The following is a 68,942-nucleotide window of genomic DNA, read 5'->3' as shown; positions in this document are numbered from 1 at the left end:
AGGACCCTCCGTATCCGGGCAGCCGGCTTCAGGTCCTACCCACACATCCCTGCTGCTCCTCTTCAGAGCGGAAACGAGGTACGACAGAGGGGAACCTTCTATATTTCTGACCTTCTGGAAAAAGGAGTTCATTTAATAAGATTTTCAGACTTCCTAAACGTAATATTTTTTTTCTCTTAGTACACCACCACACAAAATTTCAAGTATTATCAGGTACGCTGTCCTTCTAACAGACCTAGTTAATTCAACAATTTTCATCATTTATTCCATATTTCCTTGTAACTGCGTATTCCTCCGCATTTATTTAGCCAGGAGAGCATCTGAAATTATCTGTGCCTCCACAATTGGCTTCGCCGAGGTATTTCTGCGTCACTCTGGACTTATCAAACGGATACGTAATACCTCGGAGGCATTCGCGGAATGTCTTCGGAAGCTTCTCTACCGTTCCTCTTATCACGCAGTCGTGTTAATATGAAACGGTTGTTTAACGAGAAAAATGTGTATTAGATGAAACTGGATCCGGTTTCTTTTTCACTTCTGAACTAACAAATTTTTAACCAAAGTGGCAATATATGCAATGAAATTGGTGGAGGTCAAGTGATTGTTAATGGGGTACAATACAGGTAACCCACTAACTCATAGATAGCCCACTAACTACCGACCTCACATCCTCAAAGCTGCAAAGACACCTCCACAAAAGGGACGCATGAATCAACTCATATGCGTGCGTGGTTACTCATTTTACTCCTCGCAGAATGAGAATACCGTAAGAATGCTCTGCTATTCTGACACAAGATAGAGTTAACGAATAACGAATTAACAAATTAATTAAACTGATCAACGAAAGACACTTTATTCTTTATCCTTTATCCCTTACATACATCACATTGTGACAAAACGATTGAAAGGATAATCACCAAGATGAGACGATAATGAGGTCTACAGAATCAACACATCACCTTGATCTCGGTGAAGACTATCCGAAAGGGAAATCAGAACGCTGGGAAACACGAACGCTTGAGAGTTTCAACGACGCGTTCTCATGATGACTATAGTTTTTCAGATCCGTTGTGATTACGACAACATCTGTTTAACGAAATCATTCTACCTTCAGGAAATTATGACTCTTATGCCTCATATATTCTACTCCCCATACACCTTATCCCTCGCCAAAAAATTGCTCAGCTTATTTCCCCGGTAGAGAAGAATTGATTGGGTAAGCAAATATTAGGAGTAACATTTTTGATGGACTTTAAAAGTTTCAATTATGCTGCTGTCAAATGTTAGAAACAAGGATCATGGCTGAGTGAGAGTTCTCTCACTGAACTCGTTCAACCGCGTTGACGCGACGTCACGAAATGGAGGGTGCCCGTTCGTAATAGTCGCGTGGCATCACCATGATATATCGCACTGAACAGCAACTGTAAAATTACACATACTGTTATGTAATCGACGTAATCGAACTATGTAAGTGCCTTGAGATTTTACATCAACCCTTCAATCCTCTGTGGATCCCTTATTTTATGTACTAGTGAAAGGACGAATGACAGTTTGCCTTCCTAACCGAATTATACAGAAAAAGTACTCGAGTCGCCTGGAGTGAAATTTAATTATTTTGAGAGACCAATTGTGTAACATTTGTCGCTGCATTGTAAATGTACCTGCAGTCGATCGAGGTTTGCTGCTACTGTTTCTGCAACCCTTACGTCATTCTGAAGGGCTGGGAAGGTGAAAACAACTCAAAATCACTACAATCATTTTTGAAAATACCAGAGAGGACGAAATTTTTTTCGAACAATCTGTGGGCTTGGATGTTCGAGAGAAAGAAAAAGACAGCTTCAGGCCGACTACCTTATGGATATTGCTACTTTGAGGGGAAAACTGCAATATATCCTGTGTAGTAATGAGGCGCTTGAGAAAACAAATCATTGATGCTTCGAACTCTGACGAAGGCTATAATGTTGAAACGTCAACCGTTACTAAACAAATACCAACTTTGGGGGCCGCATATAGGAGTCAGATTCCAGTGTGCTTGCGGTGATCCTGTCTGTTCCAAGCGCAACCAGACTTCTGAGCACACGTGAGCCATCTAACCTGAACTGTTAAGTGGCGGAAGTTACCCAGATACTGGAAAAGATGCCAAAGATAGAAGAAGGTGCAATGGTGACACTGCCAATGCCCACCCCGATAGGCCGAAGAGTTGCAAGGAGCACTGATTCCTTGGCAGCAACACTCGTGAGAACTGAACGATCGCTGAACTGCCGGTCATTGTCCTGACCCATCACGGTCACTTAATGCCGTAATCAACTAACGAGAGGCACTAATTCTCGCAAGCTGTAGAACAATGGCAAATGGTTGGTTATTGTGGAAGCTTTAGATCGAAAGAGTAGGATACAGCTTCTATTGGAAGGACTACACGCTTCGGTGAAGATTAACATTGGTTAACAGCTCAGGCGCTAACAACAGCCCACGATTAAGTAAGTAAGTAAATAAGTACCCGATTTCTGCAGCAGTACACTCGGAATAAGTATTGGTCGGTGCACCCAATCCTTTACACAGGATGATATTGTGGCCAAATTTCTTTTCTGTATATTGTGATGAATAAAACAGTAAAACGGACCGGATCCACGAGGAATGTCTTGTTAACAAAGAACAACTGTTACGACCAACAACTACAACTAAAAGACTTCATTAAATGTATTTGAATCAGAAGTTTTGAGAATTAAAATTAACTTCCTATCCAGAAAGTAGGAGGCATGTAATCATCTTTATTTTTTCTACATAAAACAATAGATGGATGGGAAAAATTGCGAAGATACGAAATGACTTTTTGCAATTCTTCATACTTCAGGTCGTCTTCGTTGTCTTTCGGAGGACCAGAAGAATTCCGAAATGTAGCCATTTAGTCACAGTAATTTATAGAAAAAGGCCGCTCTGGTTTGACATTCTTTATTTACTTCAGTTGGGATTTGCAATTCCTGCATAATACATACTTTTGTATGTCTTTTTCCGTTTCTTAGTTCATGCTTTCTACCACCACTCATACCTCGCAAGCATTACGTCTGATAATCACAAAAGCAATCAGCCAAAAGTATCCATTGTATTCTGCAAATCCTATAGGACATGATATAGTAGTCGACGTGATTATGGTGACCTCCTTTGAGGACGATTGTTTTAGAACTTTTTGGAGAAATCGGGTGGCGAAACTGATGCAGACAGTAAGCGAAAACCTCAAACTCTGTCTTTTCATACCACTTCGTCAACGTGGATCGATTAGTACCACGTCTCTTTCATGAGAGTTCGTATTCTTGAGAAAGAAATATTTCGAGTCACTCTATCTACTCTTGTTTACTACTTTTACTCTTGCTACTCTTGCTTTTTTTTAAAGATATTTCTTTGCTTCTCGGAATGATTATGTTGTAAAAGCCGTGCTTGATCAAATTCTATCCCTAGTTCGGCTAAGAGCGAGATGTGTTATTAGTGAATCAAACGGATAGTCTTTTCAACCTGTCTTCTATGGTTCAATTTAAAAAGGTCAGGTTTGCTTCTCAGTTCGTGTCTTTGGGCTCAGTTCACACTAATTGCACGAACGAACAAAATGTGAAACTGTAACGTTTGTAGTTTTATTGCACAAGAAGTGAGCAGAATTTGATGTGTTTATGTTCTAAATGCTCTCCAGCGTCGAAATCCGCCGTCGTTACTCCCTGAAAGAGTGATGGATAAAAAATCCTAGCACATGTGTGGAGGTCTTAGCAATGACCAACATTGGTGTGGCTTCCTTTCGTTCTCATTCACGAAGTGCGGTTGAAATTCATGGAAGCCGTTCATATTTGCATGAGAATGTTGTCCTGAAGCTCTTTTCGGTCCCCATTTTCCACCATATAGATCGTGCGATGGCATGAACTGCCCGATTATGAACATCAGCACCCGATATAGCTGCAAAATGTGTGAGGTATAAACGTTGACAGCGTTTTCCATAGAAAAACTCACTTTTGGGTTTTCGGCGTAGAGCGTTTTTACGGCAGAATGTAGTTCAAGGATGGTTTGATTCTTATTGGCCATAAGAGCAGAACCTTTCTCCATTGCAGCTGGGAGTTCAGCGATAAGGTTTGTGGCGTTCTCTTTTGCTTCACTGTTCATCTTCTCCATTTTTTCGTTGAAATCTTGCAACTTTTCCTAAGAGGACCCTAGATTTCACGGCAGCAATCGATTATGCGCAATTAGCGAATCTTACCGAAAACCCATATTTTTCCGCCCATTTCTGAACTTCTTCTTTCTGCTGAGCAATCGTCAATTCCATGTCGCCTAAGATTGCAAAAAATTCGCGTTGAGCTCCTCGGCTAGCACTTTGCAAGAAGGGTGGGGGAGGCATCATGCCATGCGGACTGTTTTCTCCGCCATGATCATGTCGTTTGGGAAAACCATTCCATCCTCCTTGTTTACAAAGTGCTGTTGTCGCTACAATCAGGATCGAGACAGGAATCTTCATTCTGCAATGTAAGGACCGTTTGAAGGGAAAACTTAATTGCTGTAATGGAAGTTGCCGTGAGCAAAAGGAACTTGGTGCTGAACCTAGCTGATGCGGAATCATACCGGCAGCGTCCTTATATTCAGTAATTCTGATGCTGATCTTTCTTTTTTCACTCATAGATGTCTGACACAAGGCTATATAAACATAATCATGATATTTGCACCAAAAAGGTAAGTGTCAAATAAATTGCCCTCTTTGTCACATACAATTCATGACCATAGATGCGGGGATGCTGCTGTTGTACAGCAAATGTGCTCATTTTATAATGATTCAGAGGAGATTATTTGGAGAGCTTTGAATTTTGCTTGGAACGTTGTGTGAGTGCACTGAAGCTATTTTCATCACGTTGGAAGCTAATCCAAAGCAGTATTGAAAACGTTATTGAGATAGTAATAACTATCCACCATTGTTAAGTTACAAGAAGACATTCAAAGTTTCGCTCTTTTCAGTGACCAAAGTCTAGGAGTGTCTCTATATATCTGCCCACAAATAAATGACAAAGTTGGCCGTGATGCATTTGAACAGCAACCGCCAGTCCGTGAGCTACTGGGCACCACGCGTTATTGAAATCTCTACGATAACACCGCTTGAGCGACGCTCAGAATTCTTTGCGAAGTACCTTAAAGGCATCACCCCACCAATCTGAGGTGCTACGGATTTCAGTTGGGATATTGGTATACGGGATCGTAGATTAAGGAGAGGGGAGGTGATCCCGTCCATTTCTTCCTAATTGCCGTAAAGCGGCCCGGAAGATGCGGCTTCGAGCGTTCTATTTTCTACAACGAGTTCGATTGTAGTGCTCCAGTTTTGTGCACGCGCTACATCCTCTGGGCCCTTTTTTACGCCAATTAGCAAGAAATGGATGGAATCACCCATCTCTCCATAATCTACGATCCCGTATACGAATACTCCACCTGAAATCCGTACCATGTCAGATTGTTATTATATTGCTGTTATTTGTGCCCTTTGAGCAAAGACTGTAGTCACTGAGCAATTCTTAAGCTAGGGAAGTATTTGTGCGCATGCCCGAACAAATCAATGAACAGCACTTCCAATATTAAGGTAAAAGAATCTTCAAAAACAAAATCAGCACAGCTTGATAAAGAATGAGGTCTATTCTTTGCTAATCAAAATTCTCACGTTCTTTGTATGTGATCTTACTCTTTGTTTCACTGTGAGGGTTTTCAGTGACTTGATTAATTTACTATTATCATTATTATTATTAACTCTATTTGTTTGCCTCTTTCGAGATTATTCCGCTTCTAAAAGCATATCATTCGCCTATCTATAAGAATATAATTTTATGTTTCTTCTGCCACAACAAAACCACGGAATGATTTCTTTTTTGAGCGGGTTAATTTCCAGTTCTCACAGCTTAATTCTCCAACTTAGTTGGCAAAAACGAATGAAATTGTTGCAGCTTCGCAAACATTTACTGGTCATATCGATGTAATGACTCTGGTTATTTCCGTTGTTCAAACATCGTTAGCGTTTGAATAGGGTTCTGACAATGTATGTGTAAGTGAAACATATATACAAAACCCTTTTGTGCTTTTGTGCATATTTATGTTTATATCAGTCTGAGCGTCTGAATAACTCCGCACTTTCATCGTTATCTTGAGGTGGTAGGATCGCTTCGCTGGGAAACATGGCAAAAATTCAGAGCAATAATGTAGTAGTGCGCCCTTTTTTATAGCAACATCAAAGGTTTTAAATTGATTTTCTCGAGCTGTAGCCAAGATTGGAATTGATCGTCTTTATTAAACAACGACTCTGCACAACTCCCAGCTGCGTGGTTTGCCCGTATGGCAGAGAGGGTGATTGCATGGTATAAGGAGTAGTGTATCGTATCACGTTCAGGTTGTGCGGTGACGATTATATAAGTTAAACGAGAATTCCAGAGCGTATTAGGGTCAAGGAGCATCTAGATGGACTCGCAAAATCAAAAACCTTCACCCCACTTGGAGCACACCGTAGAATACTTCATCCAAACTCCGAAATAGAGGTAGACGTTCGTATGTTATCCTGCGAGTTCGAGATCACAGCACGCAGAACACTAGAGGCCTTCTGGATAACCGCCAAAAGTCTAAAAATGAACAAGAAGGATGAGTGCATTGCTATCACAAACGAGTTATCCCCATATCAAGACCTATGCGGGTTTTGATCTACGGGGCGGGCCGTGAGGTCCCTATATAAAACCCTTGTGACTCATATTTGTGGTACGTGGTGGTCTGTTGCGTCACCAAGTCTAGCTAATGAGGTAAATACTAGCCAATGTGTTGCTGTTTGAGTTTGCCTACCGTTTAGTTTACCGTTCTGTAGGGTGATGAGGCGCTTGAGAGGATCAATCCTGGCTTTGAATCTTCCAGGCTCTGACGATGGCGATAACGCCGAAACGTTAGTCGTTGTTTAATAAAGACGATCAGTACCAATCTTGGCTACAGCTCAAGAAATTAATTTAAAACTACGTTTCAACATGCCGAGATTCAAAGACAGTCGAACATGGGCAAAATCAAAGGTGTTTCAGTCTTTAACAACCCTTTTCCTGGGAATCTTATCACAGATGAAAGATATGGAGCGCGGAGACGGTAAGCTACTATTCCAATAGCTGTTTGCGTGTGCACGTACAATCTCCGTAGAGATTGGGAATAGCGAACACAGTAAGCCGTCGGAAAGTACAAATACAGAATCATAACTCGGATGTAGACGCCACCATCATGAGCAGATTTCGGACGTCTCATGTATTTTTTTGACAAACTTTCTGTAGTTGTTGCCTGCCATCGATGCAACAACTCATTACAAAATTAACTCCACTCTTATTTTCTAGCACCTGCGCACCGTTTTGACGCTGTGGGACCCATCTGTAAACAAGTGCACCAAGCCGGAGCTGAACTAGCCTTACTGCATGAACTATTTTTGTGATACACAGACTGCGCCCTTTATTATTTATTATTTATTAATATCTTTCTATGTATCAAAGGATGAATGTATGTATGTGGAATTTGAAATTTATCTCGTAATTTTTTGAATAAAGTCTCTTTATTTAACACATGAAGTGCGCGAGAATGAGTACAGAAAAGAAAACGATAAGGACGAAAAGACGCTATCAGGCTTCTGGATAGGAGTTAACAAAAAGAAAGAAAAACTGCTAATCGTATTCAGAGAATTGGCGACATTTTCAAATTGGTACCAACTTCCTGACACACCTCATACCACAGGGCGATTATAAAATCTTCGTAAGATGTTGAATGAATTCATTTTACAGAATGCTAAACAAAAAGTAGTGATTGATACATTGCATGATAGGACACATTTCCAAGTTTCTTATACATCATTAGAAATGTTCTATCTGCTCTACTCGTGATTCACGACACACATCTATGCAGTGGTCAAATTCAGCTGATACACTTCAAGCATGTTACAGTCAACGTTCACCAGCGCAGCAGTGTTGCGATCCTGAAGTTCAGCCAATGTTGAAGTAAAAGGTGGTACGTACACATTCTCTTCCACGTATGTACAAGGAAAAAACTCACAAACTGTAAGGTCGGGAGACCTTGGGGCCATCTTGAGAGAACCCTACGAGATAGGTGGTCGCCCGGAGCTTCTTCCGTTACAGAGGCAGCCTGTTTCCTTAAACTGTCGATACCATCGCAGAATGCTTTGATGGTTTGGTGGCTGTGTGTTGCGCCTTCGGAATGCACGCTGCACGGTGGTCATGAATTTTTTTCTTATCACATTCCAAGACACAAAATTTTCTGTTGATTAGTGGCCATTTCGCAAATCGTCATCACCCCTCCATTTGGTGAGTCAAAACGGAACTTGCAATGTCATAAATACAACTTTGAAGTGCTTTTTCTAATGGTTATTAGTATAAATGGGTGGGCATTGTATATTCGAAGCTACAAGATGTCAAAATCCGAATGAACCATTTGTAATCATCCTGTATTTTTGATTTATCTCTTCTATTTAGTTGGCATATTTTTATACAAGCAAAAGAAGAGAAATTTCATTTTAATACACACGAGCTTTAAATTAGGTCATAAGAAAAGAAAAGATGTTTCATGAAAAGGTTCCGCTGTCCATTCTGATTCATATAAAGGTCCAAATTGATTTGTTAAACCATCACTTTCAAAGGAAATCGTTTGGGTAGATTTCATCTCCAAAAGAAAAGTCCTAGGACTTCTGTAGTTTACACATGCAGTTGTTGAACACATTTATCACACTTGGTTATTCGTACTACTGTACTTTTCACGGCGCTTTTAAAAATATCTTAAACTTCACCTTTGAGAGCTGTGATATTTGAGTGGCCGAACACGATCTCAATGTCCCTGGATGTATTGCAATGGCATCAGCCATTCCAGCACAAGATTTTTCTAAACCTCTTTGCTTAGGCTATCTAAGCCAGCAAATAAGGCAGCAAATGAAGTTAATAATGTTGCTACAGAGCTGCACAGAATTTATTTTGCACGATGCTTTTTTTCGAAAGAAAAAAACACGGAACCAGTCAGCCCCTAAGGGCTCGCTATAGCAAAAACTGAATGTATCTGAAACTGAATGTAAACTGAATGTATGTAGTGTACACTGGTTGTCAGCTTAGATGAGGTCATTAGAAGTTGTTCGTTCGTTTAGGAAAACACGTGTTGAAAACGAGTGTTGAAGAGCAAGAAAAATGATTTTTCGTTTTTCACGCAATTTTTTTTAATTGAAGGATTGTAGATGTTTGAAACACTGACTTGTGCTGATTTCTTTCCTCTAAGCGTCAGCTAATCCTTCATTAGCAACACAGAAACAGATCACAATGGCTCCATTCGGTCAAAATTTGGTTCATCTTCTACATTCCACACTTTGTACCCCTGAATCAAACGATGTATCAGAGATGTGCGACTCGGCTGTAAGTTGCCTTATTTGGATGATCGTGGATGCTGCATGTATTCTGTTGTAATGTTGGTACTGAAGTTCTGTTGTACTTTCTCATGTACTATCATTAAAAAAATATATCTTAGATACCCTGGCTCTATAAATAAATCTGCAATATTAAAATCTTCAAAGTTGCTCTAAAATTAGAGACTGCGTCAAAGTCTTCTCGATGTCCAAGAAAAATGTCCAAGAAAAAAAGGAGAGTGAAGATTTTGAATGATGCCATCAATTCTTAATTGAAAAAGAGTGAAACTTGACTTTCCTACCGTTTCAAGCAGTTCACAAGTCCTGGGTAATGTAATGAGAGAATCTTCTTGACGGAATCTGTTTTCTAAATGGACTGTGCTACGAGGACGTCAACAAGTCAATAAGAAATAAATTTTTTTTTGGTTCTAAGGTGAAAGACTTATACTTTACCTACTTTCATGCTTATGTCCGGATTGCTTAATAATCGATAGAAGCCTATGGCTTTACAGTTCAGGAAATCTTAGCCAGGGCAAGATTGTCCAAAGGATCCTATAAATTCTAATTTGCGAACCTAAGCTAAACATGAATGTTTTGATTATTTTTTTTTTTGCATTTCACTATAGTTTTCCAGTAGCTTGACCTTTCCTTTTGACCATTCTTAAAGAATTTCCACTGATTTTCAGTTTTTACTGTCCCGAAAAATCAACTCCTACAGCTCAGACCAAACAACAGTAATGGGCTTGGATGAGAGTGAGTTGCTGGAATAGCCATCGAATGGGACCCGTTGCCCATTTTGGGGCGAGTTTCTACAAATTGGCAATCAAACGAATTATCCAGCACTGGAAGCTCCGCTACACATCCAGCTATAAACTACAAGCGCCTAAATCTCATTCCTCTCGACACTCACTTTCAATCACCCGTTTCCCTACGAACACTCCTTTTTCTGTGTTCACTGATGTTCATTTTAAATAAACAAATGTACTTAAATACAGTACTGTAGTACTGCTTGAAGTTAAGCTAAAGTTAAGTAATTGTTGTGCTAAATAAAAGAAAATTCATTGGCTTAAACGTATCTTAAAATATGTTAAATATTTCACCGACCAATAGGCATCAGACTTTTTAATGGCAAAAACCATCTACGCCGTAATAGATTCATCAATGAGTAAAACAAGAATAAGCTCGTTATTTTCATTAAGGAACATGAGAATATATGACCTTAAATAATCAATTCTTTCTTCTTCTAAACTATGGGCTCATAATCGAAGAAAGAAATAAAAAAAGATCGAAGAAACACACTGTAATCATCAGTCCTCCATTCAATGTCTCGATCCACTGGCTTTTTGCAGCGCCTAACCGATGCATATAAAAGTGATATGCGCTCAAAATCTCTTTCTTCAGCTTTACCCTCATCCATCCTCATAGTAGTGAAATTCAGTCGTTCTCAATGGTAGCTATTCAAATTCACATAGCTATATGTTTGTAATCATGATATATGTTTAATCCAATAAGAACAAAGTTACTGCAGAAGAAGGCATTTTTTTTTCCTTGACAGAAAAAAACATTGGAAATCTTTAATCCGAAAATATACGTACATATGTTCGAATTGTACGATGATTTTGACAATTTTTACTTTGTCTTCAAGGGAACTCTGCAGGACTGAAATGATTTCAAACCAGAAAAAGTTCTATTCATGTTTTTGTTTGATACTGGCGGAATTTGTCCAAATACAAAATTTAATACGCGGGAGCATTCAGAGGTAAAAAGAAAGAGCACTAGTTCCACTTCATTGGAAGGTCATAGAATTTTCGAAGGTAATCTGAAAAATTAGTTTTGCCAAATGTCCATTGCCATCGAAAATTCGTAAATAATCGCCTTTTATGAGTGTAACTGCTAAAAAGCAACTACGTAGAGTTAAAAGGTTAAAGGCATGCACCTGGCTCTGAAACATTATTTGACTGCAACCTGTTTTTTTTTACTTTATTTTTGTGAGTTAATTTCTGGCTTGCCAAAAATCTTAAATTCCCCTATGAGAAATAAATTCCTATAAATTGGTCTTTTACAGGAAATTCAAAATGAGATAAAAACGTTGACAATGTGTCTCGACCTGACGATGTTCTTGAGAAATCCTGACATACATGTGGGATGAGTGTTAGGATTTCTCCATCCATAGTTATTAGAAAGAAAACACAGTGAAAGAAACTATGAACTTTTTCCAGAAAAATAAGAGAAAATGCATTTATTTTCCAAGTCGCTAACCTTTTTTACCTTCACAACCACATTTTTTTCATTTACTGCAAAATTTAAACGTCAGAAATTTCGTTACACCTCTGATTTCTTTGAATGATAATTGCACATATATAAATTGAATTAGATAAACTGGTAAAATTAATTTTTTCTTCGGATATTTGCATACCCTAAGACTATTTTTCATATCAATTTGTTTTTTTCTTAAAGATCCGCTTTCTTATTCTTAAGGACATTCCACTATCTGTAGGTTTAGGTGCAACGAAAAGTCCAAACATCGGATTTTCAAGGAAATTACACCATCATGCTAATGGACGCCCGTTTCTCATCCGAATACTCGCAGCTGCCGGAGCCAAACCCATGGGACCTCGATCAACTGCTCGAAGGAGAACAGGTGAAATTCGATTAAATGAACATAGAACATTATTTAATAGCTGAGATCGTTTTGAGGGATAGAATGAGAATGTGAATTAAAATGAATTCGATGGACTAATTCGTATCGTTGTCCTCTCTCAAACGATATAAGGCCAACAACGAAGACGGGAGTAAATGAAACCTCCTTACCGTGGATGCTTCTCGAAATGGGGCCCACTGAGTATTTCTTACTCATGTATAGCAAAAATATATGTATACTGTAGCTACAGTTGGTGTTTGTGGATGAACACCAACATAATATCCATAAAATATTGATATAAATGGACCTCAAACGATCTAGTAAATGATAATTTAGTAAAAGTTGACTAAGCTATCCGATAATGTAAAACAATTCTATAGGTAACAAAATAAAGCTGTTCTCCAGGAAATGATTTTTTTTTCGCTTTATTTAACTAATTCACAACTTTTCGAGAGGTAATAGAGAACATCGGTTCAATGAACGGGTAAATATACCGCTATTGCGAGGCATTCCATTGTTGATTTCGTGGAGAAAAATTTTCTGAGCAAAAAAAATTAGTTTACCCTGTATGAACTTCTGCGATGATCTGTCATTTACTTCTCAAAGGTTTTCTCTTCTTTTTCTCTGAAAAAAAGTACCAAAGAGGTGCCGTTGGTTTCGGACACAGCAAAAAAAAAACGGGAAAAAATTAAATAAGGACTGAAACTTTTAACGTTTATTATATTTTGTATGCATAACAGCTAAATGAATCTCATCTTCAGGCATAAGTTTCCTCTTAATCCAGTAAGAGCTGCACAAGTTTCGATGGACATCATCCATCGAAATGATTAATCCATGGTTGTTGAGGGCATCTTTTTTTTCTTTGTTCTCCTTGTATGAAGCGAATGAGTCTGCCCTTTTTCTGACTTGCTTTAGACAAGCCATCAGCCGCTTCTTCAATTCTTCTCAGATCCTTCACAAACCTCCAGTGGCAGTGAAGGAGCTGACAACAATACCATGGGATTTCTTTGTTGAATTTATGCTCTCATATCGTGTTCGCAGAACATCTTTATGTTATTTTCAGCTTGCCAACATCACTAGACTAACGTATGAAAAATACCATGTAGAAACGATTCAAGATATGGAACGAAATCCCAAGTTTTCTATCGAAACTATGAACGTTTCTGAACTTGCTTAGAAGAATAGTATTATACCTAAATTAATTAAAATGTTTTCCAGCTTTTCCTTCTAAAACTTGTTTTCTTCTCCTTCTTTCCTACCTTTTTCATCTCTCTTCCTTATTTTCGGAGCTAATGCCGAACTTCCTGCATTTAGAATGAAGAATTTTAAGAAATTTTAATCTTTGGTTCTGAAAGGCTTCTCCATAGTTTCTTTTTTTTTTCTTCTCAAAAGCTCCCATTGTCTGTGCTTGATTCTCCGCTCACTTTTTAGACAAAAAAGTTGGAAATCGTTTCTTCAGCCAGAAAATGTTGGGTTACAGGGAGAAAATGATCCATTCCCGATATTTTCGCCCCTATTAACACTTAATCAGCAAAAAATCTGCTCCTTAATTACATAGTGAATAACTACTTTATACATTTGCTTACCTTCCGCCTCACACCCTACATACATATGCTCCCGAACAATACGGTAACATCTTTTTTATTCCTTGAAACGAATAAATTGTGCTGCCCGCTGGTGTCTGCCATCCATTCCTCACCTCTTGCTCAATTAACTCGGATTCCTGGAAGCATTTCTCTTCCGCATCCCAAAAACAGACGTCTAGGCGCAGGAATTTGAAAAGGACTTGGGTAAATTCCGAGAATGGAATAGTTGCATGTCGAAATATCTCAGCAATTTTATATTTTCCTTTAATAACTGACTGCTTTTACGAAAGTGGTGCAGAATTCTGAATACAGTCTGTGAATATTGTTTTTGTTTATGGATCTGTCGCATAGATTAATATTCACTTGGGTTTCTGCTCATAAGCAAGCTAATTTTGAAAACGATTTAGTCATTTTCCTAACTTTATTGTAAATTTTACATGAAATTCCATTTATTCCCTTCTCACAACTGTTTTTGACTCAAGTGAATAATTACGTCTTATAGAGAACTCCCTAAGAGAATATAGAAGTAGCCACGCCCCTTTCTATCTTTTCTTTCTTCTTCTTTCTAAACACGCTTTTATGCTACCTTTATCTTTATCCATTATCTCTATCCAAATCTCCTATCCAAATCCGCGGAAAATAAGTGTTTAAGAAAATGTTTGCTCATTTTTCCCTCATCATTTTATTCAGCGTGCAGCAAAATTTACTAATTACAGAAGGAAATGAGTGAAATATTTGGGAGAAGAGGGGTTAACAATTTTTTGCCACTCTGTGAGCACCTCATTTTCAATAATACATACTAATACCTTTCGTGACTTTTTTTTGAAATCAAATCTTTTCTTTGCAATCCAGAAATCCCCTCAACCCTTAATCCGAATCCGAATCTCTGCGTCCAAAAAAAAGTCTTTGAAGGCTAGGGCAAGGCTTACGCAGTTGGACGATACATATATCAGTATCGGTACATATGCGTCCAAGGATTAAGGCTTGAAAGCCGAAAGTTATGCATGTTTTTGTGGAAAATCCCAGATTAATCCATGCCGTTTGCCATTGTATGTTCAAGTTTTGGGAACGATTATGGAATATTTGTAGATCAAGAGGAGCGATTACAGATTACAGTTTGGATCTGGAATCATGTCAAAGGAAAAATTCGAAAAAAGAAATCAAAATCAAGTGAAAAAATTCTAAACAATACTTTGTTCATACTTCTTATCTTGGATCTATCCATCATATCAACTATCAAAAATTTCTCCTAATACTGAACAGCTCGACCTAAAATCATACCGTATGCCTGCACTTCTACTTCGTTCGTACTTTCATTACGTATCTTAATTACGTCTCCTCTTCTCCGTCGCCAAAAAACGGATTCTCTCTCTGAAAAAAAAGAAAGGACTGAGGAAATTGAGGAAAACCCTACACCTGGACCTTACTTTAGTCCTAAGTTTTCTTTGTGGTATTGAACATCAATAACACGAGTAATCTCTTTTTTTTCTTGTATTTTTACCTCATTAATATCGTAATGATTCGAATATTATTTTTTTTTTCTAGGTTAGAGTAATCAGGTAGTAATGGCTATGAATATGGACAATCCTGTCAAGCCAAAAATACAGGTAATTGTACTGTACACAGATTTTATTTTACGAGCAAAGAGCCAACGTTTTTAAGTGCTACTAATTCCTGGAGTTTTTTTTTCTTCCTGATTTCAAGACGTCAGGTCTCTGAATTTCTCGATAGGAGCAGAATTTTGAATTTTAACGATTAACGATTTATCGTTTCTCCCTCAACTTAATCACCCTGATTACCTTGACTCCCGTTGTTCTTCGAACTGGTCGAGTGGGTGCCAGTAATCCTCCCTTTCTTCCTCGTAGCAATTGAATGAACTAATTTCTAACTAACTAACGAACTTGTTTTTAATTGAAGTTGAGAACATGCCTCCTCTTCTGCTCGTTTCGGTCTGGATCTCGCCATATTATTTACTATCCGGTTACGTTCCATGTATCCATCTTTACAACGATACGATGGTGATGGTCCCATCTACAATTTCCATGTTCTCGTCTTTTCTTCAGCATTTTACAAGCAATTCTCCTGTTACCATTTCTAGACTAGTAAAAATAACATTTCTATTATTTCTAGTAAAAAGAAAATAACATTAAACTAATTTTTCTGCATCGTTAAGGAAACTAAGCCCGAGCTACAATATCTATGAACTTTGTTTTGATTTTTGCTGGACCGTTCTTTTTCCCGTCTTAAAAAGTTAGATTGGTTTCTTTCTCAGGTAAAGTAGCTATGAAACGAAAGTTTACTTTCCCTAATAATTATTTGAAGTATGTACGGCCAATCACCAACCGTGAACACAATTGTAGAGGATCCATAAGCATTTATCATTTTCACTCAACGTCTATCGTTCTAATCATGCTTCCAAAATTCAACTTTTCCTGAAATTTCCCTACTGTTCAAATTTTTCAGCTATCTTGGCTAGAAATGGGAAGGAAAGGGTTGTTTTTCAGGTGTAAAGGCCTTCTTAGGTTATGGAAAAAAATAATTAGAAGTTATTTTTAATTCCTCTGCATTCATTTTTGAGTGCAAACTGTTCTTTCGCTCTCATTTCCACTCATCAACGAAAAATTTGAAAATTTTAACGGCAGAGATGGCTTAGATTACTGCATTCATTTCTGAGTGCAGACCATTCTCGCCCTCTCATTTCGAGTCTTCAGAAAAAAAAATCAAAAATTTTAACAGCAGAGATGGTTTAGAAGAAGCTAAATCCTGGAAACATGATGAGAACGACAGACATTAAGTGAAGGTGGTAGATTGCAGGACATTATTAATGTAATCGTTTTTCTGCGGGAACAGAGAAAGGACATGCATTGCAGCAGATACGACTTGAGCACCTTTTTAAACATATTCGGGTTTGCATCCACAATGAACTCCTTTAAAGGCAGCGTATCACAAAATTTACCTAACCGTAGTGTGGGAACCTAATTGAAAGTTTGGGATGTAGACACACGAATATGAGCGCTGCCCCACTCAATTCTGCCTAATCGTCCTTAAATGCAGCACACCATGATCCTGACGTGTTATGGATTTCTCATAGAAAGCTCCTATACAGGGTAGTAGATTGCGGAAAACCACGTGGTTCCGCTCATCTCTCCGTGATCGTCGTAAGAAACGACATGGGAATCGCTTTTGTTCCTACGAGGTGCGTTAGAACGCGCTTCTATACACACGTTCCGTTCCCTCAATAATCCGTATTCATTAGTCTAACTTAAACAGGCTGGTGAGGAAACCTTATTAATCCTCGACGGCTTGCTCGTTGATGCGGCGCGTGCGCAAGGGTGGCGCGTTGCAATGCAAGCCGTCGTGAAAAAAATCAACGGCTTCCGGGCCGTTTTTCACAGCGACTACGGAGAGATGAGCGGAGCCACCTGGTTTCCCAGAATATATTAAAAACGGTGTGGGAACGGTGTTTGTTCCAAAGAGCTATGTTAAAACGCGCCGTCTTATACACGTCCTTTAAGCAGCAGTAAGATGTTGAGGAGACTTCATTGATTTTCGACCGCTCCCATGTGGATGCGGCGCGTTCACAGGGGTGGCGCGTTACAACTTATCTCATAGGAACGAATGACGTTTCCCGTTTTTTCGGGTGATTACAGGAAATTGAGCAAATGTCACGCTCATATTCATAATCTACACCCCAAACTTTATATTTTCCGTTAGGTTTCCAATTTCGTTGTACGTAGCCTTTAAAGCCGACAACTTTATGTTTATGTATGTGTTTGTTGATTTTTGCGCTTCCTGCAGCCAAACACAATATTTTTCCAAAACGTTACTCTTTTTGGAAGAACGTAATTCATACTCTAACTAGTCCTTAATGCAGCCTTAAAAACGGCAGCCACAGAAGGCTGAATAATAGAAGAAGTTAGGAGAGAGACCGTAGATCCCTTTTCATAGTTTCTTATTGGCTAAGAAAATATTGCCCACAGTGTCGAACGTGGATGATTTTCTCCTGCACAACGAAAAACACAATTTGCTTCTCACACAACTAATATTGGGATTGACGTAAATTTCAAAAAATTTTCTAGCGGAGAAAAAAAAGAATTCAACAGTGGAACAAAAAAAGTGATAACCTCAGAACTAATATATCATCAATTCAGCCTATAAATTAAACGGTTTACGATTTTCAAAGAAAAAAAACGAAGTTGACCAGAATTGTTAGTAGGGTCTAACTTAAGTCTTTCCGGATGAGAAAACCGTAAGAATTCGGGTAAAGGAAAACTGACATATCTATCGTACAACTCAGCTCTGAACGCAGTTCTTGTAAAGAAAAGGATTTAAAGGCATTACCCCACGAATCTGAGGTGGTGCAGATTTCAGGTGGAGTATTCGTATACGGGATGGGAGACTACGGAGAGGGAGGTGATTCCATCCACTTCTTTCTAATTGCCGTAAAAAAAAACGGCCCGGAAGATGCGGCGCCGCACAAGACTGGCGCGCTCCAATCGAACCTCTTGTACAAAACGGTGCGCCAAAACGAATGAAGCCGTATCTTCCGTTTTTTACGGCAATTAGGAAGAAATGGACGGATTCACCCCCCTCTCCACAGTCTCCCATCCCGTATACGGAAACTCCACCTGAAATCTGCACCACCTCAGATTCGTGGGGTGATGCCTTTAAGCAATTTTTAAGATTTTTCGGAATAGCCTCTCCAGTCACATTCTTATTCTTAACGAATTCTTAAAATTTTTTGGAATAGCGCCGCAAATCAATCACACGAGCGAACTTGACTTGTGGCTCAATACAGTGGATGAATAGAATTCCAGTCCTTTCGTGAAAATGCTTCAAGAAAACTGAGTTGAGATTTAAATTTTGGAGTGCGTTCTAGATTTGGAAAGACCCAAAAGATGCCTCACCGACCTCATTTTCGGATCCCGTCTACTGGTCAACTCCAACTACTTTAGCAGCTATTGAAAATTCTCAATGTTCTCACATCTCTGCTGACATCTTTCCTTCTTGATGGAAAAATCAATCAAAAAGTTCCTCTGAACATTCTCCTCTCGATCCCGAGAGATCTTCATCTAGTATTCCCAAGCAGTAGAAAAAATATCGGAAAGCTTAAAGGAGCGAAAAAAAAACTATGCAGCTGGAACAAAACAAATAACAAAACTTCTTGGAACAACCGAAATAGGCATTTATGCTTCACGAAATCATAACAAAATTTTGCAAATTTCACAGCCTCACCTAGTATTTATAAGTTGGTAAAAACGACTTCGCTAGCTTCATTCATTTCTGTGGTCCGAGTGGGGCAAACAATGGTCTCGCAACGACCGCCGCCGCTAGGTCCAACGCGCCGCTTTGACCACAGTCGTTGTTGCACCGGGGTTCAGATAGCTTGTGATCCAACTATACCTCAGGATTTCTGTCAGCTCTCCGCGCCGCTATCGCAAGCATAACACTAGCATTGTGTCATTGAGTACCTTCTCGAATAGCGGATCCGCGGATATTCCCCCAGGTTTGCTCGGGCCGCGAAGTAGATTGATTAGGAATGTTTATTTACAAAAGATATACTTTCCCAGTATTAAGAGAAAATCTGTGGAAATAGAGAAGAAAAATTCGAAAGACCACCTGATCCCAGGGCTAAAGCTAAAAATGAAAACGCTCGAAAAAAAACGTCGCGTGTAAAATTTTGAAATTTCCTCAATGTATTGCTTTCTGCACAACCTTTTGGCTGAATAAGAAAAGTAATCGTTTGATTTCCACTTTAAAAAAGAGTTTTTATACATTTTCAGCTGCAAAAGAGAGCACCATCTCACATTGCAATTCATTTCTTACTCGCCAACGCACAGAACCTTTCTCGGTGCGTCTAAGATTCATTTATATGCAAAAAAGGCGTTTGGCGGCTTCGTTATAATTTAAAACTCCTTCGCAAGCCTAATTTCCGTCGCCAGATGAGGTCAGATGATGAGTCGCGGTGGGGGCGGTGGGGTGGGAATGTTCGCGCCGAATGTTCAGCATGTTTGCGGTAATGAGAATGTGAAGTGTTGAAGAGAAGTGTGTTCTCATTAATTCACTTCTCAGGGTGCATTCGGAGACATCTTGGACTCGTAATACGACGCTCCCTTCCTCTAATATTGATTCAGTGAGTTCTTATTTCGATAGTTTCAAAAAATTTGAGGAGAAAATTTTTCGTAACGAAAAACTCCACACAACTAACAATAATTCATACAACCATGGATGCTATTCCAAATAACTCGGCGAATCTCAAAATTTTATTAGAGACAGTGAGGACATATTTTATTTCACTATTTTGGGATAATTTTTCCTCTCAGGGTATTTTTTGACCAGTGATAGATCCTATCATAATTTAGTAGTTCTCATTAGGCTTCGCACAAATAAGAGGACCAGATAGAAGCCATGCAAAGAAATCTACGTGCTCTCTTTGCTTTTTTACTCTTCTTCCTTTTTTGCTCTTTTTCCCATTATTCAGCATTTTGCAACCGCTGTTTCTGACGCTGTGTTTAGGACTACTTAGAATATTAATAAGATTTTTCGAAGACAGTAACTTTTTTGAGAAAAAAAATCGTGGAAATCTTCTGTAGAATTTTATACGAGTGCAATTTTCAAATTTGAAACCTTAAAGCTGGTAATATAAAGAGAGACTACTTACATAGGTAATTTGCTCTGAAGAAAATAGAAAGTACGTTTTTTTTTTCGGAAAGTGTGAATTTTGCAACTTTCCATTTACAAAAATAAGCGAATCCCAGCTTTCCAATGGCACTAAACTGTGCAACAACTAAGGTTTTTGCTTCTTCCAGTTTCCTGAACTTTTTTCGATTTTTTTTTCAATAATAGCTAACTCACGTAATATTTTCAAAGTTTTTTTCCCCCTCAGAATTTGGAGCAGAAACTCAAAAGAACACGAGAAGATTTTATTTGTGAGATAATTTACAATGAACAATTAATTATACCCTCAGGACATATTGTTATGGAAGAATTAGAGCGCTGATTTTGAATAGAAATCTAGAAACGATTTCCTTAAAATCCTCGCGACACTACATCGTTCGTCTGATCTTTCTACGTTCGCGAAATTGTGAATATTAATTGTTACCAAACAATACTGTTGGACGATAAACGAAAGATAATATTAGATGGTTTCTCTGATTTGTTCTATGCCAAATCAACAAAAGATTTTTATTCGAATTTTAGTGCAGACTTAAAGAGATTCTGCGATTTAATTTAATGTAGAACTGTAGTTTAATGTAGGACTATAGTTTGTGGAATCCACTTTGCTACCGATCCAACGCCAAATCTCATTGCCAACCAGTCCCACAAGTTTTAACTTCGCTAACGCTGTAAATCTATTGATCGAAACTGTCGTAGAGCCAATCACTCTCTTCGTCTTTCCGGTGTCGGCAAAAAGCTACCAGAATGGAAGAATAAAAGCATTATAGGCGTTGTTAGTGCTGCTTTACCCGTGTTTCGACAAAAAAGCAATATATACATACACATTTTAAAAAAAAAAATTTGCAATAAAAAGTATAAAGTAACTGGCTTATCAACCCACATGGGATGCGCTTGCGCGTTTTGCTGGAATCCGTTGGTTTTTTTAGTTGAGGTTTTGGAAGGCGTGTTGGCCTATACATGACTTGCGGAGCCCAGCCGATCATCACCTCAGTGCTTTTCTCCTCCCAGTCTGGTACCAATTGATCGACCCCGAGGGAATGAAGGGCTTGGTGAGCACTAGCGCGGATTCGAACCTACGATCGATCGTGCAGCTGCGGAACCTCTAACCGACTGCGCTACATCCACCGTATTTTGAACATTGTGTGAATGCTACTAAAGTAAATAACAATAAATAAAATACAACTAATTGTATATACACAAGTGATATATTGAAAATATAAGATTTTTAGCTTGGCAGCTCCTATGAATACGTAAACTTCATCTCATATATGTATATCCATTCATATATACTCAACCATATCTCTCAATTGTACTTTTTCATGAATTTTATCAGCAATAAATTTTTTTTGTTTGTACATGGACCAACTTTTACGCGTTTCAATGAGTTTCATAACGACTTCTGGCATCTGAGATTACATCAGCGGCTAGTATATGTGGTCCGCTTTCTCAATGTTTTACTCTGCTGAAAGAAGTTGAAGGAAGTCCACATCGAAATGCGCTAAATTGCGTTTATCGAATTCTCCAATAATATCCTCGGAATTAAATTTAGCGGTTGTTTTTCGTTATTGGATTTGGTGGAAGCGTTGCCGATCCGCCCTAACACTTTGACATCCGTCATCATAGCTCCCTAGGGGGTTATTGAAGAGCACGGAATCCTATATATTTCACACGCCATGCGTTAATTGCAGTATACGCCACCTTGACGTTTTCAAAACATTGCGTTCTGCATTTTGCACTATCGTTTTATTTTTGAGCTTATCGTAATTTAAGTGTACCTGCATCAATTTTACCCACACTCGAATCACAATTATCCTATTGTTTTCGACTTTTTCCCCGCGGCGATTGGATATTTATGATAAACAAATTTTATTTGTCCTTTAGTTTTGGTCCAGCCTCTGACGAAAACGAGCAAACCGAAACGTAGGCAAAGAGTGGGGCGAATGTTAGTAGGAATCTGCTAACTCCGCAAAATTATTATTTATTCATATTTAAAGTAAAATCATTTATTTTTAGAGACATAAAAATTTTCATTTATAATAAAATTAGTTAGCAACCTTGTGCACGGCTCGTAAAAATCAATAGCACGTCGTTATTTTTTCTAATTTTAAGAAGATATATATTAAATAAAGTGTATCTTCTCTTAACTACATAGAATCTATATAAATACTATATAATAATATAATACGATATGTAATATTTTATATCAATAAATAAGTAAATATACGACGTCTAAATAACACATAAAAAATAAACATAATAAAATGACATATAAAATAGTACATATACAAAATATATGTTGCAATATTTATTATTTTTAGTTACTAAATGAATATCAATAATATTACTAATAAATACCTAGTTTTCTCCTACGGAGACCAAATTCTCCTTAATTTCCTAAAGTGCTTTAAATTTTACAACCGTATCGTCTGGAATAAAATCTGTTTCAAATGCAATCGAATAAAGACCACCTTCCGAGTCCAGTGCTTGTCTTCCAAGCATCGACAGAAACGAATACTTCCCACCGATAATGAGACTTTTTCCTCATCGTCAGCCACATCAATCGTTTCTGTCTTTTTTGTCAAATGAGGAATGCGCCGTCCCCAGTGAACAACTATGTTCCCGTCAAAACACTCAGAAGCTCAGTTTTTATTATTGAAGTTTTACGTATTGTTCACTTCTATAATGAATTTTCAAGCAAATTTTTGAAATAAACTAAATTTCATCAACAAACGATCATCATAAGTATTCATTGTATTTGATCCACTTTTTTCATGTTACTGCTAATCCTCTGTTCCTATCTATATAGCAAGAAGGCGTAGCAAAATAAATAATTACAAACGAAATATTATTTGCTGCGTACACTGAAGAATTCTAGAGCCGTGGCTCCTCAAAGGAACCACTTCAACGTCCTTAAACGCTCTTTTCCGCAAAACAATTTCTTCCCCCGCACAAAAGTCCTCTGACACACAACTATTATGGTGCCATAAAAACGCCCTTCTATGTATTAGATCTCAGCATCCATTTCTTCACCACTGCATTCCCATTCAACAATGTTCGCATTCCAGAATTATCCTAAGTATTTTTCTTCCAGTAAATATAAGGTAAGAAGATTCGGCTTTCTCTACGAAGGAAATGTCACATGAACCGTGACTAGTTTTACGGGTAAATTTAAATAACCACAAAAATTAAACATATTTTTCAACCACAAAATTTAGACATATTTTCCCTACAATTGTTCAAATACCCGACAACTTTGTTATTTAAGATTTTTAAGACCATTTTGAGAGCTTATTTAAGATTGTTCAACACTACACGAACTTGTTGTCAGGTAATCTAATTATTATTCATTTATTTAATCCTAGTTTATTAATTTGTTTAACAACAAAAAATACAAAAAATTGAAGTTTTGACCACTTCAGAACAGTAAATTGACCTCAGTTCTCATTTCTATGGCGAAAAAAAGTATTGAACTGATCAAAAAACAGTTTTTGCTCAAATTTTCAATGGCTTACTTCTACTTCTACTTATACATTATTCATTATTCATTATCCATTATTATTATTATTATTATTATTATTATTATTATTATTATTATTATTATTGTAATTATTATTATTATTATTACTATTATTACTATTATTTCATCATTCTTCTATATTTTATTAATAATGAAAAGGAGAATAAAAATCATATAAGTATCAAGCACCTTCTGAAATTTAGGAGACCTATACGTACAGTAAAAATTAGATAACGTTTAATTCTAAGGACTTTGCTTTCTCTGCCGATCCATTCGTTTCATTTCTCATCATTGAACAAAGCAATCGATCCCATTTCTCGTTACAGCTAGATTTTTCCGCTTTTCTACCGGTGGTTCATTTTCACTTACACTCTTAAATAAGTACATAGACAGAAGCGGGTGTGGATTACTGTATAGAAAATTGAATGATAATGAACACAGACTATTTCCATTTAATTGTAAATTACTATTTAATTGTATTTCCGTGCACTTTATTTCTATTTCATCAAATTATATGTCATTAAGCACTTACTCTAAGGGACATTCTCTCAAAAACTTTTTTTTTTCAATACGTGAAAATTCTAGGTTCTAACAAGCCTTAGCACTACCACAGTTCTTTCTCATCTGTTCCTTTCCACATGAAAAACCGCAATTTTGGCGCAAATGATGCAGCGCATTACTCCCGATATTTCAACGCCATTTGAAGCGTTGGTAGAAGACGACGGCCGGCAAAAAATAACGGCTATCAACAACGCAGAACATCTGCCTTGAGGGCATTTCCCAGGAACTCTCAAAACTTTTAGAGAATCGGTATATGCATACAATAAAAGTAGAAATACCAACAGTTGGATTCATAAAAGTTGTGATTATATGTAGTCCAACAAGTATTGGAACCAAGATAAGAATCGGGAAATAACGGAATAGAAAAAATGGATTTAAAAAATGAACAAGAATGAACCCTTCGTTTTACTACGGAACGAAAAAATTGCCAAGATTAGAAACCTTCACCTTTTCAAAATAATTCCCACATAAGCTATAATCTATACAAGCAAGGATATAGCTAGGTTAAAAGTTTGAAAGGTACATAGATCATTTTTGTCTTATCTTCCCAGACTATCTGGACTATATTTCATCGCGTAGAAATAAGCAGAGTTTTTGAAAACCATTCAAATAATCCTATTAATCATTTGTAGTTTGGTGTAAAATATGTATCATTCTTGTTTTCTTGTTCCAGAGGGAAAAAATCCTGGAAATACAATCATATTTTAAACATTTTTAGTTCCATTTTTAGTGACTTTTGAACCAAATCAATCTGTTTGCAATTGGTGCGAGTTCTCGTCCAAAAGAATATTGATATACCTTGATTACGAACAAAAGTTTTATGGAACAAATTCAAAACTGTTTTCAATTTCTTTAACAGGAACTATTATTCGCTTTTCAGGAAATATTATTCGCTAGTATGTCAGCACTAGATTTTGAAAGGTGCTCAAAATTGCCGTCGCGTTTCTCTTCGCACTTTCCGTCGCACTCCTTCAATACTCTTAAATTTGAAAACATGTGCAGAAATATTAGAGAAACCATTTCTGATCACTTTTTTTTCACCAACACTGACGCTTTTGTCCCTACTAGTTGATAATCTCGCTGGAATTTCCCTCACGCACCTCCTAGAACTATTTTCTGACTCACTCAAAAACTAGAATGCCATAGAAATTAGAAAGCCTTTTCTTCGATCAAGATCACCTAAGTCTATTATCCTCAGTTGTATACGATACAAAGGTAGTAGTTGTAGGAATGTTTGAACTTTCGTCTTATTTGACTTTTTTCAATACTCCTAAATTTGAAAATTTGAATTTATCAGAAAATGCCAGAAGCCTGGCGTAGTCGGTAAGGGGCCCCATTCTGACTGCAAGATCGACCGATGGTTCAAAGGCGCCGCAGTGCTAACCAAGATTTTCACCCTCCAATGTCTATAAATTGGTAGCAAACGTGTCCGAGAGGATGAAAACAGTGACTTGATAGATCGGCTAGCCCCGCAAGTCATTGTATATGCTAAGAATACATCCGAAAGTCTCAAACGATTCCGAGGTGAAGTGAACGCGCTGCTGCATCCCAAGAGAATTGATTATTGCCAGACACTTTTCCTTTTTTACTTCATTACATTGTCGGTGTTAGTAAGCGTGAAGAGCGCTGCTGAAACAAAGAGTTGGAGAAAGAAAAAAGTTCTCACTTCCCCTAATTGCCCTAAAAAAACAGGAACTTGTCTGTCTCTATGAGGTACGGTAGAACGCGCCATCCTTGTACTCACTCCTGTTCTCTCAGCTGCCCATCCGTTGAATTTACTTAAATAGGCTGCTACGGAGACCTCATTCGTTTTTGACTGCTAGCGCGTACCGGAGGTACGTGCACAGTGGTGGCGCGTTCCAACGTACCGCGTGGGAAAAAACGTCGTTCCCACGGCGTTTTTTTTTTAGCATGAATAGGGAAAATTGAGCGGAGTCATGCTCGTATTCGCGATGTACGCCTCGAACTCTATGTTCTCCACTAGGTTTCCAGACCACATCAATTTCATGATACGCTACCTTCAACATTTGCTTCTTGTTCAGGATGTTCAGCCACCGTGAAACGATTTACTATATTATGTCTCATTAAAAAAACTTCTATTCGTATGGGCTACAATACTTCAACATTGTACAGAATAAGCACTGATACTTACTACCTCATTCCCAAATGTTTCAATTTGTTTGACTGTCCTCATTATCCGCATATTAATGCTGAAACTCTCAGAATGTCTGGCGTAGCAACAGCGGTCACCGTCACAACGCTAATGATTTCTAATTATTCCATCTGCCTCTGGTAGAAATTTCTTGCTTTTCTGTCCCTCGTGTGTGGCATGAGGTGCGGATTGAGGGGTCACAGATTGGGTCCACTAAGAAACCATGGGTTTCATCACTACACATCTACCGTATGCTGGACGAACAACAACATTACGAGTTGGTGAGAACTATGTGGAGTCTAGGCAAGATCCGAATGCCAACCAAGTAAGAGAGCAAATCAGAGTGGAAAAATTGAAAAGAGTGGTATTTTTTTTTGTAGTTTGAAGCCAGGTTTAAAGATTATAGCTCAAGGGGATTTTAAAAAACAAACTATTCTACAAATACCCGTTGCATTTAGATCATCGTCCCGCAGATGCCAACATGGAAAAAATACGCGCGGATAGTTTTGCCCCATGTTGGTCTTATCCTGCTATCGTTATTGTATGTCGTTGGAGGCGCCGTAGCCTTCTATCATATGGAGCGTCCGAATGAGGTGACCGTAAGAAAATTAACAATTTTCTCTCTTATCTTTTTAATAACAAACTTTTCAGATGGCTGTTCGAGAGTCGGCGATTAAACGGTTCAACCAACATAAAGAACGAATGTTAGACGAATTATGGACTCTAGTTGAGTCCGGTGCACCGGCAGGTACTGTCTTTACCAAGTTTATTGTTCCACTGGCCGTCGCATTGCGTCCACTCCGGCGCGACTGCGACCAAGAACGCTGGTAAAGCTGGCATGTAGATGAGAGAAGTGCTTTGCAAATACCAAATTAAAGATGCCGCAAAGACACAATGGTTCCATTTCAACGTGACTTATCGAGCAAAAGTCATTGGTACTAGAAATAAAACTACATACATGTGACTTGACCTAATCGGCGGGCTGATATTATCGCCTGATGCGATTGCTCGCATCTTCGTCGAAGTCCTTGAGCACACCTCTGCCCAACCTACTCGATCTTCAGCAAGAGAATGCAAGCACAGAATCAATCCATCTGTCTTTATTTCATACTCTGCGAAAGCTTGCTCGCCTAAACTGCCTTTCCACAAAGTGTGCTCCCAGGTCCTGTTTCACCATATCAGTGCAGTACTTCCGTTTTCGACTAGCTGGCCTCTTCCAGCTTGAATCCGGGAGAATCCTCAGAACACGTTGAAGAACCCGGTCTACTGGTCTCCTCTAATATGACCAAAGAAGCGAAGACAACTTTCTGTAGCTACTTTCGACGACGGTGACAGATTGTAAACGTTGCTACGCGTCATCCGCCGGTACACCACATCAACGTCCCAGTAAAGTTCTTCCTTATGGCACACCGTAAGTCAAAAGTAATCTATCAGTAGTTTAAACAGCTTTCTCTCCATGCGGTCAAGGTTCTCCATCACCACCGGCGGTGTCCCAAGTCTCCGATCTGTACATCATGATAGGGTGAATAGCGGATAGGTAAACTCGCAGCTTGACTTCGTTAGTGGTGGAGTCAACCACTGGCCGTGGATGTGGTGTACTGTGCTTGACTCCATCACATCCGTGATGGCTATACTGTACATGTGTTGAGTTTAGAATAATATGGAATAATGAATAATAAACGGATGTTGCGCATTACTCTGAGTTCTCGTCTCATATCGCACTCTCTCAAACGTAGTCTCGCAATTCCTACTGGTTTCTAAGGCAATGACTTCAATTTATCAACTTTTTATCTACTTATTTTTTTCGTTCTCTGAAAGATTACATATTTTTAAAAGACGCACGACGCTAAAGCTATGAAAACCAAACAAATCTGGAAGAATGTGATAACTGGCACTACTTAGGGATATATTATCCGCGCATGTCTTAACAAATCCCAAGGACAGTACTGTACCGCAGTACGTTCCACGCATGCACCCGATTGTGTGGAGCTCAGTGAAAACACCGATCGATTATTAACCAGTCCTAAAACTGTAATAATTCCTAAAAGTAAACATCTTGCTTCTAAAGACTACTATATCTCTCCATATGTATATACCTAAGTTTTCAATCAAACCTGGTCAACTGAAAAATATTGCAGATTTAATTGAGGAGCGAGCTAACCTCTACGTTGAGAATTCAACTCGTATTCTCTTTGAAGCTTTCGACACTCACTTCATTAGTGCAGCTCTTCTGAAGCCTGGTGGTGAAGATGAAGAAGTAAGTTTGCAGGATATTAAAACGTGCCAGCGGTATGTTCACAAAAAGTTTTTTTTTTTTCCCCAACAAATCTTCTGTAGCAGCTGTAATTTGCATGTTTTTGTACTTATTGCTTGTGTTATACGTTCCTAATGGTTTTTTTTTCACTGTAAGTCTGTTTTATGGAACTGTGCTTATCTATTGCATACGTGTAATCTACCCACATAATCGTATCTGCATCATAATTTGATGCAAAAACATGATTTGATAAAAAAAAAATAAAGTTCCTACACTCAGCACCGAAAGTGTTCGACCTAATGGCGATGCGTTAAGATAGCGTGTGTAGAAATGGAAGAAGAGAGAGTGTATGTCAAGCAGAGCGAGAGTTTGCGCTGCGGTAGGCGTCGCGATCACCCGGTTGAACACACTTGGCACTGATTATATATCGGTGCGGTTGCTATCACCTATCATTTGTTTGCTCACCAACATTCTTCCATTGAGTAATGAGTCAAAGAGATATGTTGTGTTGATTCTAAGTTTCGACTGAGCATATCCTAATTTCCGTAGTATTTTTTTTCCAAAATTTTTACTATCAACAATATTCGCTGCTTGGAACAAAAATGAGTTAAGCAGTCAAAACGTGAATGTCTCTAAACACTTCCGAAAAAGAAAAACATTCAGCTGAAAAACTTTGACGATATACTAGAAAACATAAAAAATATAAAATAAAAAATCTGACGTTAATTCTAATTTGTGATATTTATTTATATAACCTTTGGAGATTTTTTTATTATTTCACTGGGAATTATTTGCTTACGTGAATAGTATCAGGACATGATGTAGTTCTTATATGATTTTTGTATGATGTAGTTTTTCGATAGTTATGTTCTTTCTTATATGATGTAGTTTGTTCGTCCAATATTAACGACTGGAATGTGCGGGAACTCTTTTTTGCCTCAAGTCCGAGTGGAATCCCCTGAGGCACCATTCGTTGTGTCAGTATGTCATCGCCTCTAACTTCTAGAGGTCAAGGATATAAAAACTATTGACAGTAAATGAATAGCAGCTCCCAATGCTGCAACCATTGTTTTGTTCAAAAAAAAAAATCCAAAGAAAGCCAACGCTTTGTGAGGGACTCAGTTAAAAAGTAACATTTTCAGTACTCATGGACATTCATCACAGCATTATTCTTTACTGCAACCCTTCTCACCACGATTGGTAAGGATTTCGTTTATGTTATTTTGAATTTAGATGATTCATTTTTTCCCTAGGATATGGTAATCTTGTCCCTGTAACATGGCATGGGAGAATGTTCTGCATTGCCTACGCTCTTCTTGGAGTACCTCTCATTCTCATCACTGTAGCGGATATTGGCAAATTTCTGTCTGAAAATATTATTTGGTTATATTCAAGGCTGGTTTACTTACTTTATTCATATTTTCTTCTGATACAACACGTAATTTTAACTAGTCCTCACATAATTCTGCGTCAATTACTTTGATGATAGCAGACAATAACAACTGATGAGGAGATCCACAACAATCGGTGCTACCGCCGATTGTGATCCTAGAATGTACTTGGGAGTGCTCATTCATTTCTGGTAGTGAGTATTTAGTAGCTGAATACTTATCTACGTTTATTTATGCACAAAATGAGTAATAGAAGAAAAATCTCAGTAAAACGAAACAATGCAGTGAAAAGAGCACTCCTATCCCACACCCAATTTTTGTAAGGTAAAGCATATCCCATCGCATTAAAATGTCTGATTTGTGGTGCAAAATTCCGTAAAAGGAGATGCAGTGATTTTCAACCGTTCATAGAGGATTTTGACGTACATATTACCGTAGCACAGTTAGTGGCTAACTTCGGAACTGAGGCAAAGGCAGCATGCTACGAAATTAACAATGTTTGGATCTCTCCATGAAAAGGGTGTTTAAAGGGTGTAGATCATGACTACGAACGCGATGACTATCATTCCCCTTAATTGTCCTGGAAAATGGTGTGAGAAACGCCCCTAACGAGCAAATTTTCCTACGAGGCCCCTACTGACGTGCTATAACCGCGGTAATTAGTGGAGAGTATAAAAAAGCAGGCACCCAGAAGTTCGTATCCGTAATGCGCAGGAAAGCAAATAAATACTACTGTGTTTTACAATCCCAAAGAATGCTCCTAGGCTACAAGAAGTATTTAAAAAAGATAAAATCACTGACGTATCAGTTCACTCGGGGTGCGGCAACGCGTTTTACTACAATTCGTAATCGTTGACGTTTTCGAACGCGTGTTGGCGTACGCAGTCACTTGCGAGGACCAGCTGATGATCAATTCAGTGTTTTTATCCTCCCAGGCAAATCTGATATCGACCTCGTAGAGATGAAAGGCTTGGTTTGCACTGGAGCGGTTTTGATCCATCGACACAAAAAACTGCAAGAACTACAAAAGAAAATCCACCATACGCGCAGTGTCAGTGTCTTCCAGCGAGCGGACAATCAATGCGGTGCTAACGCAATCTCTTCTGCTTGCCAGCGGACCTGCTGCGTACGCCAGCGGTCGCAGATTTGGCACCTCATTTGGAGCATCGTAGCGAAATTCGACCACCAACCACCTATACTCATGATCTCATAATCTCCTTTAAGCCTTTTCTCGCTGGAGTGATCCCAACTTCGTTAATTTTTGGTTAGCTGCCAAGGTTTGCGGTGCACCGATGTTTGCCGTAGATCCGTCGGAAACGACGAGCGTTGCGAATTTTTGGCTAGAATGCGAGTGCAAGCACGCAGTTGTTGGTCAGACTGCAAGCTCAAACATTTGGGTCAAAACGACATGAAGGACGGTCCAGTTGCGTAGATGGCTGAGCTCGTAGCGGCGCGGTGGAACTTAGCGGTTGGAATCGAGGTGGGACGAACTGCAGCAATGAACGGTACGGTGGCAGCAGGGGTCCTCACTAGATCTCAACCGCTGCGCTCCACCGCACCGCTTCGAGACCAACCGCTTACGCAACTGCACCGTGCTACATGTCGTTTTGACTCTGCTATATGACAGTTCCTGTATTCAATCTCGATATGAGTTCATCTCGATATAATTCACAACAATTCTATGGCACAAAATTTGTGGTAAAAATTAGTTACGGTCTTGTTGTAAAGCACGAGAATTGAGGTGAACAACTGATACCAATACCGTGTAGAAGTTAGAGTGGAAAAGTTGACCCATTCCGAAAAAAGATGTTGTAAGTTGTTGTTGTTGAAAAAAGTTGTAAAAGAAGTTTTGCGTTAAAAATTCAAAAGCGAGACTATAATGTGGATATTTTTCAGATACTCAAAAGCTCGTAAACAATGCCGTCATCACCACTATAACGCTCTGCCCACAAAGGATGAACATAACCGAGAAGGAGAGCAATTAATGCAGGTTCGTACTACTGATACATTACAAATTTGGGAGGTCTCGACTACCGTAATACCTTTGACCACATAGAAAATACTTAGAGCTTTTCCTCATCATCCCTCACCACTAACCTAGACTATATTTTTATTGCAGTTTTCAGTACTCCAATTCAAAAGTGGAGATTAAAAGGAACGCACACTTTAAAAACAAAATTCAAACAATAAGATACTTTGAACCCTAATCAGTAGAATATGTCCTGTTTAAACGACCTAATTCAAAGTGCAATCTCATAAGCGGTTGCGCTTTCAGTGGGACCCTCATTGTTTCCGATCAGACAGGGAATCCGAGTGAGGGTCCCACTGCAACAGCAGCCGCTTACGTGATTGCACCACAAATCAATGTTTAGACCAAACAAGTCTGCAATAGCTTACACAGTTACACCAAACTAAAATCATTTTGACACGAATTTACGAATTTTTATATTTTGAAGGAGTAGCCATTTAAATCACTAAGATTCCGGCTCGTTACCAACTTTATCTTCCAAAATTGATCATTAATAAAACTCTTTAATAGTTCGAAACGTTTCGCATAATGTAAGATTTCATTACATAGCTTCAGTCCTGACTCAATTTATTTTCGTTAATTTAGGGCCTGGAACAATACATCTCGATCCCCGTCGCTCTTATTGTTATGATATTGTTGGGTTACATGACTGTCGGAGCAGTACTTCTTGGATCATGGGAAAACTGGCAATTCTTCTCAGGATTTTACTTCTCCTTCATCACAATGACTACGGTAAGAACAGAAGTTCTTTCTTCTTTACTGCTGCAATTCAGATTTAAAAAAAATCGTATTGTTTAGGTTGGCTTTGGCGACATTGTCCCTGTTAATCGAGAATTCTACCTGCTTGACCTTTGCTATATAATAGTTGGCCTAGCTATAACGTAAGGAATTTTTACCGCTTGTCTCATTATACAATCAAAATCTTCATAAGTTCATTTTCAAGATGTTTTCCGAATATTTCGTTTCGAAAATGTTCTGCTAGTCGCACTGTTTGTGCTTGATCTACAAACACTCATTGGAGCTGACTATTGTTATGTCCATCCTTATGATCTGCGACGCGCGCGCACGCAGATACACGCGCTACTTCATTCCTCTTTCTTAGAAGGAGATTAATCGTGTTCATTCGATCGAACAAATTCGATCTCGACTACGTCTAAAAACAAACAACATCCTAAATCAATCTGAAATTGTTCTCTTTGAAAAATTTGTACTACTCAGATTACTTCTCAGTTCTTAAATAACTGAAAAAATATGGACTACACATAAATGTGTTTTGCTAGATGCTTGAAACCACCAATTTCAGAACCATGTGCATTGATCTCGTTGGCATACAGTATATCCGCAAAATCCACTATTTTGGTAGAGCTATAAAGGTAATGATAGAGCGGACCATTCTCTTTTTACTTATTACCTCTTTTCAACATTAGATCAAGAGTTCAGTCAAATCATTCTGAATTACGGCACCATATCCGTACGTTTAAAGCGATGCGGTTCTCAACCACGACCATCCGTTGTTGAGCGGTCGGAAACCGCGTCGCTTCGTGCGTGCGTTTATGCGGCATAAGGCAGAACGTTTCAGTAGTCAAGTAACAACAAATACACATCATGTCAAAGAAAGAAGTCTTTTCCGAAGAAAAAGCCGCATTTTTCAGGATGCTCGATTCGCTCTTGTGAATGTAGGCGGGAAAATGGTGCATGTGCCAGATCTTATGAGATACGCAAGCGTTCTGCAACAGGTTCAGTTTGCTCGGAGTATAACGTAGCTCTTGTCTTCTCAAAAAAAAAAAAAAAAAAAAAAGATTTTCTCTACCAATCTTGGCTACAGCTCAAGGAAATCAATTAGAAAGATTTTCTCTTTTTTTGCAGAAATATGGACATAAGAAACCGCAGGATACAGTAATAGTGAAAGGAGCTTATGCACCGAAGGATATCAACAAAATTAGGTGAGTAGAACCTTGTCGCCAATTATGGTAGTTCACCTTACTGATCTGCTTATTTTACAGGTTCATTGATTACGGTGCATTGGCATCTGTGGAAAGCTTCCAGACGATCTTCTCTAATATGATGAGTACTAAATCCAAGGAGGCGGTTGCAGTTTAGGAACCTGTGATCGAATCACCGTAAAACAGAATGCAATGTGGCTGCGGTTTTCTCCTTAGAACGTGGTTGTATCACCTCATATATAGGTTAAAAATGTGGAACACATTGGTCCTCAGAATAACATGCCAAAAAAAAAATTACGAGTTCACAAGCTATGATCATGTAAACACGAACTGAAGCTTCCATTTATGTTTTTTGTTATGCCAACGAGGTTTAGGTAAAACTTTATTATGGGCCTGACGTTCCGACAAACTCGTTTTTATCAAAGGTCTGAAAATGGTTCAAGGTCTTTGATGGCGTGCATATCCTGTAAAGACGAGTTTGTCGAAACGTCAGGCAAATAATAAAGTTTCACCTAAACCTCATTGGAATAACAACAAAACATTGATACACTTCCCGATTCCGAGATTTCAAGAAGAGAGGACATGGAGAACTGAAGCTTGGTTTTACTGCGCAAGCGGGGCGGTGGAGCTAGCGGTTCCGATCGACTTCGGACCCTCCTGGCTACACTCTTCTCCGTAATCATTGGAGTGGAACTGACGATGGTCCAAGCTGGATCGTAATCGCTTTTTCGACTGCGTCAAATGCGGTATACCTCGTGGCGGTTTCCACCCATTGGCAAGTGATTGTGGTCGCGTCACGTCTGCTGAAGATTCGTCGGAATCACAAAGGAAAGCGTCACAGAGACTTGTTGATAGGAATATAAAAAAGCCGTATTGAGAGCCAAAGGCGCATAGTATTTGCCACAATCCGAGCAGTACTTGCTTAAGTCCGGGAGGACCTTTCTAGTTGCAAGTTTGCACAGCAGTTCTGGTCAAAACAATTCTACGGTTAGTGGATGAAGAACTTACTTCTCCTTTTAACTTTTTCGCCTCGAAAGAAATACTCACTAGTATTTGTTTGTTGGAAAAAATTACCCAATCACACTACAAATAAAAACTGATTTTAAATAAATCTTCATTGGATTGTATAAGCTAACACATGAAAAACACACCGCTACTTGGAGTAATAACACGAAAATAACAAATTTCATATAAAGAACAAAACTTCAGAGATGGACTAAATCATGAAAAATTTCTGGTGCACAGATGGCTGTTTTCAAAGCAACGAAACAAGAAGAAATTGGTCAAAAATGACGTCCAGCGAAGCGCTAGAGCGCTACAACGCAGTACCGGTCCGTAGAAAATCGGATAGGATCTAGTGTGCGCATCAACTTTCAACCACGTCTATAAAGTCGTAAAGTCATACTTTCGACAATGTCCTTTATTTTCTTTTCTTACGGTGTTCTCTTTAAAGATGGTGCTCCACCAGTTTTTTTTTGGTAGTCCTAATCAAGAAGAAGATCAAGTCTCGCTATTATTTTACTGCAGGAATTTCGCTCTCGTTCGAAAAGTTGCGAAAAACAGGTGTGAAATGAACTGCAAAGAATTATAGTATTATAATTATATTATAATTATACATTCTTGGACGATTAGCGATGAAATCCCCTTCATTTTTGGACGGCAGGCGAAAGGAGCCCCTTCACATTTGTACGGTTGGTGAAGGGACCCTCTCACTTTTGAACGGTTGACAAAGGCTTGACGGTTGACATCACTTGAAGTGCACCCCGTGAGCTAGACCCCCTTCAGCTGAGGAGTGTCCGGCTCCTCCCTATCGCTTCTATGGCTGTACTTCTCAAACGGTTACTTGGCTCTTGTTGGAGAAATTCAGAAATACGATCGAAAGTGCAAAGTTTGCTTCACCGAACCTGGTATTAAGGACAGCAGCTGGTTGATTCCGAATTAGAAACTGGCGCAGATCGAAAACAGCCGGTCGGCTGCACTTCTCAAATGCTCTTTACGACTCTATCACCGCTGGCTAAAATCGTTTAGCCCCACTAATTTTCACGTTTGGTTGGTGCATTTTAAATTGACAAAACTGCCTGACTCCAATATTTCATCGCTTCTATAAACCACACCAGAAATCTTTCGAGTCTAAGTGAGAATTCATTAAAAATGAAGAAAACAGGTTATGCAAAGTAACCAAATTCATCTTTCAATTCAAATAATGAGCGTCTGCAGCCGAGCTTTATAGGTCTGAGGGAATTCCTCTGGCTCTTCAATCGTGATTACCACCGTCAGCAAACCCTTAAACAAAAAAAAAATCGAGCACAAGTCTGTAACAGATATTACGATAACAAGCATTATCTCTAAATGCTTGGAAGACACCAACCATAAACAGATTCAGAAATTTGGACAGGAGCGCTTTGCAAACCGTAGTACCTGCTCAGGTGCTGGAAATAAGAAAGTGGTTGCGATTTAGTAGTCCAAAGAAACAAACTTGATTTCTAAAAAGAAAGGAATCAAAAAAGCATACTGGAAAGGAGCGCAAACAAAGAGGAATTGAAAAATAAGACAAATAAAACCATACAGAATCGTGTTGAGCATTAATTTGAAGCGTAGACGCATAGTTTGTATAGAGCTCTAAATAAAGATTAATATTCAAAGAAAGAAGGCTTATTTATGAAGGCTCACCGTAAGTGTCGTTTCCACTAACACTCTCCCAATATTGTGGCATATACTCAATCGGAACAGCGTACTGACCGTACTAAAGAAAAACATGTAGCACAGAAGAAAACTGAATTTAATTAATGCGAGATGCAACGCGTTAGCAGATGCAGACCCACCATACCTGTAGCGTAAGGCTCTCACAGAAATTGTACTCAAAAAAAGGAATAATACTGCACGTACTCGTAGTCGCGTACGTAGGAGAAGGCACGACTGCAGAGCTTTCTACTCCTGACTCCTAAAGAAGATCTAAACTTCAAAATTCAGCTGTAGAAAAAAAATCGAATGACAGTTCATTGAACAAAAAAGGTTCTCGTTGGAATAATATGCTTAAAAGGAGAGTTTGCGAACTAATCAACCGAAAAATAAATAACGGCACGAACCGCGGCGACCGATTCCTTCGTATCACGACCACGTTCAGAAAAAGTAGAGGAATTGTGGTACGAGCCAACCGGCACTGGCTGCGAGTAAGGAACTAAGTCCGTGATTTTTACTTTTCTAAATTGAATAGTAGTAGCATGATAACAGAAAGCAATGGCACACGGGCAATATTTATGCATCAGCAATCCTTACTGAATATGGTACATAACTCTCGAATACCGGTCCTGCAGTACATCAAAAAGGAGAAAGTTGCTGAGTGTTTGTGGTTATCTGTTTACATGTTTTACCACTAGCTACTAACATCTGAATTTTTAATCGCAGTCCTATCATGTTCCAAAAGTGATGTGAGTTTTTGCGATGAACCCAAACAATCATTTTTAGGAACTGAACTGCACAGCTACCTCCATGCATTCTTTTAGAGATCCCAACACCAAAAGTTTCGTGATAGACTGGAAGGCGATCAAGCATTGTAGTTCATACTTTACAGTTCAAAATAGCAGCAGCACCAGTGAACTTTTATCTACACCTGCAAGGGTCGCAGCAAAAGTTATAATCCACAATTCCGCGCTTTCTACGAAAGCGCTAAAGATTTTTGGTTCGCTAGTACAACATCACGATATTCAGTGACAAGTTTGTTTGCTAGCGTAGTCTAGAGTGAAAGAGATTGGTAAACTCGTTACAACTACTGTTCCTTATTAAACTGATCTATTATTTTCATCTCAAAATGGACTTCTTTTTTACCAATGTGAACTTCATGTAAACCTCTATAAAAGTTCCAATACTGTTCTAAAATTTCTATTATCTACACAAGATTAGTCCAATCCAACCAGAACATGGCACCATCCTCTTATCCGGATTCAAAAAACGATTCTAGGGTGGAAACGTCGACAAAGTGCTTATTAACCAACTAACCAACACAGTAGCCGAGTAGACATTGACCTCGACATGAAATAAACATAATTAAGCCATTTTCTGCACTAGTATTTGCTGTAAAGAAAAAGGCTGTATGTCGTTCATGAAATCTAAGTAAACTAGGTCGAATTTAACGTGAAAAATACCCAGTCCGATTTGAAGCACCTTAAATTAAAATGAATCCAGTTTAGTCTAAAAAGTATCAGTTATATTCGGAAGTTGTTCTACTTTTTTGAAATATATCCACATTCACACAAAACGTGCCCAGAGCAAAAAGAAACATCTGCTAGCGAATGTGGTGTAAGAGATTGTTCGCAAAATCCAAGAAGGTGCATAAAGTAACAACGAGTAAGACGATGGAATCTAGGCAAAACAACTGACTTCTCCTTCCCGCCCACTGCAATCAAACGCGAATTTCGATCCAAACTAGCCAACACAATTGCCTGGAAAGATGAACTACAAAACGATCAAAACGTACGAAAGATCAGTTGAAATTTTTTTGTCTTCGACTTTTTTCTTTATGATTTTGCCTGCAATTCTCTGCGCTAAAAAGTATTCTAGTGTAGTAAACAATTAGTGCACCTGAAGTAGAGTGAACCAAAGAACAAAACACGTAATTGTAAAGAAATCAGTTCAAAATCAAACTAACTTCTTGAAGTGACTCTTCTTCCATCAAGTAGCAACGGGTTCCTTGATGAAACTCTTCTGGAACTTAATTCTTTCTACTCCAAAGTTGGACGAATAAAGAAGGTAGTGAAGCAGAAACGAACGCTGTAAGAGTGATAAACCAATCCTCTCCAATGCTCGCCTCCGGTCCTTCGAAAACACATCGTATGCGACATTGCGATAAACGGAAGGATCCAAAGCCTTCACAGCAGAATAGGGAATAGGAGGACGCCAAATAGGTAAAAATTGCTGAAAAGAGGAAGCTTACACAGTGAAGAGGGATGCTAACTGTGAAGGAGAAAAGCAGCAACAGAAAATCAAAACACGGAAAAGTGAATAAATGCAGTCGAGTGCGAAAATCGTAGACTGGCTACTCAGAACTACTTGTCTTTCTTTTAAAAATAATTTAACGCCTAAAAGTTGATGTTCGACACGATACAACCTCAGAAAATGTCGTTAGCCTGTCATGAGGATGTGGGAGGTAGTCATAAATCGCAGACAAGCTAACAACTGCTCAACTTCTAATTCACTTGACTTAAAAGCGTCACCCCACTAATTTGAGGTGGTACATATTTCAAGTGGAGTATTCGTATACGGGATCGTAGATTATGGAGAGAACGGTGATTTCCTCCAATTCCTCCTAATTGGCGTAAAAAAACGGCCGGAAGATATGGCTTCGAGCGTTCCGGAGCGCTATTTTCCACAACGAGTTCGATTGGAACGCGCCAGCCGTGTGCACGCGCCGCATCTCCCGGGCCGTTTTTTATGCCAATTAAAAGAAATGAACGGAATCACTCCCCTCTCCATAATCTACTATCCCGTATAAGAATACTCCACATGGAATCCGTACCACCTCAGATTCTTGGAGTGATGCCTTTAATCAGCGGGAGCGGTGTCACGGCTCAACGCGGCTATCTGCATCTTCGTCGTGATGTGTGGTCCTTGAACATATCCGAGCCCAAACTTTTTCATCTTCAGCTACAGTTCGCATAGAATCTACCTATTTGTCGCTCTTCCGTAAGAGGAAGAACTTTGCTTCTCGAATGAACTGCCTGTCAACGCTGCGTCCTCAGATCTTCCATCACTTAGGATCTGGAAGCATCCTCAGAAAAACATGGACAAGATGATCAGATGGACTCCTTATAACGTGACCAAAGACGCGAAGGCGGACTACTTCAGAAGACCGGGCAAGGTGTTCACTTCTTTCATCCGTCAATACACAATATCCACTTCCGAGTAAAGTTCTTCGTTATGGCACACCAACGGCCCAAAGTAGCCTAGCAGTCGTCTAAACACTTTTCTCTCCATGCAGTCAAGCTTCTCCATCACCGCCGACGGCGCTGCCTAAGTTTCCTATCCATACGTTACGATAGGGCTAACTGCGGATAGGTAGAATCGCAGCTTTACTTCGTTGGCGATGGGGGTCGACCATAGGCGCTTGGTCAATGAGTTGAATGCCAAATTAGCTTTAGCACATATCTTCTGAATCTGTCGTAGCCGTAATCGTTTTTCAGCATACGGCCCAAATAATAGAACTCATCCACGAGTTCGATAGATTGTCCATCCACCCTGATTTCCGTTGGAGATCCACATTTGTTTGCATTTTTCAGGGCGAAGTCGCAGTGCATAGGCTGCATCTGATTTCGATTCAAGGTTAACATATCGTGACCTCGCGCTGCATGAAGAGAATTCTACTTCATAGTCTCCACTCGAAATCCTCCAAGGGACGTGCGCTAAAACAGTGTTAAAACGACATTGGCGGGACACTGCTCAGCTGTTCTGCTGTTCTTCGCATTATCTCATCGGCGGCAAAGTTGAACAGAAAGGGTCCGCCACGGACCCTCGTCTCATTCCAGTTTTCTCTTCGAATGGTGGATATCCGGCTGGTGTTCGAACTGCAGCAGTTGTTCTTCTATTCATGGCCTTATTCAGAAGTACGAAGTTACCTCCATCGGTAAAAGCGCGTTGAGAAGACGGTCTTGAACGAGGAGAGTCGAAAGCTTCGAAGTCCAAAGAAGCTAACTGTAAAGACTTCGAATACCGTTGCCACAGTTCAATCAATCTCCTCGCAATAAACACCTGATATTAATCGTCGATCGACCAGGGCGGAAGCCAGCTTGTTCGTCGCGTAAGGTTTCTTCGCGATTATTCCATCCAGGATGACCCGCTGCAAAACTTTGTTCATTATGCGTAGCAAACAAATTTCTCGGTAATTCCTATGTTCGTTGACGGATAGCATCTTGTGGAGAAGAATTATGATAGCGTGCCTCCACGAGTCAGGTATCTTTTCGTCAATCCACCTTGAAAGGACGATCTTCGTCATCTCACGAATCCCAAAGGAAGGAAGGGATTTCAGCATTTCTGCGCTAATTCCATCCTTTTTTTTTTCTTTGCATCCTTATGAAAATCAAATCCATATAGCGAAAGAGTCAACGTTATCCACTCTCTTCTTGGTCCGCAATCCAATATTGATCGACTCGTTGGAGGAACCTCTTTCTGCATTCATCGTCTTTCAAACCTCCCAAGTCGAGCTTCGGTTGATGTTGTACCCCACGACTCCTTTTCTGGAACCGTGCCATAAAGCTGAGAACTGGGCGGTGGTCGAAATCGAATGCGACATCCCAGACAGCTCTATATCTTCGGATATCTGACAAAGGGATGTTCGTTGTCAGAACGTAATCGAGCTGAAGCTTAAGAGTCGGCATCTTCCGGTTTCGCTGTTGTTTTGGTGCTAATGGGATTGCCAACGCCCTTGCCACGTAAGCGGATGTCGTAAGCTGATCTTGGTGATCTTCCTCTTAAACGTGGATGCATTGATGAGGTTCATCTGCTCGCAAAAGTCTAACGGACGACTCCCATTTTCCGATGTTTGCCCGGTGGGATAAAACCATTTTCCAAACACATAAGCGGTTTCCGTAGGTGAATAAATTCTTCAGAGTTTGAGTCCACTGAGATATCGCAATCGTAGAAAGGCGCATTTTGACGATGTTGATACATACTCCTCTACCAGGTTGCTGTAGTCGTTCCTGACAGCTGCACAACCTCCTACCTTCTTTTCATCAGCATCAGTAGATGGTGTAATTGTGGATACGGTTGAGGATGCAATCCCTGATGTGTGGGTCCTGCAATACAACGGCCTATGCAGATATCGCAGAAGTCCAGATGAGCGGCCTGTTGCAGTTAACTTGGCAACGAAAAGCAGTTCAATGTTACGAGACGGATGTTTGTTGCGAAAGGTTCCATGTTTCCCTCACGCATTCGAGCTCTAGGGTATGGGCTCTGGCATGGTGCTGGACAACAGCACTTTGCTGCAGTGTATGGGAAGCTTTTGCTATATAACAGTGCAATATAAGAGTGCGAGTTATATTGCTCGTACGCTCCCAAGGCGTATACTCAGGTGCCTGACCTAATTAAAGGAAGCATATCATGAATGTTTAAATCCCTCCACGAAAAGATAGAAGTAGGAGGTGTAAATCACCACCATGAGCATAGTCGCGATTCCAACCAGCCAGAAAGAGGCGTTAGACGGAAGGCGAAATGGCTTATTTGGCACAGGACGTCCAAGGATGGAACTTGTGACGCGGTAGAATGCAGCTAGTTCCGTTGTCGTCCATTAATCACAACACAACCAATACATCTCAAATAAACTGCACATTCACTCATCTCCGTAATTGCAGAAAGGCGGGTGTGGCGCAGTCGGTTAGAGGTCCGCTGTTCCCGCACGGTCGATCGTTCGAAACTGCCTTAGTGCAAACCAAGCTTTAATCCCTCCCGGGTCGATAAATTGGTACCAGACTTATCTGGGTGCATGAAAACACAGACTTGATTATCGGCTGTTCCCCGCAAGTCATTGTAGGGGCCAACACGCGTTCCAAAACCTCAACGATTACGAATTGCAGTAAAACGCGTTGGCGCAACCCAAAAAGATTGATACGCCAGTGACTTTATCATTTGACTTTTTATCCTTTTTACAATGGAAGATGCGTTGCAGATTGTCATCGTTCTACCAACTGTAATAAGTAGCATCGTTGAGGACGCAGGGGCAACCAAGGGTGTTTCATACTTCTTTCTCTCTGCTACTAGTGGGAATTGAGCGTCATCACACTTATATTCGTGAACTACACTCTTGCCGCTATCTGTTCGTGATGAAATCCCAAGATAGTCAATTTCATTATGTGCTGCCTCTAAATCCTTTCAGAGTTCCGTTACCGGCGGTCAAACAGTCGAGTGACGGTGAGAGGTGAGGTAGAGTCCAGTGAAATGGCTATTGAAACTACACAATTTTTAAAAAAATCCGGTTTTTTTTTTTTACTTTTGCTATGAAACGATGCAAAACTTCACCTATCTACTAATCAAACAGTTGGCCCTAATTTTCTGTGAGGTTGTCCTATCACACTGGATTTCAGTGAGTTATAAATGCAGTAAGATAGACGATGAGAAATAGTGACATTCCGAAAAAAAAGTCAACAGGAAGTCAAAATCATTCATGCAACATACTACACCAGACAATCTTACAGAACAATAAGTAGTTTCGTTAGAGCTCGTTACAGCCGTTGCCAAGAAAATACGGATGGTTCAGATTATTGCTGTCGCCACGCGACCCAATGGGGTAGCACGGGCGTCGCAGAAGAAGAAAATCCTCAAAACAAAATGATGCGGTGGTTGCCCCACTCCATCTGTGGGATGTTAGCCTATAGGCTCCAACTTGTTGATGGTTGATGGATGAAGCATCTTTTGTAAGAGCAGTTAAGTTCTCCCTCTACTCGTTTGACAGCAGTGCCTGTAAGTTCACTTTTATGGTGCGTACCTTGCCTTCGATGTCGCAAGTTCTAAATGAGAAACATTGCTCCATGGAACTTAGAGCTGCAAATGGCGAAGGAGTTTTGATATCCGTCCCGATAGCGTCTACGAACAAGAAACGTTCCATCACACGTCTGATATAAAATCACTGGACCAACCCACCCATATCAGCTCGAACCCGATCAATAGATTCCTTGATTGTCGCTGGTGAAAATCCAAATGTATGCACGTAGAGGAAGTTGTAAATGATAGCTGCAAAGTTGAGAAGATATGCCCTCATGCAATGAAACAAAGAAATTTTATGTGCAATTTTACTTTGTGCGTATGCGAGATGGACATGATCCTTTAGTGGATACACCATGTCATAATGCCCTCGTGCAGTCTCACACAGCATAACCTGGATACGATTAAAAATTAACTGCAGAACAAAAGAGAATGATTTGTGCGCGGAGAAGTATGACCATACTGTACCTTATCTGGTCGCTTTTTTGAGCGTTTTGGGCAACGGTAGATTTGGGGTTGTTCTCCGACATTGCGGTACACGTGGATATCAATTCTGAACGGAAATCTTCAACAAATGAGGTGACTTAAGGAAAAAGGTCGGAAATTAACGCTATATGAAAATAAGATCCTCGACAAGAATGAAAATGATAAGAAAATATCGTCCGATCTTAAATCTTAAATCAGTTATAACTGCATAATATTAGCGTTCTTCTTACTAGACCTTTCTGAAGCTATGTCCCAAAAAATCACTAGTCTATCTCCTTAACAAACTCCTATTTAGTTCTATCCCAAAATTACTTACAGTCATTGTCGAGCGTGTTGAGTCGGCGTGACGTGTTACATCGGTCACTAGTTCTCCCGTTCCATTGAAATGGCAATTGAACTCTAGTTCAATAGCGCCGATAAGCTCCTCGAAGCTGCACCTATTTATTACTTCTGTTTCCTTTTTCGCATATTTTTCCGAGTTTAGAATCACACATTTGTAGCATCCGAATTGTTTCCTGTTGAAAAATTCGACTTTCAATGAGCCTCGGCATAGTAAGATGTCGTACTGATTTTTGATGAGCTGTACATGGAGTTGTTAAATAATTTTACTGGCTAACGTTTCGGCAAAATCGCTTTCTAGAGCCTGAAATGGGCGATCCAATTTACAATTTAAACGACCAAACCTCTCCACAACTAAACAGATAAACTCCATGCCTACTTTTTCAATCACCAACTGGTAGCGGTCGTTGGGTACATGCAGCCGAATAAGTGCCTGCAGAAGAGGCTGTAAGTAGCCCAGAGCAGGCGTATCTTAGTCCACCTATGATCACTAAGCCCCATCCATCACCACGTCACTGAGGTCATTACCTGTTTGTATTGCAATTAAATGATAGAGTTGACTTCTAGGAAGGTTCAAAGAATGAAAAGGTACCAACGTAGCAAGTGGAAAAAGACGTAGAGAATGAAAATGCTAAAAATGAAGAAATATAGGAGAAGATTTGTGCCATTTGGAGAAAAAAAAACAGCATGAGAAAACATAAATGAAGCTGAAAATTGAAAACGTTCCAAATAGAAGTTCCAAAATGAAAGTTAAAAGGTGTAGAAACGAGAACCTGGTTTTTGAAAGATGTAGATTTGTGATTGAAGAAACTATTTAGAAGATATAGATGTATATTTGTATTTATACAGACTATTTAATTCATGTAAGATACTGCAGTAGTTTGTAAAAGTTTCGATTTGTTTGTTTCACATAGATAAAATACTACTATTTTCTATTTCTGGGATTTCGTGCGCAATTGTTTGATGTATCTCTACACATAAGCGATCGATGGTCCGTACAGAAGCAATACGAGAGATAACGTGCTCCCGCAAGGCATGTTTCGCACCTCATCAGACGATGACGGCCGAAGATGGGCGTGATGGGCGGGGCGTAAGGCGAACGCAGCGCAATGCTCTGCTGACGCTATTAACTGCTGCGCAGAGCAATTAACGACAGCGTTGCCAGTCGTTTCCCCTAAGGATAGGTTGTCGCGGAGGCTGCGGATACCTAACGATACGCACCCTCACCAACTTAACGACCACACTGAATACACCTTGGATCGGAGGCCCCTGGCGTGGACCACTGAATGATCGATCCGAGTGCGAATGGTTCGAATACCTCATTCGGATCAGAAGGTGCGAGTTCCAGTATTATCGACATACATTCGCCTTTGCGGTTCATTTTAAGGTTTTTGGCTTGGATCCAAAATGCCTCTAACGATTATCGAGCCAACGCTCTAGATTTGGATCCTGATTTCAAAATCGGCTCCGGCGTGTTCTGTGTTCTATATGCACCTAAAAATCCCGCTTTCTGAACGACCAATGGGGTAGGATAGCAAAATCCTACCCCACTGATCGTTTAGAAAGCGAGACTTTTAGGTTTTCCTCCCCCTTCCATTGTCCACTTCAAGATTGACCTGCCGACCTGTCAAGTACTCTATTTCTTTATCAGGATCCACGAACTCCAGTACAACAGCAATCTACAGTCCACTGACTCTGTTACATTCAAAGTGAGACTTATAATTAGTAGTGTAGGAGGTCCTACGTATCGGATAGGGTGGTTTCTAAACACAATATTTGCGCAATTGTTGAGCCGCTCGAAACAGCGCGGTGGGGCAGCAGTTGGAACCGAAGTGTGATCTTCGCAAACTACAACGATGGGTGGTGTCAGCAAGGGTATCACCACGCTCCTAGGCGCGCCTCGAGAGAACCGGCGTACGCAATTGCTTCATGTCGTGCTTTGTTTCACATGTGCTTCATGTCGTTTTGACCCTATTACACCTGCCTATCTAACAAATCCGTATGTTCCTAGACTACCTGCGTGCTGCACAGCTGACAAGAGGCTGTGTCATGGAGTCATTCGACGACGAAGCAATGTATACGAATGTATGTGGTGACTCTGCAATACAGACTATGTTCGAACTGCTGAAAGAAAATATGAGAAAGATCAATTTATACGAATTCTCAATGTCCCAACTGCTGGTTCTTCTCGAGGCGTAGCTATTTCATTTATGGCCAAAACTGAAGCACCTGTTCTGAAACTCCGTCCTCGGTTCTACTCTCGGTACATCGACGATCGCTTTGTCATATGCGCCAGCCAAGAAATGGAAGAATGTTTTGACTGTTGAACCGAAAGTCCGAACATATAAAACTTATAGGGAGAAGCCACAGGAAAATTGGGTTCCTTTTTGAACATCCAGGTTGGCATCTCGAACGGTGCCTGCCAAAAAAAAATATTATCGTAAGCCTAGTGACAAGAACATCTTAGTTTATTTTTTCTCGGCTCATTCATTTCAAATGAATAAGGCTGTAATTAACATGTTCCGCACAGCAAAAACCGTTTGTAGTGGGCTTGAGGAGAGAAGAGAATTGTTAACTATGGCTCGCGAAATTGCTGTTTCTAATACTTATGAAATCAGAACGTCTGAAACAAGGCGATACCGAAGTGTACAAGCACTGCCCTTGAAAACCACCACCACAGATAAGATACCTTTCTGCTTTACTTACATCTCCGATGAAATGGGCACTGCCATTAGACGATGTCTGAGCAGAGCAGACTTAAATAGCTCCGTTTCGGTCGTTGAAATACCACTGAACAATTTGAAGCGTCATCTAGTCCGGAATCGTTTGTAAGATACCTTCTGTACAACACCTATATAAGTGTATTATTTGTCAAAGAGGTAGACCAGGAGGCTGCTTGAGATCTAGGGTAATCTACCTGATTTCTTGCACAAACTGTGGCGACGAGTATGTTGGTGAAACGGCACGTCCGCTTCAAAGAGCACGTGAATGGAAAGAATAGGTCACGAGAGTGGGCACCTTTAAGTGCCCATGGAACACAAAAACACGACGGAGCTGATTTTGAAATCAGGATCTAAATCTTAGCGCACGAATCTAAAAGTTGGCTCGAAAATCCCTGGAACCATTTTGGATCAAAGCCTAAAACCTTAAAAAGAACAGCAAGGGCGAATGTATGTCGATAACTCTGGAACTCGCACCATATCTCGGATGGTTCTTCTGATCCTAATGAGGCATTCGAAGTATTCGCTCTGGGATCGATCAGTCAGTGGTCTATGCTGGGCGTCTCCGATCCGAGGTGAGCATTCAGTGTAGTCGCTAAGTTGGTGATTGAAAAAGTAGGCATGGAGTTTACCTGCTTAGTTGCGGAGAGGTTCGTCGTTTGAATTGTGGATTGAAGAGCCCATTTCAGGTTTTGAAGAAGGCAATTTTGCCGAAACGTTAGCCAATAAAATTATTTAACAACCTCGTGCACAGCTTATCGAAAATCTACATGACATACTTCCTGTCACTTTTCTCGTTTGTTTCACTGGCTGGGCGCTTGTAAGGTGTTGCTGTACTGATAGGATTTCCGTGTGATTGCGCATGATTACCGCTCTTTCCTGGACATCGCTACGACCACAACTCCGAAAAACACATGCACAGTAAGAAAAGAGTGTCAGCAGGGAAGCAAAAGATGAAACAAAACAAAATGGATTTTGCTAGGACTGTCTAACCCTGCACATGCGCTATCATATGGGAAAGAACGGGAAGCAGAAAAACGGAGCTCTTCGCCACCGTTTACTCGATCAGTTCCTCATATCGACCAAAAGCTGAGGCAGGACGTTATTCCCGAAGACAATTCGCGACAAGAGAGCGCAACACGTTCAACGTCGACTGTAGATACGAGAAGTTAATATCTTATCAGAATCTTAGAATCTTATCTTATTATCCTAGAATAATACGAAATAACAGGAATAAACTGAAAGAATAAAGGAATAGAAAGAAAAAGGAATAAAGGATAAGAATATAAATCAATATCTTATTATCCTAGAATAATACGAAATAACAGGAATAAGCTAAGGGCTTCGCCCAGTGCTTGTCTTCCTACGGTGGGATCAAAACGATCTTAAGGCCGATTCAATTGCGTATGTCCAATTGTGGGGTTGTCGCTAGCTACAGTAGTGCAGTCGGTTTGCTACAGGCTTCAGGTTCTCGTTTCCACCAGACGTCAAAATCAAAATCCGGAGAGAATCCCGCTCGTGAAAAATCTTAGGATGCTACACTATGTCAGCAGATTCCACATTTTGGACATGTCACTCAATCATGTCAAATTAATTACCACCTGCGTATAAATCTTCAAGTTGAGTTCAAGTACTGTCTTTGTGAAGAAGTCGTTATGATAGCACAAAAGCACTGAGAGTGGAAAAGTAAACTGAAGTCTTGAAGCACTTCTAAGGGAATAGATTGTTCAGTTACTTGAAAGGTATTTTCGAATACGATTTTTTACTTCTTACACATTGTGCATCGTTTACTCACATATACTCTCGTAGGTACCCTGGCTGCACTTCACTGAATAGAAATGTGAACAAATAAACCTGAGGAGACGAGTGATCGTCTCTAGTGTGTCTTCAAGTCTATTCACAGCAGGAAGACCAGTACGGAGGCGTTGTAAGCGATAACGCAAAAGTAGTTCTTCTTCTACAATTTGTTTGAGATCGAGGTATTCGCTCTGGTCCATACTCAACTAGAAAACCACGCATTAATGTCAGAAGTTTCACAGCGACCGTATGACTCACCGATTCACAAACCGCTCTGAAAACACTACTCCCTTTGTCATTAGGCATCATCTTCTTAACTAGGCCAATACGAGCCAAATACCTGAATCAAGTGCTCGAACTTCAGAAAATAAGCCAAAGTAATTATAATTTGGAGTTCGATCTCTAACCGATCCATTGGATCTCCTATAAACTTCCGACAAAGTGGCGTTGAAATCGCATTTTGGGATGTATCTAAAATTGGGTGTGTACTTTCTGATTATGGTGTTTAAGGTCAGCCCACACAAAGAGAATTCTTCTTTTCTTTTCTTGTTTGTTCTTTTTGAGGTACCAAGTGATCCATATTCCCCAAAGTAAACGTCGAATTACTCGCTGGTTTACCAATAATGCGGTTGCAGTCTTGTTCATTTTCGCTCCTTTGTTCACCACACCCATTGGTTTGTGGTGCAGATTTCAGGTGGAGTATTCTTATAAGGGATAGTAGATTAAGGAGAGGAGGGTGATTCCGCCGCACAAGGCTGGCGCGCTCCAGTCGAACTCCTTGTAGAAAATAGTGCGCCAGAACGCTCGAAGCCGTATCTTTCGGACCGTTTTTTTTTATTAGGAAGAAATGGACGGAATCGCTCTCTTCACCATAATCGACTATGCCGTACACGAATACTCCATCTGAAATCCGCCTTTAAGGCATCACCCCAAAAATCTGGGGAGGTACGGGTTTCAGGCAGGTAATGCCTATACAGGGTCGTAGATTGTGGGGAAGAGGGTGATTCCGTTCATATCTCCCTGTATCAGTGTAAACAGACGACCCCGGAACACTGTTTCTTACGACGGCCCATTCGGACGTATCGCAGACGGGAAAAGGCAAAACCCATTCGGACGAAGAAACAGCGTTTTGGGGTCGTCCGTTTACACTGATGCAGAGAGAGATGAATGGAATCACCCTCTTCCGCACAATCTACGACCCTGTATAGGCATTACCCGCCTGAAACCCGTACCACCCTAGATTCGTGGGGTGATGCCTTTAATCGGCTACTAGTGGATCCATAGGAAAATTTACAACAGGAAATAGATTAGGAATTTCATCGTGATCACTTTAGGTTATACTGGAAAAAGCTGTGTCCCATGAGAGTCAGAGCGCTGTAGTTTTTCCCAGCATTACTCGTAGCGTTCCGAGCACACTTCATAACGTCATTCTCATGTTTATGTTACGACACACAAATTGCACAACGAAGAAACTAAATCAGAATAAAACATTTATGAAAAAAAAACTATAGGTCCATAGGATGCCTTTACCCTAAATGAACATCAAGAAGATAATTAATTGTAGCCATCTTAATCCCACCGTTGTTCATTCGGTGGACCTTCCCCAGAACTTCACAAGTCACAAGCGTCACCACGTAACGGTTATTGCGTTAGATAGCCCGTATCAATGTTAACGAGTCACAAACGGACTAATCATACTAAAGTCGCAGAGATGTGGACCGAAGATGCAATTACGCGGACTCAAAATTGGATCTGCTCGAATCGTTTATGCATAAGCAATAAATCACCCAGTACATAAAACACAGAAAATGCTTGTTGCATAGAAGAGTAGCGAGCAAATGAAACACGTACATTCGATCCCTCTAAATTACGAAGCGCAGCATCTTTAGCCAGGGCATCTTGGCAAACTATTCTATTAAGGGCACCACTTATAACCCTGAAGTGAACTTCTGTGAAGTGATCTTCACTTCTGTGAGCTTCCGCTTAATCATCCAATAAAGAACAAATACAGTAGTAACAATCTATAACACTTTCACCACTGCTAGCATCGACGCATCACAATAAAGAACAGATTCCCGCCGGGAAGCTAAAAGTAACTCACTGTTCGAGACATTCGTGGTTCCCACACGACTTCCTCGCTGGAAAGATATGTAGCCAGATTTCAATTGAGTCATCTTAGTGTCGTGCTCTAAATATCGATGATTACACCCTCTACTGACCATACATGGTTAAATGTCAAGTCTATAACCCTTTCGAAAGATTTCACACTCTCCAAAACAACGGAGCCATGCAAACCCAACCAGAAAAGAACCCCAAAAGCACTACCATAAAACTTACCAACGACCCCAAATCGAAATTGATGAGAACACTTTCAAATTACGAGCTCAGCGCAATACGCACCACATGATTATCCACCGTATAGGACTTCTCAGCGAGACCCGCATACTAAATTTTTCAGCACAAAGCTGTGTGGAGTGCAGCATCTGTAACTATTCGTTGTTGATGATTAGATTCATAGAATTTCATAGAGATTAGACTCGTAGGCTGTGTGTTTGTGGAAAGGACTATGTACTTTTGTACAGGTCTTTGGTACGGTTTTAAATATCTCAGATTTCACTGTGAGAGTATCGTGGTAGGAACCGTAGAGTTGATATATTTGGACACGCAGAGAGCTGACCTTCGTTCTGGATGAGGATTGGCCTTTTTTGCGAGATTTGATATGCAACAGATCTATGCTGGGTATGAATCAATTTCTGAGATTCGTTAACGGTTCTTCGAGTAGTTGCTGTCGAAATACACCTTTCATTCTTCCGTTTGTGAATTAGCATCCAATAGCGTCTATAACATATCAGAATTTAGCTTCGGATACGTTGTAGACGCTACTGCATGCGTGCAAACGTAATCTCATCTTACGTTCATCACGTTTTCTTCGCCATCCCTCCTTTCCATCATTGTCTTCTTGTTTGTTTCCTTACGCCGGCGTTGATTTGAACGGTGCGAATGCTATATTTGCTAATGGTTACAAGTGGGTGTCGTGACGCTTTCAATGGCACCAACACATCTGTCGCTTTCCACGATCGCTCAATTTACCGGAACTTATGTTGAGATGCAAATTTCGTCTCAAATATCCTCTCCTAATCGATCTCTTTTCTCAAAGAACAACATACATGAAATTCATTCCCTTACCGAGCGGGTACAGTTCGCGTGTTTTACAGTACTCTTCTAGGACAAGAGTTGACTGGCCAGTTTATAAGGAAAACTTTTCTTATTCAACTATAGATCTCGAAATTGATTTGAATTGTTTAGAATGATATGCAGAGTAAGAGAGGGCAATTTCTTTTAAAGATTCACAGAAAATTCTATACCTCGCTGTTCATTTTTGATCACCGCAGGAATTTCGTTTCTTAGGATTTTCCATTGGAACTTCTCGCAGTTCTTTGAGTCAGTCTATACGCCGTATAAGTGATCTTACTATGAATTCGAATAGTTGTTTAAATTCATAGCAAAACGATAAATATGGTACGTATAGCTTAATCAAAAATTATGACGTCTGGTGATGATCAGCTGAGTAGTGCCTGATATACGGTCGTTCGGTGAATCGGTACCAAAACATCGGTATACAGGAGTTTACTTTAATAAATAAATAAACTACTACAATTACTACTCCAATACTCCAATAAATTATAACTCTATTGTTCACAGATATTAATCAAAAAAATAGTTTACTCGAGTTTACTCTGGTTGTGCAAATGCATCTTTTGCTGTTTATTTATTTGCCTTTTGACAACGACTGTTTAGCACCTCCAAATGTTCATAAAGTTTTTGATTGATTACACTTGCCGTTTATAGGGGATTTCTACGCGTGTGATCCATTTTTTCACATCTTATATTGTTTCTCTTTACTTTTGTTTTTGTTTCTATTTCTATCTATAATTGTATTATTTTTCTCATTTCATGCTTAATAAGTAGGACACAGCTCCATTGAGTTTTACTTGCTAGAACTACAGGTAAGGAACGGCCCAACCCACTAGGTTCTAGGCACCATAGTTGTATTTGGACTCGATCGCAACATTAAGTTACTTATAGACGGTGTCGACCGTGTTCAACCGGATGAGGGAAACATATCTGTTGCTAAGTATAAGCTATTTCTCTACTGGATACACTATCCTTCTTGTTCCAATCGGTGACGTACGCACTCGAACGGTTGAAAACGTCTGACGTCAACTATAACATAGTTTGTCTTTTGCATAATTGCGGTCCCTGGTTGTAGTTCGTGAACTCACTCTCCTTGTGGAATGAGCTGGTTTTCCTCGGGACCTCAATGGATATCTGTGAGAAGTTCGTTCTTGTCTTCTTAGAATTTTTTTTAGTTTTGCTACCAATATTCAGATAGTATTTCATCGTCTATGTAGTTCACAGTTGGTTTTCTTTGTTGAATACATCTTCATAAACAACAGCGCTTTGTGCTCGACTTTGACTGAATTTCTCGGTGATGATGATGATTTACAGAAGTGAGCATGATGACAAGAAGCTTATACTCCAATTGCTGTTCTATTGCTTATCCAAGGCCTTTTCCGCTTTTCTCGACGCCACTAAGCCTTAGTTCCTTTTTTTATACCAAGCCCAACTATTATAGGTCAACTCCGTTGTGGTGCGCCTACGCGTTCGACTTTAATTCAGAATTGTTTTGTGAACGTGTGTGCAGCTTATACAACTGCGAAGAGAAGTCTGCTACTCCTTCATCGATCTCAGCTGGATGAAAGGCTTGGTTGGCTCTGATAAGGTTTCGAACCGTCGAGCATGTATGTAATCGCTGTCGAACCTCATACTAATTGTGCTACATGTGAACCTAATAAGATAGTAGGTCTTGTTTTCTTCCTTCATTCTACAGAAGTAAACGACTCCCTGAATTTTTTTTTACACTCAAGAAGGATATCAGCTTTCATAGATTTATACTTCTCATAACTTTTATCGTCTCACGAAAATATTTTGAATTTATGCATTACTTTAAAATTGTTTGGTGTTGAAATTAAAGTTCTTGAAAAGCCACAGAGCGGCTGATGATAGCACTTAATAAAAGTGCAACTTTTTTCCGAGAAAAAGGAAGGCAGCGAGTTTTTTCCGCCTATTCCAAAGTTTTATCTTCTGGATCATCAAAGCATGTAAGACTTTTAGAGCATAGCGCGTAGAGGACATCTGCTCGTTTAAACTTGCTTCTTTTGACGACACAAACACATTAGGCGTCAACTGCTGTCAGCCGCTTCAAACAGCTATTTAGCAAAGTCCAGCAAAGAAGGATTCGTGTTAGCTAATGTCTTCTATGGCGTCCTAAGTTTCTAGATTTTCTTTAAAAAATGTATTCATTTTAAAAAGTCTTTCTTTCTTTGCTTTGCATGCGAACTTCGCATGCATCCTTAAATATCAGGAGCATGATCGTTCTTAGGTTCCTTGCAAGCGTTCTTTTGCAGGTCCTCAGATTTTTTTTTACAAACCATTTTTTCTTGGCAACGATAGAGTGGTTGATAACATTTCAATTGATTTTCATTTGAAACTCTACAAGTTTTCTTAATTCGGAAACTTGCCTTAATTTTTTTGAATAAAAAATAGAAAGTGATTACTTAGTTATGTTTTTCCATACTATCATTTGAGTACAAAAAATCATGTGTTCGTAGAAAACAACAAAATTGTTTTCTAGTCTGCATGACAGGTAAAAGGTTATGAAATTGCTACAAATTATGGGAGCTCCAGAAAAGTCGCATAACCACACAACTTTACCTCCTTAAGCTCTCACTGGAGGTAGTTCAAAACTTTGGTCAGATACTTTTAGAAAGTAGGTAGAAGCTTGTTATTGCTTCATATCTTCTTATTTACAAAATTTCCACTCAATTTTTTCGGATGATTTGCATTCATCTTTCCTGTCATCAAGGCTGCGATTATTCACTACTAATTATCATTCTCCTACGAAAATGCGTTTTTGCAAGCGAGATTCGTTTAGAACTGACTGGAGAGAGCACTGAAGGTTTTAACTGTATGAAAAATTAGCGGTCAACACTTTTTATATTTATTTATTTTATTTTACACTATTTTCAACTCTGCCCAACTGCAAAAAGACTGGAAATCGATGCTTTATTTGATCAATAATATTTGTAGTAACGATTTCAGTGTTTGCGACGCTTCACTTCTAACTTTTCGGATCGCCGTAGTTTTCATCAATTCCTACCTGTGCGTTGCATCTACCGTCATTTTCTGTATCATTACTAAGTAAAGAAGGCTACTTAATGCGCTGAGAAGAATCACTGTGAAAGCTTTAGTGAAAAGACAAATCAATTTTGATAAATAATCAATTCCTAGGGGAAATATAGAAAACAAAGTATTATGAACATGAGAGTAGTTTAGCTTGGCAATGCAGAGCTTGCAGACAATAATGATTCTATTTTCGGTCATGCTCTTGGACATACCACGATTGGTAACTGTAACTGCCGTTGTTGATGGCCTCCAAACACCTGGAAATCGAAAAGTTTGCGAAGACAGTTATAGCAAAGTGGATGACTCTCTCTGTTATATATCCTGACACCGTATCACACATACTGGTTAGTGCTATGTAGCCTTTATGGTGCTACTGTCTACTAATTACTCTTGTTTTTTAAATTCATACTGTAGTTACTCTAACGATTATCTTGCGTTTTTAGTTTGCATTGCGGAAGTTTGTCGGTTCATGTCGCCAACCCTTACCTTCGACGCCCTAAGCGGACGTATAATCCAACGGAAGTGGTATCATATAAATTAGTACTCATAAAAATACACATTTCCCACTGTCAAAATTAGCAGAGACATAGAACTACAACAACGGGCTGACGTTTGCGCACTGTTTACAAGAATGCACCTTCCTCTGTTTCTTCCTAGCCTCGAATGCGCTATTCACCTCCAGTATTGGTTTTTCATCCGTCTCAGCTATGTATCTGAAGCTGTGTGCCCTCTTAGCTTGGGGAATGTTCTACTTTATCCACAAAATTTTCGCATGAGAACAACGATATTTTGACTCATTCGATCCACGCAAAAAGCTGTACCCTGATTCAGAGTCAAAGGGTTACGGGAGTCCTTGAGCAAGAGAGCCTCCAGAGTTTCACTAGCGCCCACAAAATACGCGCGCGCGGCCGAGAATCGTTTCCTGCGCGGTCGATAAGTGAGTAATGGGACCTTTAATCGCCGCTTTTAAATAATCCAGCATGGAATAGCAGAAAGACCGTTGTATATGTGTATGCGGTATGTACACGTAACTTCCTACCATTTTATTACCGCACCTATGCGCAGCTGGTTGTTTTTGTTTTACTTGCTGACCGTTATCGTTTCCGGTTTGCGCATTTATCCGTTTACTCGCGTGGTGGCGGTGAAACCCAACTGGGCAAGGGAAATGAGCGTGAAAAATGGTGCACCCAGATTTCCATTTCTGAAGATCTTCTGAATTTTGGGATGACCGGAGATTTTTGTCCGTAGCCAAAATAAGGGGTGTTTGAGTCTTCAACTTTATTAATATCTAAACTTGCTCCCGACTCTAAAAATGTATGTATCTGAAAGAGCATGCAAGTTTGCATGGCAATGCCACATGCATTTCAAATGATCGAAAAACAAAGCAACAAAAGTTCTAATATGTATTCTTTAGAGATGTTAGAGACGTTAGAGTCTCACTAAAACTGACTTATGTACTGTAATTCAACTTCTAATCAAGTTGACTTACATTGCTTAGACACATTTTCTTGCAAACCTCACTTTAAAACGGTTGCAACTATGTACAGGCGTAAAACGTGTTGTAACTGGTTGACGCGACGCGTTGTCGGTGCATTGAACTCTCTCCACAGTACGCGGAAAACTTCTGGACTTCTCTTGTTCTTGCTTTTATGCTTTGTTTTATTGTTTTTGATTACTTTTTGGTATGATACTCAAATATTACTTGGTCTTTTCAAAGTCTTTCAAGTTCTAACTCCTTTTTCCATTAGTTTTGTCGCTCTAACATTAAGGCGCCTTCGAGCGAGACTTTGTACGGATTTCCTTTCTCTCTTCTTTTTTTGGCAATTCTATACGATGTTCATTTTTTGCACTTGCTATACGAAGAGAACTCTTGTTGGCTAGTTTAGTAGTTTTTAGTGATTTTAGGCACCTCAAAGACTTCATTTGCAAAAATTGGATTTCTGCCTCAGTTTTTACGTAACTATGCATAGTTAGCTTTCTCCTAGGACGGGTATGGGATTTTACTACGACTACTTTTACAGCAAACGCTTTCCATGCTCAACTACACGTGAAAAGTTGTAGAAACGTGGTTCCTAAACTAAGATTTTAGACCCTTCCTGAATCACTCCACGAATCTAACGTGGTATGGATTTCGAATGTACAAACTCTATACGGGGTCGTAGATTGCGGGATCAGGGGTGTTTCCGCTCATTTCTTTTTAAAGGCAGCATCCCACGAATCTGAGGAGGTGCGGATTTCAGGTGGAGTATCCGTATACGGGGTCGTAGATTATGGAGACCGCCTCCAGAATGCTGTTTTGCACGACGGCATCTATTGCAACGTTCCACCCCTTGCGCCGGCTCCGCCCGGCGATTCGTCGAAAATCAATTCGGACTGCCCGAAAGGAAAAAAGGGAAGGTAAGGAGGGGGGGGGGGGGCGCTTGGAATGGCATCTCGAGTGATTCAGGGAGAAATGAGCGGAACCATCCTGGTCTCTATTATCTACGACCCTGTATACGGATACTCCACCTGAAATCCGTACCAATCCAGATTCGTGGTATGCTGCCTTTAATCGTAGTAAAAAAAAACGGCGTAAAAGACTAAAGACTCCGTTTTTCACGACGATTTCAGTTGTAACGCTCCACATTTGTACACGCGCCGCATCTAGCTGCGCAGCGGTCGAAGGCCACTGAGTTCTCCTCGACTGCCTATCCAAGTGAAACGTATGAATAGGTTGCTGAGGGGACCAGAACGTATACATACAGGAACGTTCTAGCGTTCCTCGTAGGAACTAAACCGCTTCCCACACCGTTTATTAGGACGACTAGGGAGATTTGAGCGAAGCCATACCTAATCTCGCAAGCTACAAGTACATCTTTAGCTTTTGCCGTGGATTCCCTCATCACTTCAAATTCGAGGCATACTGCCCTTAAAGAAAAAGAAGTGAAAACCCATAAAAACAAAAAGAAAATGAGTCCGGAAAATCTCCACCCTCTCCTCGACCTTATCAGGGTGAAATGCTTTTGCCTTCTGCCTTCTCACATTCCCCTCCGAAGGAGTTTCTTGCCGTGGACAATTTTCAAGAAAAGGGTGTTTTTCAAAAAGAAGAGGAAACAGTAGCGCGTGAGAACGATACTTGATTCACAGTGATGATCAAGAATTGTTTCTCCTGTTGTATTTTTTTGCATGCACTCAATTGCCGGACATCTAGCTGCCTTAGTTTTTACTTTTTGAGTGATTGACATTTTTCATAATTCTTTTCAAAAATGTATTGAATTTTAGAGGTAAACAGAAAGTTTCAAAAGGTTCTATTTTCCGTTGTTTCGAATCGATGGATATTCTATCACACTGCTAAATCCTCACCTAGTCCCATCTCCAATTTTCAATCACCACTCCTTTCCAGGTCTGGTGAAAGTGCCTTGGGCTTATCTTTTTCGGGAACTTTAACAAACACTTTTTAATGGGCTAAGCTATCAGATGACGTTCTCGGTGCAGGTTTTTGTCACTTTTGCTGCGAAAGCAATGCTATAAGCAAACGAAAACATGCGTCTCGTCGAAGTGAATTCCTCAAAATAAACATAACGCCTCTCCTCATCAAGTAAATACATTTCAACGAGCACCAGTCGTACTGGACTACAGCTCTCCAGCAATCATCGTTGAACTAGCCATTGTGTGAGTCTTTCCCATGCCTCTCAAAGCTCCATCACATCCGTTCATCCTGCGTCTCCGCTCATCACGCAATCCTTTGTTCTTCGGTTCCAAATCGTCGCCGACCACATTTCACCCATATAGTCAGCGTAGTGACCTTATCACATCCTCATCGTTAATTCATCCTTTTATCCTTCCGCACCACCGCTCGAAGTCAACCTCAACGAAAAGTCGTAATGCATTGAATTTTGTGCAAAATTTCGCGAATTCCTCGCTGTAGTCTGCTGCCGTGGCAACGAATCTGCAGTTCCGCTTGATTTGCTGTATTTGGAACAATTTCGCGCCAATTATTGCAAAGAAAGGAGAATTCCTCTTGTATGGCTGGTACGAGATCGTTTTGTTGTTTAGAGGAAAACAAACATTACTTATTTCTGGATCGAGAAAGAAGCAATACTTGTTTACTTCTTATAAACAAAATAACTTTTATGCTATCGATCACACCCTTTACTTTGTAAAAATTCGCTTTGCGAGCTGCCCCCGTATAAGAGATTTCTCTGACAGTCATCCTACAATTTCAAATTCATACTTATTGAACAAGAACAAAATAGCGTTTGGCTTCATAATTCCGTAATACTTGCCATGCTTTGCTGGGTCCTCCTAGGAATTTTTGCACTTTCTTCCTAAGCAACCCCAAAAAAAAGGAAAACCAAAAGGAAGTGCTCACTACGTTACAATTTCACTGAAAAAAAAGCCTCAGGAGAGTATTCCAGCTTTCTGATTACTCCAATGCACTTTGAAAACGACTAACTTGCACTATGTTGCGAGCAAAAGTTGCACTTTTCTAGACGGAGTTCATGTATGGTCGGTGTTCTATTAATCTGTAAAGGAAAAATGGTTAAGTATAGCCATGTCCACTGAATTGTATGGAAGTTAGGGTTAAGTTCCACGTTTTCATATTCAATCAACGAGGTTTCACCGTGGACTCAGACATTTTCTTCAAGAAAAAAGAGAGCAGCCAATTTCTTCCTCCCTTTTCTCTAACCTCACCGCATTTCATGCCTCAGCAATTTCGTTACTCATTTCTTTTCTATCGCAGACAAACCAACTGTCTTCTTGGAACCAGTGTCGTAATATTATACTCCCCAATTAGTAGCACTTTTTCGATGCTATCAAATATCTTCCTGGAAAAAACTCGTTTTTCTGCTATTTCTCACTATTCTGGATTTGTTATCACGTAAATATTGTATTACGGGAATGGAATGCCAATGTACATTAAAAAAAAAGAACAGGAGCTGAAAATCCAGCCATTAAATTAAAGTCCTTCACCTAGAATTAGATTCTTGGTCAGTCCTAGAATTAGTCCTAGAACTAAAGTCCTTCTAAGAAAGTCAGACTTTTGACATCATTTTTCAGTTTATCGCCCACTTCATTCAATTTTAATAAGGATAAGGAAGGTTAGCTGACACTTAATGTCATTGTGCTTGAAATATGTCATTTAACTGATTCTTTAGAGGTTTATACGTGAATATTAAAAAAAGGTTTATCTTCCACCACGTGTCCTTTTTTTCGTGAGATTTCTACGGATTTTAGTGTGAAATCCTCTACCATATCCCTAACAATCTTTTGAACTTCTGAAGATGTTGGAAGAGCACAATTTTTACTTTAAACGATCTTGTGTCTTGGGTTCACTTAAGTTGACGCCTTCGAAGACAGCGAAGAAGCCGAAACCTCAGGCTAAGAAACGTTCCATTTAAAAACTTCGTAGAAAAAAAGCTTTGCGTAGAAAACACCAATTTTCACTCTTAATTGTAGTAATTGAAATCTATAGCTATGCAAAGTTGTTCCAAGAAACGGACCGTGGATTTCTTTGTTTACGTGTTCTCTTCAAGCCATAAAGTTGCGCAACTTGTACCGGAACATCCATTAATCCACAATAACCAGCTGCCCTTGCAGCAGTTCAGGCCATTCCCACTGCTCCCGTCGGTCATTTCACGGATGTTTCACGAATGTGCGGGTGCGGTCGGTGATTGAACGATTGGAGTGCAGATGGTCCATGCGATCCACAGAGTGTCTTGGTTTCAGGTCTGCTCGACCGACCAACCAACCCACACACCCAGCGCTTGGTATCGCTGTCCATGTGCAAATAACGCGGGTCTTTCATATCCCACGACTACGTAGAAATCCGTTTGTCCGCTGTTTTGCAAAATGTTTCTTCACTGCATGCAATTTTTCGCGATTTTTCCTTTTCTTAGCACTAGACTAACATTGCTAATCTTTGCGCAAAGCTAATGTTGATCTTTTAGCTTAATGCTCGAAGGAGTTTTCAATAACACCCTCTGATTCATTCGAATTCTCATCATCTTCCCCATAACTATTTTTAGTGCTAAATTCCACCTACTTTACTTCAAAAGAGGGCTCGAGCTCGATCCTGTGTGGTTCTGTAATCCATCAATCCATGGTTCAGTTATTGTATTTCTATTTACACAATGACCATCACCGTCAGTGTTTGTCCATCACATGGCTGCTGACTGCGGGAGTACCACCTCTGATCACTGTCTGATCCCGGCACTTAGTGTTTGAAGAAAGTTCCATTCTGTATAAGATAAAGTCTAGGCCAATTTATTCCGCCTTCTTATTCCTTCGCGATTTCAGAGATGGGTAGATTTCACCATGGGAATAACTTTGATCTCCTAGAATTCTTTTGTTTGAACCAAAAGAAAAGATTTTCTTTAGTTGAAATTTCTTTAATTTAAATTTTTCTTAATCGCCATTGAGCGTAATAAATAAACAAATAAATAGATAAATATTGTGTCGTAATTTTAGTTGTTAGACCTTAATACGGGCATCAGCTAACACTAGTGAATCTTACCCAGTCCGAATCAAGCTCTCTCTTTGCCTTCTTCTAAGGACTAATTACTGTAACCTTCACGCAGTTCAGCCAAGGTTCGCAAAGTTTGACGGAAAGTTATTGTGTTATTGTAGAAGAAATCCTTTGGAAACTGGTTACTTCTTCCTGAAAAAAAAAACTAGATTTGTTGGATGAAATGATCTACATATTTGAAAGCACTCTTCTATTCGGCTTTTTTCGCTGTACCAGGCACAAAGATTGATACTGCCAATTTTAAGAATTACTTGAAGTTTTTTCTGCTATCAACGATCGAAAGCATCGTTAGAAAGAGTTGGAACAATTTTCATGATGTCGTAAGAGTTCTACAAAATCCTACAAAATGTTTGTTTTTTTTTGAAACAAGGAGGCTTTTCCTTTTTAGTATATGCTCTATTATGGAGTTACGAACCAAGTACATATTTTCGCGTTTTGTAGCACTTCAATACAAAATAATGAAAATTCTAGTTTTTCTATCCTATCATGTCTGTTTTGTTTATTTCTCTGGAAAAGTTCCTGAAAAAGTTGCTTCCTCGCTGATCGACGAGTTTTGTTACTAGATCCTAAATACGATAGGAAATAGGAACAATCACAGCAAAAAAGAGAATTGAGGTGTTGATAACATTATTCATAATTTTACTCATCTATCGTGGTTCCTCTCATTCCACAGATAGTGGCGCACGATACCTATTAGGTTGTTTCATAGGTTTCTTTTCTACATTTGTTTTTTCGATTTGACAGTAAAGACATTCCTAACCACAATAAAATCAACAGAATAGTCAATAGTCTTCGTCGATGTGATACACTGTTTTTTTTTTAGCCTAGGGACTCAGATTGCTGTGAATTAAATTGTTAACGATTGTGTAAAGAAACTAATGGGACAACCCAATACTTCGTCTAAGCCTTCAGTTAATATGCACTATTCATTTGTTTATTTACGGTATAAATTTTTAACTTGAACCTAAGTCAGCATTGAAGTCGAATTATTTCGTTTATGACTTTTTCATTCTTGTATTTCCTCGCTTATTTCTGGAACAGTTCGATGCGCTGTATTCTTCTATTGATATACGATTTGTTCCGCGGACATTCTCGGTGCTATTCCGAACCAGCATAGAACCATTTTTCCTATCAGTTGCACTATGCGGCCAGGATTAGAGCCTGGGTTGTCAACAAAGGTACATTATTTATTTAAAGAGTGAAAAATCGAAGTTACCATGTAAACGTACATATCACGCGAACATTTCATGACGGGATCATTTCATGCTTCAAACTCGTACATTGTGTCAACGTGATCTAGTCGTAGTGAAATTTAAAGACATCATCCCACGAATCTGGAGTGGTGCGGATTTCCGGTGGAGTATTCGTATACGGGATCGTAGATTATTGAGAGAAGGGTGATTCCGTCCATTTCTTCATAATTGTCGTAAAAAACGGCCCGGAAGATGCGGCTTCGAGCGTTCCGGCGCAGTATTTTCCACAAGGAGTTCGATTGGAGCGCGCCAGCGCACGCGCGCATCTTCCGGGCCGTTTTTTGCGGCAATTAGGGACAAATGGACGGAATCACACCCCTCTCCATAATCTACTATCCCGTATACAAATACTCCACCTGAAATCCATAATACCATAATACCTCAGATTCGTGATATGCTGCCTTTAAGCGAGTTGGTGTGTTTTTGTACGACGGCAATTTATAAAGAGTACTACTCAATAGCTACGCAAATGTTATTTCTTATGTTTGCGCAGTAAAAACCATAACTCGTTTACGTCCGTAGTGGTTCACATCAATGATTTCATTGTGAGCATAAAGTCGAATTGATATACACTCACTCGGTTGAACACAACTTCAACGGCGCCAACGTCATTCACGTGTTCAGAGTTGTCTGCTTGGAAGAAATCGGCGAAAATGATTCATGAATGGTTCATGATTTTAAGGTGATCTTTTCCCAAACACTTGCTGGTCGGGTTGACAGCCACGAAATTCCAGAAGACCATCTTTTCGTACGCACTGTCCTTCGTTCAACACCGCTCAAGGTTAACTAGATTTCTCATTTCTTTCGAAGTCTATGAATTAGTACCAAACTTGCCTGAGAGGATAAGGATACTGGCAAGATACTGGATCTGTTGACATCCGCAAATCCTTGTCCAAGGCGCTTTTATAAAAATCTATAAAAAAAATCTTGTACAATCCTGAAGCGTTTGCAATTCCGGATTGAATTCCAGAAGACTTTCTATTCTCATTCTAAAAAAGAAAACATTTTATCCTTTATTCTTTATTAGCAGGTTGATGCATAAACTTTTCATCGCTGATACTTTAGTAGTCATAGATATTCATGACTGATCCTATTGATATTAATATGGTCAATGATGACAGTGCTCATTGATTTACCCATTTTTAATCTTTACAATTACAACTCTGGAAGTTTGAATATGCCTTAATCTACCAAGAGCAGCTTGAGTGAAAAATACCTTTAGAAGGGAGATTTCATTCTGGGAGCAATCAATAACTCTACTTTGGAATTGTTTCTGAAAGTGAGTCGGTAAATGTGAGCATCAGCAAAGCAGGCAACAGCAGAGGTTGAACCCTGCGCAAAAACACGCAGTATGAATAGGGCTGCGGCGGCAATATAGAATGGACTTATTGGAGATCCCCCCCCCCCCCCCCCCCAGAAAACCAGAAAAAGAACCAAAATATTACCTACTTTCCTCTAGGATTAGGTATAATCCCCTTATAAAACTAAAATCCTTTGCTACTCGTTAAAAAAGCAGGTCCTCCTTCAGCAGTTTTTTGTTGTTCTTAGGAACATCGCTGGAACAGAGGGATTTACTGGGGGGTTCCCAGAGAGGCCAAAACATCTGAACCGACCATCCAGAATAGATGAGCAATATGAAAGTTTTGCAACATTTTTCACTCTTCTACATTTTGCTTAGCTTTTACAGATTTTCTTTTTTTCTTTTTTTTTGTCATAGTTTCATTAAAATCATAATTGATGGGAGCTGTCACGCGATGCTCGTAAATTTTGAAAGGCGTCTAGGTAGCAGTCGGCAGGCCTGATGGGCCTCATGATGATTGCACAGAGCATCTGGTCAGCCTTTATTTGCACCTGTTATCGAGCCGTTCGTTCCAGCAGGAACTGAACAAACTCATCACATCAGTCAACAGCTGTCGCCCAAATTTGAGTCATACTTACGTCAATTTGAAGGATGTCTGCATCTGGCAGGACTCACAAGTTTCTATTCCTAATCCTTCGAAATTTGCATACTTCCTCTCTCTTCCTGAGCTTTTCTTCCCTTCCCGTCACCCACTTTTGAAATTTGGATAGAATTCGCTCTAACGACTGCAACGGAAACGCAAAAACTGTGTTGGCTTTGCCTTCGAGGCCTGTCGCACTTAGGGAATTTTCGAGAAGTCCTGAAAACGTGAAAGATGACTTCCCATTGAGAAAGTCGTCCAGGGAAAGAGTTATGAGAGCAATTACTTGCCGACAAAAGTTCGCTTGCACTGTGCGAATTCCGAGCAAGTTAAACTGCGATGCGGTTGCTGTTGGCGATAAACAGACACCGAAACGGGTGGTCGAGGTGTTGATTTAATGCATTTCCGTAAAAGGATGCGCTAACGAGTAGTCCTAGAGTACATGGATGAATTTCTGGTGGTGAAAGACTCATATGTGCCTGGTAGAGCCTAACTTCTCTAAAGCGCAAGTGGATGTTTTGCTGGAATTGAACTTGGGCAAATTATTCTCTCAAGCGCTACTGCGAGCGTGGATTTTTATGGATACTGGTTCCGAACCACATAGTCCTACGGTATTTGGATCAGGGATAACCCCTATGGGATGGAAACTTTAAAGATTTCTGGTGAATGGATCTGTGTGGTCTAATTTGGTGTTGGTAACTTTTTTTTTCTGATTCTGCTAAGTCTCAGCTTTTTTTTTCGGATTTCAAAGATTTGTTGTGCGGCTAGCTGCATGGATGCACATGGATGCACATAGATGGAAGTTTGGAGAAACCCGAGACGAGACGAGAGGGTTTTTTTCTTATACAGACATGCAGTACAAACCCGAAGCCTTCGATTTTAGAAAAATTCTCCTTTTTGAATTTTCACACATTACAATGTATTCGTCTTGCGTAACCGGGATTGGAATGTAATAATTGAGATTCCAGACCGGGTTTGAGATGACTGGTTCTATTTTTTCTTTCTTTTGACGGGGTCTTTTTCTTCACAGGAATCTGTTTGCATTCATAGAAGTTTTTCAGGCACATGAAATCCCTTGCGAAACATTAAAATGAGAAGACAAACTAAGGTTCAAAACTTTTGATGTTTCTCCTAGCTAATGACAACGTCATCCATCAAAAAGTTATTGACTGCTCGAACGTTTTTCTTCCTTTTTGTTCTGTTTCTCTGTTTTCTCTTAGGACAGGCTTGATTCCATCCATCATCGCTTTCCTTTGCAGAGAAATCCCCTGTCCTTTCTTCAAACAGAAGAAGAAGTTTTCTTGCCTAATTTTAAAGCAGAAATTGACGCCATAAAATTTGTCGCTCTGTTTGCATTGGTATTTCGAGCGTCTTGGCGCCAACCAAATAGTTTCGTACAGACATATGCAAACATGGAATGACTTATCCATTTAAAGCTGGTGTAGTTGTAGCAGAGAAGCGCCATTTTATCCTACCATGGTGGAACTCAGAAGTATATGTTCTGATTTCTTCATTGAAATTCTCTTTTGTCGCTTCAGTAAACCATTTGAGTTGGATAGCTTTTGTTTTTTCGAACATGACTGATGGAAAATGATACCGGGAACTTTTTTTTCGACGTAGAATTCTCGACAAATAATTAATTCCTTGCTTTGCTTTTTGTTATTTGCCATTATGCACGATCGGCATTCGTTAAATTTCTGCTTGCTTGGAATATTTCGCATCCCTTTAGAAATGTTCAAAAGCCCTATTTTTGAGTTGCCAAAGCATTCATATTTTGTTCAACGAACACCAGTAGAAGAGGGTTTTGGTAACACTGGCTTCTTAAGCATGTTTCTTTGGAAAAGAAGATTCGGCATATTTTTCATTGTTCACCTCTCCGTTCCTCCATTCCACTCATTTACCTTGAATTTCTTGTTAGAAGGTGTGATTTCAAGTGTGTGAAAAATGAGAACAGAATTGTTTGAATAGAGTGCATTTAAAGTAACTTCACGTAGAAAGTTTTTTGTCTGGAGTAATCTTTTTTATTCAATTGTGCTTCAGTGAAATTTGAGATACATAGTTTTGTTGGAAGCGTTCTAAGTGAAATGGCTTTTTTGGAGTTCGAAATCACCTTAAAGCTCGTTCTCTTCGGAAATGTCGTCGACGAATTGATAAATCCACCTTTTGGATCGATTTTTTCAATCTATCTATCAATGTCGTGATTTTTTTATTGTATCGAAGTAGTGTACGTTTCTGTAACCAGTCAGTAGGTGCTCATGGATGTACGAGTCTTCTTCTTCATCCGTGGGTAGGTAATCTCCAGGATTTCTTCAACTTAACGTTTCGCTAACATCCAATCATTATTAGGGTTTTGGTGCTCCTAAAAAAACATTTCTCTCATTATTCCTAGTATTTCTGAAACGTTTGCAAAATCAAAGATTTATGTAGTCTTCACATCTTTCTCCCCTGAATGATCGTGAAACTTTTTTCGGAGTTTCACAAGCTGTAAGTTCGCTCATTTCTGGTGGATTTCCTTTCTGAAGCGATTGTCGACAAATCTGGATCAGTATACTTTGATTTTGGTCAAAGAATTTCCTTTATATGCTCATCGGGCGCAAATTCCTTTATGCCTCGAGCAAACATGAGTACAGAAAGATATCGTCTGGTGTCTAGACGATATTTTTTTTTACTCATGTTTGCTCCCTTATTCGGAGAAAAGTCATAGAACATGAAAAGATCAAGGTTTTCATCATTTTCTTTACTTTTTCTTTGAAGGTGCTGAAAGTGCCTATGTGACCTCCTGAGAATGTTTGATAAACTTCCGCAGCCAGTTGAGAGAGCTAGAAAGAAGGGAACTTCAACTGTCTGATGTACAGTTTCGGACTATGCATCCCCTCGAAATATGGACCTGACCTATTATTCCAAACAACAGATTCACATTCACCAGTATCGTTTAAACCATTGCAGCAAACCTCTTGAAAAAAAACGGTCTTCGACGAGCCCCTTCTCCTCCAAATACCCATAGAAACGCGACTGAATGTGAATGCCAGTTGCTGACCGTGTGAAAGTGCTTATGTGGAAGAATGCTTATCTACATAAGAAGGGCATAGACTATTTCCGTCCGATAGGAACACCACCGGGAAGCGTTCATTCCAGTCGAGAAGCCCTCGAATTCTTTTGGATTCACACTTATTCACACGTCTGTCACGATGCAGCACCACTTATGGGACTGGCCATGAGCGGACCGGCGATGATGGCGGCACGGATCAAAGGCCATTTCTAGTACGTGGCCGTGTACTGGCGGCCGAGCACGAGCGGCTACTAATGCCCACATTCAACATCTTAATCGAGTTCGTCCATCCATGCTTTCTCACTCTATCGATCATCCGTAGAAGAGCAAGCACTTTGAGGTGCTTTGCTGTTACCAAATATTGATTGAGGAGACGTAGCGGTAAGGCTAACATGTGTGAAGAGGATCTGAGTCATGACGCGATCGGTCGGTGTTGGTCTTCGCCGTTTGATTCACAAATGACGGCAAGGTCGCTGCATTGTTCATTTGGAAGAGGTTTTTCTCAGCCAACGACTCTGAAAAAATGCTAATTTTTCATCGAACGTACCTTCATGGTTCATCTGACATCATTTCTTTCGCAGAAGTTTTCAAGAAACCTTCGGAGTGTTTCAGAAGTTTTTTGCCCTCTATAGCAGATAGTTCCCCTACATGTTCAGATTTGACAACATGGGGTGCATGTTCGTAGCCCATTTTTTATTTATTCAAAATAAACCAGTTTTTTATGTATTTTTTCTAATTTTTTTGCCTTTGTTCATTTAATGCATGTAGTACTAAGTCAAAAGAATACATGCAACATTTCCAAAAAATCACCTATGCGATATTTTTCCTCACATTTTTAAAAGATTCTCTGATTATTAGATACATTTAATGTCTATTTTCTGACTCTAGTGGTGTAAATTTTTTTTCTCAGATTTTTTCTATTTTCCTTCGTTCGGTTCCATTCACTTTGCTCCCAAGATTTTTTTTTGGCTTCTT

General features: G+C 39.7%; 5 protein-coding genes across 8 annotated transcripts; 3 read left to right on the top strand and 2 right to left on the bottom strand.

Moving 5' to 3' along the window:
- Positions 1–3,657: 3,657 nt before the first annotated feature.
- On the bottom strand, positions 3,658–6,518 carry RB195_009199 (uncharacterized protein; the record flags this gene model as incomplete). 2 transcript variants are annotated; one of them, XM_064196075.1, is made up of 5 exons in its annotated part: positions 3,658–3,704; positions 3,765–3,936; positions 3,991–4,176; positions 4,235–4,490; positions 6,493–6,518. In XM_064196075.1, the coding sequence occupies 5 exons, from the start codon at positions 6,516–6,518 to the stop codon at positions 3,658–3,660; spliced, it is 687 nt and encodes a 228-aa protein (XP_064047219.1). The 2 variants fall into 2 exon arrangements, with proteins under 2 accessions (XP_064047219.1, XP_064047220.1); XM_064196074.1 differs by lacking the exon at positions 6,493–6,518 and having other exon boundaries at positions 4,235–4,489.
- A 489-nt stretch (positions 6,519–7,007) lies between these two features.
- On the top strand, positions 7,008–13,230 carry RB195_009198 (uncharacterized protein; the record flags this gene model as incomplete). Its single annotated transcript, XM_064196073.1, has 4 exons — positions 7,008–7,119; positions 9,289–9,422; positions 11,916–12,053; positions 13,117–13,230. The coding sequence occupies 4 exons, from the start codon at positions 7,008–7,010 to the stop codon at positions 13,228–13,230; spliced, it is 498 nt and encodes a 165-aa protein (XP_064047218.1).
- A 13,540-nt stretch (positions 13,231–26,770) lies between these two features.
- On the top strand, positions 26,771–34,321 carry RB195_009197 (uncharacterized protein; the record flags this gene model as incomplete). The annotated part of the gene is made up of 13 exons (XM_013446078.2): positions 26,771–26,872; positions 27,006–27,140; positions 27,199–27,295; positions 28,686–28,804; positions 29,944–30,001; positions 30,055–30,196; positions 32,089–32,182; positions 32,807–32,953; positions 33,020–33,102; positions 33,525–33,594; positions 33,874–33,957; positions 34,088–34,164; positions 34,225–34,321. 13 exons carry the CDS (start codon positions 26,771–26,773, stop codon positions 34,319–34,321), a joined length of 1,305 nt encoding a protein of 434 aa, XP_013301532.2.
- Positions 34,322–36,418: 2,097 nt separating this feature from the next.
- On the bottom strand, positions 36,419–51,923 carry RB195_009196 (uncharacterized protein; the record flags this gene model as incomplete). 3 transcript variants are annotated; one of them, XM_064196072.1, is made up of 19 exons in its annotated part: positions 36,419–36,447; positions 36,533–36,647; positions 36,731–36,783; positions 36,835–36,907; positions 36,992–37,105; positions 37,251–37,365; positions 38,542–38,603; positions 38,810–38,865; positions 38,931–39,075; positions 43,634–43,731; positions 43,789–43,878; positions 43,942–44,023; positions 44,098–44,182; positions 49,029–49,177; positions 49,230–49,311; positions 49,379–49,442; positions 51,073–51,159; positions 51,309–51,339; positions 51,885–51,923. In XM_064196072.1, the coding sequence occupies 19 exons, from the start codon at positions 51,921–51,923 to the stop codon at positions 36,419–36,421; spliced, it is 1,569 nt and encodes a 522-aa protein (XP_064047215.1). The 3 variants fall into 3 exon arrangements, with proteins under 3 accessions (XP_064047215.1, XP_064047216.1, XP_064047217.1); XM_064196071.1 differs by having other exon boundaries at positions 36,533–36,593; XM_064196070.1 differs by lacking the exons at positions 51,309–51,339; positions 51,885–51,923 and having other exon boundaries at positions 51,073–51,145.
- A 16,017-nt stretch (positions 51,924–67,940) lies between these two features.
- RB195_009195 (uncharacterized protein) lies at positions 67,941–68,180 on the top strand (the record flags this gene model as incomplete). Its single annotated transcript, XM_064196069.1, has 1 exon — positions 67,941–68,180. One exon carries the CDS (start codon positions 67,941–67,943, stop codon positions 68,178–68,180), a length of 240 nt encoding a protein of 79 aa, XP_064047214.1.
- Between the last annotated feature and the right edge of the window lie 762 nt (positions 68,181–68,942).

Source organism: Necator americanus, chromosome III (assembly GCF_031761385.1).
Source record: "Necator americanus strain Aroian chromosome III, whole genome shotgun sequence".
NCBI classification, from domain to species: domain Eukaryota; kingdom Metazoa; phylum Nematoda; class Chromadorea; order Rhabditida; family Ancylostomatidae; genus Necator; species Necator americanus.
Note: the sequence above shows the minus strand (reverse complement) of the source record. Positions and strands in the feature narration are given on the sequence as shown.